At 53.1% G+C, this 66,232-nt stretch overlaps 5 protein-coding genes and 1 long non-coding RNA gene across 10 annotated transcripts in view; 5 read left to right on the top strand and 1 right to left on the bottom strand.

The window, feature by feature from the left end:
- The window catches only part of CDC42EP1 (CDC42 effector protein 1), an 8,199-nt gene extending 6,393 nt beyond the window's left edge, over positions 1–1,806 (top strand). Inside the window, exon 3 of the mRNA XM_005232878.3 lies at positions 1–1,806. This exon is cut by the window's left edge and continues 679 nt beyond it. Within this exon, the coding sequence (XP_005232935.2) occupies positions 1–136 (136 nt within the window). The 3' untranslated portion in view covers positions 137–1,806.
- A 1,258-nt stretch (positions 1,807–3,064) lies between these two features.
- On the bottom strand, positions 3,065–8,624 carry LGALS2 (galectin 2). Of its 2 annotated transcripts, none has more exons than XM_027780332.2 (4): positions 8,358–8,624; positions 4,813–4,895; positions 4,369–4,528; positions 3,065–3,281 (listed from the first exon to the last, which is right to left on the bottom strand). In XM_027780332.2, the coding sequence occupies exons 1-4, from the start codon at positions 8,622–8,624 to the stop codon at positions 3,135–3,137; spliced, it is 657 nt and encodes a 218-aa protein (XP_027636133.1). In that variant the 3' UTR covers positions 3,065–3,134. The 2 variants fall into 2 exon arrangements, with proteins under 2 accessions (XP_027636133.1, XP_027636135.1); XM_027780334.2 differs by lacking the exon at positions 8,358–8,624 and adding an exon at positions 5,350–5,538.
- On the top strand, positions 4,490–6,409 carry LOC114010913 (uncharacterized). Its single transcript, XR_003552612.2, has 2 exons — positions 4,490–4,627; positions 5,970–6,409. It is a non-coding gene; the product is annotated as an uncharacterized LOC114010913 (long non-coding RNA).
- Positions 8,625–26,587: 17,963 nt separating the features above from the next.
- Positions 26,588–37,752, top strand: GGA1 (golgi associated, gamma adaptin ear containing, ARF binding protein 1). Of its 2 annotated transcripts, none has more exons than XM_013295556.3 (17): positions 26,588–26,652; positions 27,338–27,422; positions 27,731–27,806; positions 28,424–28,522; positions 29,837–29,960; positions 30,450–30,550; positions 31,606–31,686; positions 32,108–32,245; positions 32,388–32,469; positions 32,875–32,982; positions 33,270–33,425; positions 34,202–34,266; positions 34,410–34,585; positions 34,697–34,980; positions 35,194–35,363; positions 35,616–35,726; positions 35,903–37,752. In XM_013295556.3, exons 4-17 carry the CDS (start codon positions 28,439–28,441, stop codon positions 36,011–36,013), a joined length of 1,791 nt encoding a protein of 596 aa, XP_013151010.1. In that variant the 5' UTR covers positions 26,588–26,652; positions 27,338–27,422; positions 27,731–27,806; positions 28,424–28,438; the 3' UTR covers positions 36,014–37,752. The 2 variants fall into 2 exon arrangements, with proteins under 2 accessions (XP_013151010.1, XP_055665279.1); XM_055809304.1 differs by lacking the exon at positions 26,588–26,652 and adding an exon at positions 26,660–26,811.
- A 1,410-nt stretch (positions 37,753–39,162) lies between these two features.
- SH3BP1 (SH3 domain binding protein 1) lies at positions 39,163–50,206 on the top strand. Of its 3 annotated transcripts, none has more exons than XM_055808823.1 (18): positions 39,169–39,997; positions 41,847–41,889; positions 42,269–42,373; positions 43,248–43,324; positions 43,614–43,725; positions 43,825–43,901; positions 44,583–44,718; positions 45,312–45,419; positions 45,817–45,907; positions 46,183–46,325; positions 46,405–46,516; positions 46,612–46,693; positions 47,402–47,482; positions 47,590–47,706; positions 48,156–48,253; positions 48,433–48,562; positions 48,732–48,847; positions 49,335–50,205. In XM_055808823.1, exons 1-18 carry the CDS (start codon positions 39,936–39,938, stop codon positions 49,688–49,690), a joined length of 2,046 nt encoding a protein of 681 aa, XP_055664798.1. In that variant the 5' UTR covers positions 39,169–39,935; the 3' UTR covers positions 49,691–50,205. The 3 variants fall into 3 exon arrangements, with proteins under 3 accessions (XP_055664799.1, XP_055664798.1, XP_013150999.1); XM_013295545.3 differs by having other exon boundaries at positions 39,174–39,997; positions 45,351–45,419; positions 49,335–50,204; XM_055808824.1 differs by lacking the exon at positions 47,402–47,482 and having other exon boundaries at positions 39,163–39,997; positions 49,335–50,206.
- Positions 50,207–50,678: 472 nt separating this feature from the next.
- PDXP (pyridoxal phosphatase) lies at positions 50,679–53,122 on the top strand. The gene is made up of 2 exons (XM_055808825.1): positions 50,679–51,337; positions 51,630–53,122. Exons 1-2 carry the CDS (start codon positions 50,761–50,763, stop codon positions 51,953–51,955), a joined length of 903 nt encoding a protein of 300 aa, XP_055664800.1. The 5' UTR covers positions 50,679–50,760; the 3' UTR covers positions 51,956–53,122.
- Positions 53,123–66,232: the final 13,110 nt, after the last annotated feature.

The raw sequence follows: 66,232 nt of genomic DNA, 5'->3' as shown, positions 1-66,232 counted from the left end.
GGAAGACGAGGAGGAGGTGGAGGAGGAGGAGGCCAAGTTCTCCAGCCTGCGGGAGGGGTATGCTGGTGCCCATGAGGGGCGCAGCAATTCCTTTGAGTATGCCGATGAGGAGGAAGATGATGAAGTCAAGGTGTGAAGAGCCATCCTTCCCACCATGGCCCCCTGCCAGAGGCGCTGGTGCTGGGGTCTTCGCCCTCTTCCCCGTCCCCCACCCTCAGGTGCCAGTGTCACTGCCAGACCCAGCAGATGACCTCCTTGCCAAGCTGGGGGCACTGGGGGACCAGAGAGGGGCAGGAGGAGAGCCTGTCTCCCGGGGGCGCTCCCTGGGGCTAGACTAGGCTGCTGCGGAGGGCCAGTGAGGGCTGTGCATCACAGCGCTGGGCATCACTGCCTGCTCCCCACCTCACTGCCATTAGACACCAAAGGGACATTCCTATGTGCCAAAGAAACCCCAAAACCTTTCCTAACCCATCCCATTCCTCCCTGGAACCCTCTCTTCCATGTCTCAGCCTGGCCTCACCAGCATGTCTGGGGATGTGCCTGGTCCCCCACTGACACCCCCAACCACCCTCTGCACTGGCATGGGTATCCTTCTGGTAGGCCTGGGAGGACCTCCCACCGATAGCTCTGGCATGTAGGGGATGGGGGTCTCCCTAGCTCCAGCTGGTGCAAGACGCTCCCATATAGCACATCTGTCTACTGGGTGAGGTCAGCTGGGGGCTCAAGGGGCAGGCAAACCCCACAGAGCTGAGCTTTCTCTTTTCCCTTCCCCCCAAAAAAAGCTGTGAGCTCAGTGTTCATGAGGTGAGAGCACACAGAGATAATCGCAGGGGTCTTTTCATTTGCCTCCTGCTGCTGAGTGTCACTGAGGACAGCTCCTTTTCTGACCCCTGCCCCCTCGCAGCAGGGAGGGGAGAAACTTCTTGGCCAGCTGAAGGCAGAGAAAAGGCTGTCAGGTCACCAGATTCTGCAGTTCAGGCCGTAAAAATCCCTTCCTTTCCCCCACCTCAGAACAAGGAGACTCCCACTCTGCAGCCACTCGGTCTGAGCCTCCTCTTCTCCATCCTCACCCCCTCTTCCCGTTTCCCACATGCGCATCCCTCTTTCCAGCGCACCCCTTTCCAGGGGTATGTGTGGAGGACAGCTAATGTCCCTCACCAAGTGGCCCTGGGTGATGTGGCCGCCCCAGAACGAGCTGCCCCCCACGCTGCCCTGCCTGCAAACTGGCCCTCACAGAAGCGGCTTTGTGCCATGGCATGGAGCCGAGATGCTTGGGGACTGAGGTCACCAGAGGGACCCTCACAGGACCCCCCTTGTTCTCCGGGACAGGAGGGGGTGTGCAGTGGGGGGAGATGCCGGGCCATGGCCACAAGGCTCTGCTCCCACGCAGCTCACCCACCGCCTGTCTGCTTCTGGCAGGGAGCTCTTTAGAGCATAATAAAGAGGCACATGTTGTACATGGGCGCACTGCTCGCAGTCAGGCCGTTGAGGTTACAGGCAAGCCCATAGACCCCAGCCTCCCCCAGTGGCTGCCTCGTGCTGGCCAGCAGCAGCAAGCCAGGGCAGGCAGCAGCTTGAAGGAGCCTCCAGTTCTGGCTACTGGCACACAGCAGGATCAGCCTTACCGCCCCTGCACCCTCTGGTGCAGGGACCCTGGCTCTCAGGATGAGTTCCCTCTGCCCTCCACTTTCCAGACCATAACACAAACTCTAGACCAAAGACCTACACCCATGGAATATCCTTTCTGCCTCCACTTTGTATCCCATGCACTTATTATTGTCCTTATTAAAACAGTTTTGATACTAACTTCTCCTCTGGTGCCTCCCCTCAGCTGCAGCAACCTTATCATCTTCCTTGCTACGTCTGCGAGTGTCCCAGACACAAAATCCCATCCTCTCCACTCTCAGCAGGATTTTCCAGCACCTCTAGGATGCATGGATTAACTAGCCTGGTACTTTGCTGCTCACCATGGCTGACACACAAAGTGACCTTCCTATCCACCCAGCCCCATGTAGCTCACATAAAAGGTGCAAAGCTTCCTCTCCAGCCTGGCAACAATTCACCTGCAGCCTGAAGCAGATCAGTACCCTTCCCAAAGGTGGCTTGGCTACAGCCCGTCCAGCCCATCAGACATCCTCTGCCTGTGTGCTCAGGCAGCAGCAAGTCCCACAGGCCAGGCAGCGAGGAAGTGGAGAGGGAGGGCAGGTACCCTGCCACCTTGCCTTGGATTGGGCTTCTCATAAGATGCTCTTCTACCTCTGCTCTCCTCCCACCCAGCCTAAGGTGCCCCGACGTTTGCAGTCACGCATCGATCTCACTTAAGGCTGGTGAGACACTTCTAAATTAGAGCAGCAGCATCTGGTATTCAGCACTAATTGACTGTAGTCCCCTGTGAGGGACACAGACTAGAGGTCTGAGCCACGTAAACCAGCGCAAACCCTGTCGTCACTCCCTACTGCCTTCCCCTGACTCACTTTCACTGAGTAGGGTTCGGTGTGGGAATGTCAGAGTAATGGGTAACCTGGCTGGAATGCACCAGCAGATAAGTGGGGTAAGATAAGGGGGAAAGTCCAAGGAGACAACTCCTTATCGATGTCAGGAATGCTGGCTCAGGGGCACATCTGTGCTCTCTTCCCTTTGCAAGGCACTGCTTCCTCCTGCCCACTGGCTGCTCAGAGCAGCCAAGAGGAACCCATCAAACCCATGCCCTGAGGTTCCCAAATCTATTTAATTTTGGTTTTGTGGCACCAAATGCCACATTGAATGCCACATCACTCACATCCATGCTTTTCTTCCCCTTCCTTCCTTCCTCCCTCCCTCCCAAAAACTTGGGTGCAGGAGGAAATGGTGCACTATGAAGAGATTACACAACCATTCCCCTTCTGAACCCCACCTACAGTCTGCTTTGCCCTACCTACTACCCATTCAACCCCACACCCCAGTCTGACCTGAAAAGCACCTGACATTATCTGGGGGCTATTTCCATCCAGCAAGGGCTCCTTTCCTGTTAGTGGAAAAGCTTTGGACTTTGTTGGTGTCTTGCACAGAACTGCAGAGCCAAAGATGTCAGAAAAGCCAAAGCAGCTGGAGAAACCACTGCTTGTGTTTTTATTAGAGCTAGGGAGTGGCACCCATCAGTCCAGCTTGAAGGAGGTGACCCTGAAGCCTCCCTCGACACTCAGGTAGCTGACGTTATTGGAGGAGTGCCTGTTGGGGAACTCCACTTCATGCCCATCCGGTAGTTTCACTAGGAATTTGTCTGCCAGCATCTCAATAATGATCTGGGAGAAGAGAGGGGAGGAAGGGCAGGAATTGGGGACAAGGAGGAGATTAGTAGGTAAGCATCCAGGCAAAAGGCCCGACTGTTACATGTGAGTCAGACCTGGTCCCTACAGACTTAAGCAAGGTGCGGGGGGTTGAGCTGAGGATGATGCAGGAAATGAGTAGTTGATATCAAAGCTCTGAGCTGGTATCTAGACTATGACCTTGGTACGGAATGTCTCCTGGGGTTGTTTCAGCTACTTAGATTGTAAACTCAGAGCAGTTAAACCCAAGTATATCTTTATGCACCACATGGCTTAGATCTGCTCTGGGCAGGGCAGAATAAACCTGACACTCCAATGCCCTCAGCAGCTTACTGGGACACAGATAAAGGAGTTTCGCTGATAAACATGCACAAGCAGACAGGACAAGAACACATTGCTGATCATTGCAAATTAAAGGGATCATTCCCCAAAGCAGTCACCTCACCATCTCTTCCCAAAAGCCAGCCATGACTGAAACAAGCTTCCTCCCCACAGCAACAGGAACAGGATTACCCCTAAACACAGCCCTGTTAATGTCTCAGGACATCAGATGGGGTGAGACAGCAACTAGGACAGCATCCCTAGCAGGAGGAGAGGGAGGACAGACTGGCAGTGTGGATCCAGCAGTAGTGAGGACAGAAGAGCTAAGGGAGTGTTTTTTGGATGTTGCTTCGAGCTCTGGCTTGCCTTAAAACCTGTGTTTGCATAGGAGGGAATCAGGGAGAGAAATAAGGTGAAGAGCAGCAAGGTCCTGCTTCTTGGAGATCCCCTTTACCTTCAGAGATGCCCCTGGTGCACTCACCTGCTAGGCAGGTATGAGGGGCAGGAAATCCTTACAAAGTCTGAGACATGCAAAGTTCCCTGAGGAAAAGCTGAGGTTTTGAAGGAGGAGTGGAAGTAGCAATCAGGACCAAAAACCCAGAGGATGAGAATGAGGGCCTGTTGGGAGGGAGCTGCAGGCATTGAATGGGACTGAGAGGACTAGAGTATGGGAATCTGCTGACCAGGGGCTTCCCCCCACTGCACACACCCCCAAAACCCCACACCAGCACAGACCCCTCACCTTCACAGTGGAGCCCTTGGAAAAATGGAAGTGGTTATCACGATGCTCTTCCTGCCAGACACTGTTGCACCTGGAGTTGCAGACGATGACAGATTCATTGAAGCGGGGACTGAAGTGAAATGCCAGATCTGAGAAGCTGGAGCCAAGATTGATGCTGAAGCTGTGGGTGAACAGGAGGAAGGTCAGCTGCACAGGCAGGACAGGGTCTTGGAAGATCCAGCACATGGCTCTGCACCCAATTCTTCCCTCAATGTTGCAGGTACTTAATGCCTCCTGTTTTGTCATTCTGCCTGAGAACCAGGGGAGTTTGCACAGTGGTAGTGTAGGGGTTCCCCTAACACTGAGCTATGCTCACACTTTTTGTACCTGTCAGCCTTGGAAAACCACTTCCCTCTACAGCCCACCTTCAGTCCTGGCAAGTCAAGGTGATTTCTTTGTACTTACTTGTCAGCATCCTCAGATATCTTGCCCTTGACCTTCACGGTGTCCCCAGTCTTCATACCCAGGTTGAAAATTTCAAATTTTCCCTAAGGCAGAGAGAAAAATAGTCTGTGTGGCTCCTTCAGCCATTTCTCCCTGCCACTGCAAGTGACAGAGTGCTGCTTGGAGAAGGTGTCCCAGCCAGGAGAACATCTCCCGCTCTCAACTCCTCTTATGGCCAAAACCACTCCATGCTGGAGGTCTTGCATAGGCTTCTCACTCAGTGAGGAGTGGGCTGAGTGAAGCCAGTAAGTGAGAAAAGACACCAGAGAGACAGATGAAGACAGGCTTGTCCTCAGCAGAAGGAAAGGAGAGCATCACAGCAGACATACAAAGAGGGTTAAAGCAGAGGGACATAACCCAGGGTTTGGAGGGAAGCATCGCCTGCAGTCCAAGAAATGCAAGGATGAGAGCAAAGGTGGCTGTGGCTTGCTGGTCTCTTGCTCAGCCTTGCTGAGCTGGGGACCCTGGGTGACAGAGGACAGGAGCAGCAGCCCTTACAGACATCTTCCTCAGAGGGCAGAGTAACCAGGCAGGGAGCCACCAGCGGTTAGGTCAGAAACACTTCACATGCAGGGCTTTACATCCCTAGACTTCCTTGTGGCTTACACATTAACAGTGCCCCTGCCTCTGCAAGGCCCCACTGACTGCTATTAAGCCAGGAGACTTTGATCCAAAGAAATAACTTCCCTATGTACACTTCCTTTCATTAGGGACTCCAGGAGATTTAACCAATTCCCAGCCTCCTCAGTGGGCTCCCTGCAGAGGATGACCACACACAGCCCTTAGGGGTGCTACTCCAGCCACCACACAGGACAAGTATCTTCCCAGCTGGCCATGGAGGTGTGACCACCATGTTCACTTCTTTTCTGCATGTAACAGCTTAGCCAAAAGAAGCATCCCAGCTCCCTTCTTTTGTGGCAGGGGGCAGCCCCCAAAATCCACAGCAGCACACCAAAATGGTCCCCACCATCCCTCCCCATGGTGCTCTGAGGAACGGCTCCAAGGGACTCAGGGGAAAGGGCAGCCAACACATCCCCTCTAGATGACACAAGCTATGAACAGTCCTTTGCAGGAGTGACATGAATCGCATCCCATCTCTTCCCTTCTTGTGGCTCTAGGTTCAGACCCACCTGTGTGGATTGCACTAGCAATATGTGGGAGCTCTGCAACCTTCCATCCAAGCTCCGTCAAGACCCAAACCTTTTACCTCAAAGACCCATGCACATCAGGCTCAACAGCCCTGTCTCCCCTACCCCTGAGACATGAAAATGTCGTCTTCATAATGGAACGTCACTCCTATGGTCTTCTTCCCAGGTGAGATCTACAAGTCAGCAGACTTTGCGCCAGATTTGGCTGAACAAACTGGTGGTGTTTTGCCAGACTCCAGAAGTCAGTGGGGGAGCAAGAGGGAGCAGGAGGCCAGCAGTCCCCTCAGTCCCCGTCTCGAGGTGTGCAGAGAGCAGCTGAGTGCAGCTATCCTGCTGCTGCACAGCCAGCTGGGAGGCAGCTTCTCCCTTCCCCAAAATCTCCTGAAGTAAACAGAGATAAGTGCTGATAACCATTCCTTCCCGGAGGTGTTTCCTATTAACAGAGGGTTATAAAGCCCAGCAGGCTTGGAAAATCTGTTTGCTCTTGAGGTCACTGAAGCTGTTGGAGAAACACACCCAGGCTGAGCATGGAGCCAGCAGGAGCAGGTGCCGATGATTGTGGTTTCTGGCATTGGGTCTTTTTCCCATCACGCTGCTGTGTCCCACCCACACCTTCACCCTGCTTCCCCATAGCCATCCCAGGGAAAACACAGGGCCCAGACCCCCCTGCTCAAAATATCAGAGCATCCCACTGGCTATGAGGGGTTTCTCTTTCCAGCAACTCATGTTGTCCCTTTGCAGGGACAAGGGCAGTACAAAGACACTGTTTGCACAGCCACCTGTCATGGTTTACCCCAGCCAGCAACCAAGTACCATGCAGCCACTTGCTCACTCCCCTCCTGCCTCCCCCCAAAGTGGGATGGGGAGAAGAATCAGGGGGAAAAAAGGTAAAACTTGAGGGCTGAGATAAGAACAATTTAATAATTGATAATAATAATAATAATAATAATAATAATAATAATAATAATAATAATAATAATAATGGAGATGGAAGGGGAGAGGAATAAAATGCAAAAGGAAGGGAAAAAACAAAAGTGAGGCACAATTCAATTACCACGTGGTGACCGATGCCTAGCAGCGATCTGCAGGCCCTGGCCAGCTCCCCCCAGTTTACACACTGAGCATGACACCCAATGCTATGGAATACCCCTTTGGGTAGTTTGGGTCAGCTGTCCTGGCTGTGTCCCCTCCCAATTTCTTGTGCTCCTCCAGCCTGCAAAACTGAAAAGTCCTTGACGTAGTATAAACATTACCCAGCAACAACTAAAAACATCAGTGTGTTGTCAACATTGTTCTCACACCAAATCCAAAACACAGCACTGCACCAGCTACCAAGAAGAAAACTAACTCTATCCCAGCAGAAACCAGGACACTACCACCAGGGTTAGTTATCTGAACCCACTTTAAGCCAGCGAACACACAGAAACAAAACACTTGTACAGCTCGAGAGATTGCATCCGGGGCACACCATGAACTCCACCAGAAAAATCCTGTCCTACATGGCTGGCCAAGGTGACACAAGAATGTTGCGGCAGAGACACCATCCAGGTCCCAGGCCAGCAACATAAAGGAGCTTTTCCCCCACTTCCCACACAGACCAGACGGAACATCACTCTCACTGGGATTTATCCACTGATCCCACTGGCAGAGCGTGAGGCTGCCCAGGAGGGAGAGCAGCATGTGTCTGAGGGATGGGGAAAGCTACCTGCACATAGGGTTATGTGTGGAACCGCAAGTACCATGGCTGTGAGAACATGCAGAGAGAAAGACAGGCAGGAAAGAGGCATGAGCTGCTCAGAGAGGGGCCATGAGATTTTATGGAGATAACACTAACCCCCCTCCTACAATGCTCAGCAGAGGCGTTCACCCCCCTTTTATTTGCCACTGGGAACAATAGTGGGAAGCCAGGCAGCAACTCTGCCAGCGCTGGCGACTTCCTTCATCTGCAGAGCTGAGCCTCTGCATGGTCAGACACCAGCCCTGTGCAGATGGCCTCTCTCATGCAGGGGTATGTTCTCCCCACATAGGAAGGGGCTGAGACTTCAGGGACACCAGAAAAGCCAAAATTCTCCAGTACAATTGGAGGTAGTAATTGGGTTGATGAAAGGAGGGTGAAAGGGGCAGGCTGATACTTCCCTGCAGACATTGCAAAGCAGAAAGCCTGGGGAAATGGTGATATGATGGTAACATAAATCCCAAAGAAAGAGGAAATCCGGCTAAAGGACATCTGCAGAGGAGGTGGAGGGTCTGTGCAGTGAGGAAAATACAAGCAGTGGTTGGTTGTGGAAGCTGGCAGCCACTAGTCCAAAGGATCCAGGAGCCCTTCACCCCCAGAGAGATGATCCTCTAATAGCATACCTGCCTGGGAGTGCCTCTCTGGGGCCCTGTATAGATGTTCAGCCTGGCCAGAGGACAGCTGGCCTGTACTGGCATAGGTTGTTCACACTGCTGGCACTGGAGGAGGCTTTGCTGCATTCCCAGAGGGTGCCTTGGGACAGCAGAGATCTGACAAGCAGCCACTGGCAGGAGGGTGGGGACCATGCCCATCCCAAGGGCAAGGTGAACTTCCAACAGGGAGCAGGCAGCCCTGCAATTTTTCATGGAGAAAAAAAAACACAAAACCATATTTTAAGGAGGCAAGAGACCAAGGCAGCCATGTCAGCTTTCAGCCAGAAGTCCTTTGCAGAGTGCTTTCACCCCATGTGACACTTCCAGTTGCAGTGGTCCCATAAGGTCAGTTTTGGGGTTAACAGTCCTTCCCAGACTTCCTGCTAGTCCTGGGGACATCTCAGCCACCAGGAGCACCTATGGGATCTCAGAACCATTGGGGTGGCTCAAGACAGCAGCACCTCATGTACCATAGCCTAAAGCTACCACATCTATGACAGGGCACCCACACAGTTATTGAGAACAGACTGAATGCTACCCTCCCCAGCAGGCTGCCAAGATCCTTAGCAGCATCATTGCTGGCAGCAGTATTTACTTTGTTTTCTTACTCAGGCAGGAGGTAAGCCAGCTAGGTGTGAAGCCCTGAGGAAAACCACAGGCTTCCCCACTTCCCAGCCAAGGTAGCCCAACTGCCCCCCCCCCCCCCCCCCCCCCCCCCCCCCAGCTGTGAGAGGTTTCTCAGAGCCTTTTGTAGCAGGAGCAGCCCCCAAAATCCCCACCAGCACACCAAAATTATCCCCACCATCCCTCCCAACAGTGCTCTGAGGAAGGGCTCCAAGGGGCTCACAAGGAGAGGGAACTGAACACATCCTCTCTAGACAACAAGAGTTATCAACAGTCCCTTGCAGAAGGGACATGGGGCATCACCAGGCATGATGGTCAGCCCAGAAGGGAAGAGGGAGAGACGGGAAGGCAAGGTAGCTGTGCCAGCTGTGTGAATGCATGTGCCACTGCCCCCCACGTCAAACCAGGCTCTGCAAGAAGAGGTGGGAGATCCCCTTAGCACCCTCATGGAAGGCTGCAGTTTCAGCTCGGCACTAATCAAACACCAAAGAAGCGGCACCAGAGGAGGACACTGCAAAGGAGAAAAGGCGCCTGTCCCATTTTGCACTCACGGCACCAGGGAGCCTGTGCTGTGGACCAGTCATTGGCAAAGGGAGCTGGAGAGACCAACCATGCATTCTTTCTCGGAGCAGCAGCTGCTCACTCTGCTATTATTTCCTACTGCTTCATATAATTTGTACTCCGCAGAAAGCTATTGTCCCTTTCCACTGGCTATTTATTTCCTTGAATAGCCTCTGGGGAAGGATTTCAGTGCGGGAGTAAAGAAAAAAGAAAAACTCCACACAATAAATATTGAGCGGTGACCTGATTTAAACTGTGTTCTCTGACCCCATCTGGGCCCTGGTTGCGGTTTGTCCCAGAAGTTACAATTAAGCCACTTTTGTGCCTCGGTTTCCTCCTTCTATGAAGCCTAGGGGGAAATGCCCCCTGCCTTAGAGGGGTGTGGGGTGGATTTCAAGAAGCCGAGTCCTGGATTTTCAGAGGCCAGGGCTGAGGCCGCAGCTAAGAAGAGGCTTCCACCACCTCCTGATGGAGATGCTCAGTCCTCCACCTGCCAGTCACAAAAATTCCCAGATAGGTTTGACAGGTCTGGTTTCCCCTTTAGTCAAGAGGTGTTGGTTTGCCTCTCAGCAGATAGTGCTGCAACCTTCACCCAATCAATCCCTATACTCTGAAATCCAGGCAGTTTCCTAAAAGAGGACTGAGAGAACAAAATTTACTTTCCTCAGCCAAACACGGAGGTAAGCAAGAGACTGGATAAGCAGGTCTGTGGATCTGGAGGGTGTGTACAGGAGAGTATTGGCCAGGAGACGCAGGAGAAGCCAAGGCAATGATAAGCACAAGGAAACTTGTGCCCATGAGCACTAACGCCCTGCCTGAGGTTAACTAGAGCGGGACAGCTCCTCTAGGGAAGGCACTGAAGTCTCCATATCAGATCAAGTAAAATGGGAAGGAACTAGGGACTGGAGATGAATCTCCTGTCATCTCTCATGCCCCAGCTCCCTAACAGTGCATTATCCAGAGCCCCTGTGGGAAGCATGGAAGTAGCATCCCTGCCCTGAACCAGGTGGCAAGGGATTAGAGGGCATCAGCATCCAGTAGGCTCTTGAGCAGCATCACCCCTTTCAGCTGTGGGGTGCAATTTCTCTTCCTTAGGATGTGGGGACTAAGAAGGAGGAAGGACAAAACTAGCTGAAGAGGTAAAATGTGGGAAAAAAAACCACCTTTCTTCAGGGCTAGGGGCAGCAGTGAAGGAGGGAACTCACACCAAGCAGAGGAGCAGCTCAAGAAAACAGGGGAGGGATGTCACCTCTCTCCCTACCCCATCAGAAAGGCAGTGGTGTCACAGTGACTGGCACCTCCCATCTCCATGGGGAGCTCAGATGTGCTCTGTTGGATGGTTTCCATCCCCATGGCTAAGTTACATCCTTATGCCTTTGCAGGGGTCATCTCTCTCAGGCAGCTCTGAAGTCTGTGGCAACATTTTTGTGTGGCATGAGTTGTGCATAGGGATGGGAGGAAGGTGGTTTGTGTGCAAGGAAGCTGGTTTATAAGGCACCAGGGCCATTTCATCGACCCAAGCAGCCAGATGAGTCATTCTTCTGGGTCCCCAACTTGCCTGAGGGGCAGGAGAACAAACAGGCAGAGGGTGGGGGAGGTCAGAAGACTGATTACATGCCACCCAGTTCCGTTTCCAGCCTTCATTTCTCTAATTCTTTCCTTCATAGGGGCATGCCAGGAATGTGGGTTGTGGGAAAGGCTTTCAAAAGCATGCCTGGAGATAAAAATGCACTTGTGTTGAAAGCTTCCCTACTGGCTTCCCCCTCTCCTGGACTTCTGGGATCTCCCATCTTTACCCAGACTAGTAAGTCTGGAATGAGATGTTATTAGCTTAGTGGGAAAAGGATCTTCCAAAGAGCTTCCAGAAAGGATCAGCTTCAAGAGGTCTTATGCTCCAATTGCATCTTGCACCAAATGATTCAGATCTCTAACGGCTTTATCTTGCCATTGAGTAAGGAAGATGGCAGCCCCCTCATCTTGCACATGAGGAAATTGAGGCAGTCACCCAAGTTCACATCCAAAACCGACTCTTCTTGTTTGGATTCTCATCTTAAAAGCTACCATGTCCAGATTTAAAAATAAATAAATAAATATTTTTTTAAAATCTAGCTTTGCAAACCTGTGCAAGAAGCTAAAAGGAAGCTGTGCTCCTCTGGCTAATGCAGCTGGAGTATCAGAGATGCTGATCTCTCACCATACCATATACTATCAGTAGCAGGTACTGAAGCGTTCAGTGCCTCTGAAAAAAATTATCCCTCGGGTGGGTCCAATTAAGTCTGAAAACCAGAGGCATTCAACGAACAGATGCCTTCCAACAGTGGAAGCCAGGGGACTTCCGAGATGCCCCAAGCCCAACTCCCCTGACTTCAAGGGGACCATTTCCCACAACAAAGACAGTGTGAGACCAGGGGGCTGGAACTCAAATAAGCAAAAGAGAAATGCAGTGCTGCACTATACACTGAAGGTCCATGGGGACCTCCCTCCATTGAGCTCCAAGCAGCCATCCCAGATTCTACCCCACAGGACAGCAAAGGCGTGCAGTGAGAGTGCTGCCGGGTCCCCGCACGCAGCAGTCCATCCCGCACAGGGAGAACAAGGCTGCTGGCACTGCGCAACTCACTTTGAGTGTGTTTCTCACGGGTTCCAGTGCTGAGCCCAGGCGGGTTGGACAACTCTGAGGACTTGCAGGAATCCTTCAGACAAGCAGAATCTGTCTGAGTCACACACATGAGGCGTGATGCCAAGGCTGGCTCATCCACTGGAAAAGAAAAAAAAAAAAAGAGAGAAAGAAAGAAAGAAACACTTAGGGAGAAATAGCAAGTTTTGAAAAGCCACAAGAATTAACAGTTTACGGGCTGGAAAAAAGGGGAAAAAAAAAAAAAGTCTGTTCTCCCATGATCGTGTCACTAAAGCAAAGTATCCCTCATCCCTGCTGGGAAGCAGCAAGCCACCTTACCACACACCAGCTTTGAGAGGGTCTCCACACTGGATCTAAGGCCATGGCTGAGGTCTGCAGAGGAAGGGGTTGTCAAGTCAAAACTATCTGTTGCTCCAAAATCAGCTTGAACAAACTCCCTTTGATGGCCCTGCTAAATGAAACGGTAAAAACCAAACCAGATGGAAACAGGAAAAAAAAGCTGCCAAAAAAAAGGGAATCCAAATCCCAAAATGACTGACTCAGTGCGAGAAATGGGCATCTAAAGAGAGAACTGCAGACATCTGAAGGAGACCTAAGAAAAGACCAGGCCCACACAACCAGCTCTCCCTGTTCCTCTTCTCCCCCCTTCCAGGGGTAAGGGCACCAGAAATACATGAACCCACCGACCTTCAGAGAGAGCCACAGGGAAAAGAGCTGAGCCTGACCCGCTGCAGGAGCACCAAGGACAACCAAAGTGCAGAGGAGGTCCCAGCACTCACCAGCACAAGGAGTGCTACGTTACTTTTTCCCTGCTTCCCAGTGAGGAACTTCATCTCTGTACAGTACTGCAGGGAGTAGGGCAGCAGAAGCTTGCAGTTGCTTTGCACTACCGAGACACCTCCCCTCCCCTTCCAGCATTATAGTGGGCACCAAGGGACACCCTGTGCATTTGAGGACAGCCTGTTTTGCTGGCCAGTCCTATATGGGCATCCTGTCCCTCCTCTGGACTGTTCCTGTGAGCCTCTACTCCTGTTTCTGAACCATCCCACACAGCCGGTAGTACATAAGCCTGCACTTGACCACAGCAGATGTTTACTCTGCTTTCCCAACAGTCGCGCTAGGCTGTTTGCGCTCTCTGGCTTTCCCTTCCCTCCAGTTTGCCCCTCTTCTTGCTGTCCTTATTTTCCCCACCACCAGCAACACACCCAGGTTAGGACCTGGTTGTGTCTCTCTGGCTTCCCTCAGGTCTCTTCATGCTGCTCCCCCCAAGAGCCCCACAGCAGCAAAGCAGACACGCAGCTTTAATTGCAGTCACATTCCTAGATGAAGAACACTTGCTCCAGAGAGGGGAAAAGGGTATTACATACTAAATGCTTTGAACACAACTCATGCCAGACAAATCTTACCATATCCCAGGCTGAATAGCCCCAAACATGTTGCCATTCACCACGACAAACAGACTTGCCAAGCCAGGATCAGATAAGAACAATGCAAAGAGGACCGGTGGCTGCAACTGCCAGGCAAGTTCCTATCTGCACGCAAATAGTTTATCTCTTCTGTCAAGATGGGGCACGCATCAATGTCTGCTGCACAACAGCAGGGAAAAGCTAGTGGAGACCTGCTGCCTGGTCCTGAACATGCACGTAGCACTCCTTACAACACTGTCCCTGAGGAGCATCTCTATTACTCACTTGGTCTCATTAGGAAAGGGGCGGGAATCTTTCCTGAACAGCTCTGGCAGAGACGCAGCTCCCTAGGGACCGAGCTCAGGACAAGCTGAAGAATGCCTAGCGCCTGCTCTGGACACCAGCAAGTGTCGGGCCAGCTGCAGAAGTAGCATGGCAGCTAGAGGACAGCCGGAGGGAAGAGGGAAGAGGTCTCATAGCTCTCTCAAGCCACTCTGCGACACTGTTGCTTTCATCCTCATCAACTCCCAGCACGTATCCTCCTTCTGAAATACAGCCAGAGCACCGCTACAGGGAAGCAAGCTACTCAAGATGCAAAGCTACTCTGTCCAAGGAGGGAGGTGGAAAGAAGAGCAGCCTCTGCTGGGAGCATCTCCTCCTTCTGCACAGATGAGGGGAACTTGGGCTGCAATCTGGGGACAACAAAGGTGCAACATGGTTGTGGTGAGACCCAGAACATCAACACTGCCTTTGAAAGGTCCGCTGGGCTGAGGGGAACAGCAGCATGCCACTTGAACACAGCCCTTCCAGGCATGGACAAGGATCCATTCAGATGCACCTGATACTTCTCCTGGCTGGGGAACTCAGCTGTCAGTAGCACATTAAACGGGGGATGCATGAGCTCTGCCCCTGTTCTGCTCCACGAGTGAGTTCCCAAACCTGATGTAGTTTGGGTTGGCAGGGGAAACAGGACAGAGGTGTGTGCATGGTATGGGAAGCCCTTCCAGAGTCGCATGCTCCATGGACAACAGGATGGGCTCCTTGTTCTGCCTGCCTGAGGCCAGAGAGTCAGAGGGACAAATTCAACATGTCTGTGCAATGTTTCCTCAGAGCACCTCTCCCACCCCACAAGGCAGGGTGTCAAATGTGGCCGGTGACCCATAGCATAAGTTGCAGGACGCTGAGTCACAACCCTGTGTTCAGCTGTGCCAAGCAGACAGAGCATTTCCCAGTTTCAGTCTGGCGCACACACTCACCTACAACCTGTTGCATGACATTTCCCATCTTTGGAGAGTGAAAATGTGGGAAAACAGGTGGTAAATATGCAGGCTGCAGGGGACTGCACTTCAAAAACCTGCCTTCAGAGGGGCCTGGATTTACAGGGTGTAGCTGTTTTGCTCCCGGCCCCAAAAGCAAGGAGCAGGGCACAGCTCCCACCCATGGGGTTAAATGCTCGGCTCTGTTGGGAATGTTCCCCAGCCCACGCTGTCCCCCAGCCATGCCTGGCTGGGCACTGCAGCACTACGAGCTAGCACAGGCCAAAACCACGCCAGGAACAGCGGTAATGAGGGCACAGCGCGAGCCACCAGCCCAGGGCAGCACTCAGCCCTGGCCCCATTCCCGTTGCATTTATTAAGACAGACAAAGCCAGAGGGACCAGAAAGGAGCCTACAAAAGGCCAGGTCCACCCTCGAGAAATCTATGGGCGCAGGCTCTGCATCTCCCTCCTCCACCTCCTCGGTCCCAGTTTTCTTTTCATTCCTAACCCCTCGTCCGTCATGCCCCGGCAGTGGGTTCACTGCGCCCTGCTGCTCCTCGCCTCCGCCACAAGCAGGGCTGAAGCTGGCTGCAGTGCCAAGCAGCAAAAGGATGGGCAGCCAGGCTGGAGGGAGAGAGCCACCGGACTGCCACCTCCTACCGTTTCACAGTCCAGAATTAAGCCAGCACTGAAGTTTCCTAGGGAACCTGAGGCAGCTGCAGCCAAAGCAGGATCACCGGCAATGGGGGTTTTTCAAGCCTGGGCCAAAACCCATCTATTCAAGCTCACCAGCTGCCAAACCTGAGCCAGCTGCACAGCCAAGCACACGTGCATTCGGTGCCGGGGCGCCCTGCAGAGGGAATGCCTCCTGCCTGGGCTGTGTTGTAAAAGAGAGGCTGCGCACGGCTGTGTCTCTGAGCTCCCCGGGTGACTAGTACACTAAACATCCCTGGCAAATGCTTCACTAAGTCACACTTCGTTGTCACTGCAATGCAGGGACGTGTTCATCATCCAGGCTTGGGGATTTGTCGCAGCTGGGCTCCCTGATTTGCTCCAGGATGCCTAGTTTCGTGTTGCCGATCTCTGCTTGGATTGTGCTTGGATGCCCGTGAAAAATGACTTTGCAATAGGATTTTTCTCCTCCTTCTCCCTCCTGCTGTTCTTTAGAGCCAAAATGTATCTCAGCAAAATTCAAGACTCTTAAACCATTTTTTTCCCCGGTACGTGTGCTTTCTAGTGATGCCTCGCCCATCTGCTAGCAGTAACACAGCAAGCCAGGGCTACAGCGAGAACGGGCGAATCTGTTCACCTTTCGGAGTGCCTCTCGACACCTGAATCCCGAGTGCAGAGTATCGGTAGCAGATCTGTTCCAGCCTGGAGCTGATCTCATCAGCAGTGCAGTGAATGACTTCATCGAGGCTCCCTCTTGTGGGCTCGGGGCCTTCGACGCTCGCTGCAGCCCCATACATGTAAGCAGCTCTCTAACCTGGTCTTCCTCTCCCTGTTCTGCTTTTGGCTCATCCAGATACATAACGCACCAGCCCGTAAGCCATGGCTATGACTAGGGCTTCTGTCCCGTCGGTTTTCTTTCATCTTTGCCTGCTGACAGTACTGTTCCTCGGCAGCATGAGTGTTCCCGTGTTCTCAGAGCATCCCCTTACTGTCCCAGACTGTCTTGGGAAGGAGCTATCAGCAACAGCAAATCCAGCTGAGCTCCCCAGGGCGGGTAACAAGGCACTGCCACTCCCTACGCTGCTGCCCACTCGCTCGAGGGATCAAAACAACCCTTGAGTTACTTACCTGGAAGGAGAGCTCGAACACAAGCAGCAGCAAACTGCACAGCTCACCTCTAACTCTGGTATTTGCGTTTCTCGCTTGCCTCGCTGAGCCAGCGGCTCTAATGACAGAACCAAGGTGGGAAGGAAATTTAGTGTACAGAGGTGAAGGCAATTCCCCAGAGGAAGCAAGTGCAATTATTCCCACACTAACAACCGGGGAAACTGAGGCACTGAGCATAGCTGTGCACTGCCTTGAGTCTTGCTCCGAGACACACTTAATTGCAGAGATCTAGCCAGCAGGTTTTCTGATCCCTTATCCAGCATCCTATTTCCTCATTCTGCTCCTGTAGTTGTAGAAAGACGCCTTTGATCACCAGGGACAGGTCTTCCTACAGCAAGAAGGGAAATGCTGAAAGAAATGGAAGGGAGCAATCCTGGTGGATGACTGCATACCACAAGAAAGTGCTGCATATGAAAGGGAAGGAGACATTTCCTATTAGATTAAAGGAACTCAAACCTGCTCTCCCTCTAGAGAAGTATGCAACTCTGTACTTCTCTAATTGCAACCCTTTGCTGGGAAAGGTGCTTAGAAGTATTGCAAAAGGAAGGAGATTAGCCAAGGTCAGGGAATAGCAGGGCTACAAAGCCAGAGGATTGCGTAAGAGGTACGTGGTCCAAGGTGATGTCAGGAGAGGTGCTGCCAGCCCTCTTCCAAGAGAAAGTAGCAGAGGTAAAACCGAGCCAAAACCCCAGGAGCTGGCTGCTGCAGTCAGCCTGAGCAGGAAAACAAGAAAAGAGAACAAAAGACTGCAGTACCAAGCGTCAGGCAAGTGAAAGGTCTCCGGCAGAACGCCTGGCCAAGGAAAGAGGAATGTGACAGGGGAAAGGGAACTTCTTGTCACAGGCCAGTGCCGATGACCCAGCAGGAAGCGCACAAAGCACTCCCTGCCGCACACAAGCGCATCTGAAAAACATTGCAGGGCTTGCATAAACACGCAAGGCAGAGAAACTAAACAAATGTTGGGACAGAGCGGTTTTGGCTGGCTAAAGACGACCTGGTGGGTGGAAAATCCCTCTCTCAGGCGACCTGGTCACTCCTGCAAGGCCACCTTCCTTTCCAACTGAGTGGGACTTAATCCCCTTTTGCAATTCACCTCGACCATCCACGCAGCTGTTCGTCCAGCCCCGGCTGGCGAGGCAGGAGCTCTCTGCCTGCTGCTACTTTCTGCGAGGCAGCGGGGCCAGCTAAACCTGGGATCCCACATCTCTGCCAGCACACGCTTCCCTCACCTGCACACCAACTGCCCAGGCCTCCTGCCTGCACCTAATCACTTCCCTCTGCAGCTGGCTGTGAGGCAATTATAGTTCCAGCACTTTCATTCTGGAGCGGCGTTAATTGCAACATGGAGCGTCTCACTCCATCCAAATCTAGTTTGGGATTCCAGCTGTCGGTAAATATAAATCAAGGGACAGGAGAAAGGTTTTTCCTCACACGTCATCTTGCCACTGTTACAGGGAGCAAAATTTGGATTTGGATCTCTTTTTTTTGTTGTTGTTGCACTTAGGCTCCTTGTTACATGGAAAGCAGAGGTAACCAAAGGGGGAAGAGACTCGTAAATCTATGAGAAATAAAAGCAAGGTTTGAAAGGCCACTGCTGACACAACTGGTCACGCATGAGTTCAGTCACCATTGTTTGCAACCCGCTGAGAAGAGGCGCAGCCTTCCACTCATCCCAGACTCGCTAACCACTGGGTGTTGCCACAGAGAGGAAAATAAACAACCTTGAGTTTCAGAGGGATCGAAACCTGAGCGAAAGAGGGCTGTGAAACACCAGACTGCAAAATCACTCTTTTAGAGGCACCGATACCGAAAAATCAGAGACAAAATTCTCTAATACTCGGTTTGGAGTGTTAGAAAGTAGGCATTCTTTACTTTCGGCACCAGATACACAGGGGATAAGTTCCGCTCAACATGCATACTGACTTTGTTCACTGTTTATATAGCTGATCTATACATATTAATGACATTTCTGAGAAACTATTAGCATATTCATTACAGTTCCATGAACTACTTCTGTCTACATTCTTACTATGCATGTGTAGCCTAATGGGTGGTTTGGGTCATCATCCTTTCTTCATCATCTTCCTCATCTTCTTCTCGCCCTCTTCATGACCTTCTCTTCTTCTGGCCCTGTTTCAGCACTCTTGGCTCATGTCTTGGTTTCGGACCGGTTCTTACCTACTTGGCAGCTAAACTATACAATGCAGCGTACTACTAGTAGCTAAACTACAGTAGAGAGTTGTGCAGCTCAGCCATGTCATGGATATGTAGTTGCAACATTTATAGTTAAGCACACTGGTAAAATTCCTCTGGTATCAATCTCTCCTTTATTTTGATGATTTGCATAAAACAAGTCATCATCCTTCTTACACTTATTCTATTTTAAACTATTCATTTATACTTGCACCTTCAACACAATTCTGTCATATAATTACAGCACTGAATCATAATAGAAGAGAGAAGGTAATTTCCCAATAGTACAGTAATTAAGATGAACAATTTTATTTTTTTTTAACCAGGACAAATTAGGTAGGCATGAGGTAAGTTTGTTCCAAATTTCTTTGAATCCCTAATTAGTGTCATCTTTACCTGTTCACGTAAAATTTTAATTTGCTCCTAAACTATCTGTAAATCAGTAGAAATTCTGCCACTTTAATCCACATATGTGCAACAACTTGTGCTAATAACTGTACAAACACTTCCCTGTGAGGCTAACAATTCGATTCTGCAGAGCTACCTTTGATAAACTAGACACTTCAACTTGTAGTGCTGGTATTGCATCCAGGGTCCTGTTCTCAATATTTTGTATTACCGATGATATGTTCACGATTGTCTTCTTTAGTCCACTTACCCCTGATTATGGAAGAAACCATATAGCAAAGCTATGGAAGGCTGTGTGTCTGTCTGCGATAGCATTTCAGCTTCTTTTGGTTCGTTTGAAAAAGGCTCTAATCCAATTATCAAACTATTCTTGTGAGATTAGGAATTGAGGTTCCGAGGGCATATGCTCCTTGCCAGCTGGGGGGTGATGTTTTATGAGCAGTATCTCCACATAGCCAGTACCAACCACTTCCTGCCCGGACCGGGAGACCAAGATAATTCGTTCTGTCCATGTGGCTTAATGTAGGTCTCCAAAATGACTTGGTTCTATTACACCCAGGGAAGCAGCCTATAAAGGCTTCATAGTTCCTGTTAGTTACATGATTATCACACCCATCATTTCCAAATTTTAAGTCACTAGTGCTTAAAGAATCATTGCCTGGTCCATATAAACAAAGGGTTGAGTTTTGACCATCTAGCAACATTGTAACCTGTATTTCCCTTTGTCTTTCTTTTGAAAGATACTTGGCCACCAAGGATTCTTAGGGTGTCCTTTGCCATATTCTGGATTGTTATTTCACTGATTGGTATGGGCACTCCTATTAAAGGCAGGTCTTGCCCCCTCCCTGAAGTTGGCAGTTGAGTACAAATCCAACAATCGCTTCTGTTTAAGACATCAGTAACATTTCGGACCAACATTAGGTACAAATTTTAATCCCACCCTACAGTCCAGATCACTTGAGTTACAAGTTCTATGGTTAATAATACCCGATTATACATTTGGCCTTCTAAATTTGAACTTCACTGGAGATTGTTTTTCTATGATTCAGGGTGTAGGGGCCTTCTTTACTGGAGAGTAATGGATCCAAGGCCCTTTTCCCTCTAATTTTACTGTTGTGTTTGTGATCACCCACACCTGATATGGTCTTTTCCTCTTTTTTTCCAATGGTTCCAACGTCCAGGTTTTCAAGCAGACCCAGTCTCCTGACTTGGAAGGGGTGTATTGGAGAATCCAGTCCTGTCTCCCAAGTACCCATAACAGATTTCTGAAGTTCAAAAATTATTTTTCCTAAAGTTATTAGATAATTTTCCAAATAGAATTCCCCTTCCATTACTACATTTCTTGGTACACCTGGGACCTGATAGGGTTTTCCATACATCATTTCAAAGGGTTTTATTTTAATTTTACCCCTGGGTTGCACTCTAATTTTTGATAGAGCTATCAGTAGGGCCTGAACCCAATTTAAATCTGGGGTTTTGGCAAATTTTTTTCAAGTTGTAATTTTAGCGTATGAATCATTCTTTCTACCCTTCTGCTCAATTGTGGGTGGTATGGGACATGAAGTTTTCAAGTAATTCTTAAAAATTTGCTTACTTGTTCTACAATTTTGCAACAAAGTGTGGTCTTCTATCTGATGATAAGCTTTGTGGAACTCCAAATCCAGAAATAATTTCTTTTACCAATACCTTAACTAATTTCCTAGTTTTATTGATGCAACAGGGAAAGGCTTCGGTCACCCAGAAAAGGTATCCACTAAAACCAGTAAATAACTATAATTTTTCTTTCAGGGTAGCTCAGTAAAACTGATTTGCCAGCAATCCCCAGGAAAATGTCCATGTCTGGTAACTCCAAATCAAATCCGGTTCTTTGTCTTTGGGTTGTTTCTTTGGCATATTTCACATCATTCAGTGATTGACTTTACAATTTTCTACATCTTTTTACTCAAAACTGATCTTTGTAGATGTTTAAGTAAATTTTCAGTTCCTCAGTGAGTCTATAAGTGTTTTCTCTGGGCTAATACAGTTGTTATTTGTTGTGGAAGAACAATTCTATTATTTTCAGTAATGGCCCACCCATTTTCTTTTATTGTGGCTGTCAGGGTATTAATCACTTTCCGACCTTCTGCATCATATGCTGGGGTTTCAGGTAATTATGACTTTATTTAAAAATGATTTTATATAAAAGGTGGAGACTTTAAGGGAACCAGGACTAACAAGGGCAGATTATTCTTTTCTGCTGCAGCCCATGCTGCTAGATCTGTTTTGCAATTTTCCCTTCCTGTTGTGGTATATATAAACTGTGATTCTTTGTCCCAAAGTAAATTTTCAAGCTTCTTGAATAATCAGAACAGTGGCAGCCACAGCTCTCAAACATCTGGGCCATCTTTTGCTCATTTTGCCTAGTTGCTTAGAAAAATATGTCAAAGGTTTTTTGAAGGAGCCTAACCTCTATGTCAATACTCCCAGTGCAATGGCTTCTTTCTCATAAACAAAGTTCAAAAGGTTTTTCTAGGTCTGGAAGCTCAAGGTCTGGAGCCTTCATGAGGGACTGTTTAGCTTCTTTGAAGGTTGTCCTTCCTGCTGCATTCCACTCCAGATGTGATCCCATCAATCTATTCAAAAGTCTATATAAAGGTTTTACTAGTAGTCCATAGTCAGGCATCCATAATCTGTACCATCCCAGCGCTCCCAGAAACATTCTTAGTTCATGAACAGTCTGTGGTTCTGGGAGTTGGCAAATTGTTTCTTTTCACCCAAAATCAAGAGCATGTTGTCTTTGAGAAATGTCAAACCCCAGGTACTTCATGGTCTGCTTTCCAACCTGGGTTTTGTTTCTTGACACTCTATATCCAGCTAGCCTGGCTTGGCCCAGTATCTCTCCAGTCCAGACCAGGGGAATCTGTGTCCTCCACTTCCACCAGGATTTCCCCTTTCTCTTTTCCATCCCTCTGTAAAGACAGTACTAGCACATGGACATAGTTACCTTCAGGAATCATCATTTTAACACCTTCACCCTTAAATCTGATTGTTGCTTGTAAAGGCTTGGAGGTTCTTGGCAAATACAAAAACTGATGAGTTACCCATTGTTTTCCTATTTGAGATGATATTGGTTTGAGGAACCGTGCTTCTTTGGCTTTCCCTGTTGCACCAATAATTCAAATACCATTGTTTACTGAATACGTTTCCCTGGTATCTACCAAAACCTTAATTTCTGCCTGATCTTCCCCCAGCTTATATATTCAGCATGACATCATATGTTATGGAATATCCCTTTGGCTAGTTTGGGTCAGCTGTCCTGGCCATGTCCCCTCCCAAATTCCCATGCCTCTCCAGTCTTCTCACTGACAGAGCCTGAGAAACTGAAAAGCCCTTGACTTCATATTATTATCATTGTTCTCACACCAAATCCAAAACTCAACACTGCATCAGCTAAAATCAAATCTATTCCAGTCAAACCAAGTACAGTAACCACCCCTTATTCCACATCATGTCACAATTTCTAATATAACCTCATTAACCACCACCACCCTTCCCATCCTTTGATATAATACACAGGTATCATTCCCCTAGTCTGTGGACCACCCCTGTAAAAATGTGTATCCACAAATGTCATTTAGTCCATGAATTTGGGCTCCGTCTGTTATAGTGGTCAGAAGTGGAGAGGTGGTGTGTTGTATGGGGTTATGGGGTACCGAAGTCAGCTCTGGTTGGGTCACTGATGCACTTGCACTGTTTCTTGTAAGGTTTGTCCTCCATTGGTTCAGGTGGTTTCTGTCACACTGGAGTCCCATCCTGTCCAGTACAGCAGCACAGAAACAGCAGCGATGCCCTGGCCACTTTTCAGCCCAGGCCCATCACCATGGCTGTTTACAAAATGTTACTGAGCACAGCACAGTAAGATGATAAGCGGTACAGCAAGCAGTGAAAGCAAAAAGTGGCCACTAATGAGTGCTAGACTCTACAGCAAGCAAGCCCCATGGCAAGCATGGAAATCACACAGAAACCTGATGATTAAAGCTAAACAGCAATAACAGCTATAAATTCAAGCTAGCACATTCCAATCACTTCTGTCGTTATCTCAAAACCTTTGTGAACCACATTGGGCTCCAAAAAGAACTGTTGTGGTTTAATCTTGGCCAGCAACTAAGCACCATGCAGCTGCTCACTCACTCCCAAGAGTGGGATGGGGGAGAGAATAGAAGAGGAAAAAGTGAGAAAACTCATGGGCTGGGATAAAGACAGTTTAATAGGTAAAGCAAAAGCTGTGCACAGAAGCAAAGCAAAACAAGGAATTCACCCACTGACAGGCGAGTGTCCAGCCATCTCCAGGAAAGCTGGGCTCCATCATGTGTAAGGGTTACTTGGGAAGGCAAACATCATAATGTTGAATGTGTCCCTCTTCCTTTTTCTTCTCCCAATTTTCAATTTTAAACACCTCTGTCCTATATTAAAAGATGAACAACACCTCCTTGGAGGTCTCTCCCAAGAAATTTTCTCATCCTTCACTAATGACAGCACTAAAGGATCACTTGGTGCCAAATTAATTCCACACTGTTTCTGCCACTCAGGATGATCCCGTAAGCTGAAAAACATATCAGCGTATATCACCTCATCCCATTTTCCTTCCCTTTTTAAAACAACATCAATTATAACAAAGTATCATAATCTAAGTTCCATTATTTGGCCACCTGCAGCCATTTTCTAACTTATAAAGTGGCCACCACTGATTACAGTATTTAATCAAGCCCACCCACCTGACACTACCTACTGGTGGACCTGTAATCTTTCTCAGAATGTCATTATGTCATTCTTCACCTTAGATATGTTGCATCCCATTTTATCTTAGTATATTATGTCCAATCAAATTCAGAAATACAAATTTCACAAATAACAATGTAACAGCCAAGTAACACAAATCTAAGATAAATAACAGAACCCAGGCACAGAATCAAACCAAGAGTCTAATTCAAGTACCCATGTCACTCACCCAAATGCAGGCACAGACTCAAACAGACAAGAGGAATTAATGTGCCCATGTCACAAACGAGAGTCCAATTCAGGTACCTGTGTCACCAACATGAACACAGGTACAGACTCAAACAAACAATAGTCTAATTCAGGTACCTCTGTTGCCCACATGAACACAGGTACAGACTATCGAATCCAGAGATGCATCTAACTTGCCCTGCAAGACATCTTACAATACTGTGTCTCAACTTATGGGTAGGACTTCAAGTCAAAATTCAAAATCAAAAGAATGCCTTTGTCTTACCAGTGAGGTTCTGCTTATGAGACCAGCAGAGCCAGGATGGGGGTGTCCCCGAGAAATCCTCTTGGTGCTGGCTGGACATCCCATGATTCCGTACTCAGTCCAAGTTCAAAAGCAGGATCCCATACTCATCATCAATTTGATACTAAAAAATTGGAGACAAAACTCTCCAATACTCAGTTTGGAGTGTTAGAAAGCAGGCATTCTTTACATTCAGCGCCAGATAAACAGGATAAATTCCATCCAATATGCATACCGACTTTGTTCACCTTTTATCTTTATATGGCTGATCTATACATATTAATGACATTTCTAAGAAACTATTACCATATTCACTACAGTTCTGTGAACTGCATATCACATCTACACTGTTAATACATATGTGGCCTAATGGGTTGGGGGTCCTCTGGTGGTGGTTTGGGAATCTTCATCCTATCTTCATCCTCTTCTTAGTCATCTTCCTCTTTTTCTTCTCTCCCTCTTCATGACCTTCTCTTCTTCTGACCCTGTTTCAGCACTCTTGGCTCATGTCTTGGTTTTGAACCGGTTCTTATCTACTTGGCAACTAAACTATACAATGCAGCGTTCTACTAGTAGCTAAACTACAATAGAGTTGTGCAGCTCAGCCATGTCATGGATACATAGTTGCAACTTTTATGGTTAAGCAGGCTGGTAAAATTCCTCTGGTATCAGCATTGCTTTGTGGGTTGGAGAGAAGAGATGCACGCCTTCTACACAGATTCTACATGACCTAGAAGAGTACTATCTAGGCCTCAGTCTCCTAAAGATGACTTAAGGATTCTCAGAAAAAAAAAAAAAACGAAGAGGCAATAGTGACAGGCAAGGCTGACTCATAAGATTAAAATAACACAAATAAAACGTGCCTGGACACAGCAGAGGGAAGGATGTGGCAAGTTTCAATGAAAGGCACTTAAAAAAGGCTTTGTGATGCAAGACAGTAAGAGTTAAAAAAAGAACTACATTCAAGCAGCAAAAAGTACTTTTTAATGGCCAAAAAATCCCCCCCAAAACAATGGCTATCCATAAGGAAAAGACATTAGGTGTGACATGAGGGCAGTTCCCTCGCCTGCCATCTGTGGGATTAGCACTGTAAACCAGTAACCCAGCACAGACCGCCCTGGCTCAGGACATCTGTCTCCAGGATTAGACACCTCCAAGACCAGCCCCTGCGTGGCTTTGAGCACCACCGCTGATACCCCTGAGCACCAGGGACTCTTCAGACAGGTGGAGGCTTCTGCTCCCTAAAGTCATTGAGCTAGCACCTTTCACCAGCATTATTAAAAAAAAAAAAAAAACACAAAACAAAAAACCCAACAAAAAAGTAATAAATCACCACAGGGAGAAACACCCACAGGTTCCTTCCAAGCGGGGCACAGAGGAAAGAAGTGATATTAGAAAGAAGTGATATTAAGTGTCACAGTTAGGACTGGCCTACATTACCAGAGCTGCAAGGAAAGCGAGGACAAACAGGGTTTATATTCCTGGAACCCCTCGCTATTTCCAGGGCCCCACCAAGCTGCACAGCCAGGAAGGCGGCCAGGCCCCGCCAGATCTGCGGCTATTTAAACTTGACGCCGGCCAGGCTAGGCCAGGCCAGGCCAGGCCAGGCCAACTCGCTTACTAGCACTTACAGTGTGTATATGCCCTAACACTCCCGACCCGCTGCGGCACAGCCCCCGCTCCCCCGCCCGGGCGGCCGGCACCGCGCACGCGCCAGAGCAAGCCGGCTCGTGTCCTTTTAAAGGACACGCCGCTGCCCCGCGGGGCGGAAGTGCTCCATCTCTGTACCGGAAGCGGCCTCACCTGCCAGTATGAGGGTTCTTCCGGGAAGGGCTCGGTCGGCTTGTTTTCGCGTGGCGGCTGGTTTCCGGCGTTCTGGCCTGCTCTGCTCTCGCGTGCCTTTTCCTAGAGGCCTTCCGCTTCCTTCCCCGTCCTGCGCCTTTCTTTACCCTGCGCAGTGAACTCGGTGGACGGGGGGTGTGCTTCAGCAGGGGGCGCGCTGGGAGCGGGGTGTGGCGCTCTGCGCCGCCGACTTCCGCTGCTCTATGGTGAGGCCGTTGGAGCGGCGCTCTAGACCGTTCGGTGCGCTCTCGATGGCTTGGCGGCGCCGGGCCGGGTGGGTGGGCGGCGGCGCGGCGCTGCCCCGCTGAGGAGCCGGCGGGCGGGGCCCTCCGCCATGGAGCCCGAGACGCTGGAGGCGTGCATCAGTGAGTGCGGCCGGGGCCGCCCTGCCCCTCCCGCTGGCACGGCCCGGCCGTGGCGCCAGCAGATCCCGGTCGCCGCCGTCGGCGGGGACGGGTGGCGGGTGGCTGGGGTGAGGGTGCGGGTGTCCGGAGGGCGGGTGGGGGTGCGGGAAGGGGGGCGCTCACGGAGCGGGGGAGCTGGGGAGGGGCTGGGGGTCGTGGTGTAGCGAGGTGTCAGGGCGGGCCCGCCTGCCGGGCTGCTGGGCCACCGTGAGGGGCGGGTGGCCGCGGGGCCCGCGGGTGAGCCCCCGCAGCGGGCAGGTGTCCCCGCAGTGCCGGGGGGGCAGGGCGGCGGTGGCCAGGTGGTTGGTGCACGGGGCTTCTACAGGAGGGGGCAAGCGGACGGAGCGTGGTTTTCCCTTCGGTGCCATCCTCCGCTGAGGCACCTGGTGGAGTTGGCTGGGACTGAGCTGGAGCAATGTTGTCTGTCACCTCCGCAGGGTGGGAGCCTGGGGAGATTTTTCTCACCGTCCTCTTCTCCCACCTGCAGACAAAGCAACAAACCCCCTGAACAAGGACCTGGACTGGGATGGTATCAATGCTTTCTGTGAGCAGCTCAATAAGGAGCTGGAGGGGTAAGTGCTTCGTCCTTTCCCCAGGCTCCTCCAGGTCACAGGCCTGCGTTAGGATCCCCCCACCCAGTACAATTCAGTGGGATTGTCCTGAGAGCTGAACAGGCACAAAGCCCCTCGAAGTGGGGGTGGGTGGGGGATCCTGGTCCGCTAATGGAAAGTTCCCCCAGGGTTTTGAGGCATCTTGGTGTCTCGTCAGTGCCTTAAACTTGCAAAATGCTTTTCAACCCTGGATTCCAACATAGAAACACAGGTACCAGGCTTTTCATCAACAACTGGCTAGCTTCTTTTTTTTCCCTCACTCATTCCAGTCCTCCGCTTGCTACCCGACTTCTTGCCCACAAGATCCAATCTCCACAGGAATGGGAAGCTCTTCAGGCCCTCACGGTAAGGACATCTGCAGGCCAGTAGAACTGGATGGAGGGGGGGCAGAGTGTGGACTTGCTCCAGTTTGACTGGAGGAGCACGGGAAGCTGAATTCCCCCTGAGAATGTGCTGGACGCCTGGGTCCTTGGGTAGGAGAGGGGCTGAAGGTGGCTCCACAAGAGAGGAGTGGTGACTAGTAGGAAAGGTTTTGTTCCTAGGAAGGCTTATAGCCTGTTGAAGTTGACAGAAGGCTTTTTGGGTTTTGTTGCGGTGGACTTGGTAGTATTAGGTTAATGGTTGGACTCAATGATCTTAAAGGTCTTCTCAAACCTAAATGATTCTGTGATTCTTAATTGTGTTGTGGCTCCATGCTGCAAAAATCTGGTGACTGTGAGCTCTCTAAGGGTATCCCTTTCCATGGGCTGTTGAGCCACCTCTGCAGACTGACCCCAGAGAGGAAAATCTTCCTGCTTATTTTTGGGGGGTGCTTGGCCACTTGGGAAGGAAAGGGGCTGGCCCTATGCACTGCTCTTAAGGACAGCCATAGGCTCCGTGCCTGGCAAGGGGGGAGCAGGATGGAGCTGGCTCCTGAATCTGTGCTGACCCCATGCTGGGGTTTACCTTGCCCCTCTCCCCAGGTGCTGGAGTCCTGCATGAAGAGTTGTGGCAAACGCTTCCATGATGAGGTGGGCAAGTTCCGCTTCCTCAATGAGCTCATCAAAGTGGTGTCACCCAAGGTAGGTCTTGGCATTGTGCTGGAGGGCACTGGAACCTGGTGGTAGGAAGGCTTTGGGAAGAAGTGGTGGCTGAGCAGAAAGGTTAGACACCCTCTGGGATGTGGGGGAAATAGGACAATGGCAATAGGAGGTCTAGTCCTTGTCCCCTGGTGAGTTTTCTAGTGTGAAGGTGAGCTTTCACCTGTCTGCTAGAGGGTGATCTTGATGCAGCAAGCTGAGGGCCAGCTAGACATGATGCAATCAGCATTTGTGAGACTATTCAGCTCATGTGCGTGCCTGGAGTCACCTTTCTTGCATCTCTGTTGGGCTCTTCCTGTGCTGCATGTGCTCAGGAACCTCCCCCAGCTCTGACATTGTGACGGTGCCTCTCTGGGGTGTCTCAGCCTGGTTGAGACACTCTGAGGGCAAGCCCAGGCCTCGTTATAGCAGTGCTCTGGCAAGTCCATCTGAACCACCAAGCCATTACCAGCTCCTGTGCTGATGCTGCTGTTCCTGCAGCAGAACAAGCTGTGCGTGCTCTCCCATTCAGTTAAGGCAGTTAATGCCAGCCAATATAGAGTTAAGGGAACACAGACTAAATATGACTAAGGAAAGCCTTCATCTGCCAGTCACAGCTTGTGATCTGTGATCATGAATAGCCATGGACAGTGACAGCAGCATCTTAAAGTCCTCTTGCTAGATGCCCTGGAGAGTGTCCGCTACCTTAAGCCACTGGCTTCTGGTGGCACGTGCACTGCTTCTACCACCAGTGGCCTCAGCAGACCCATGGGAGAAGGGTGAAGGGTGATTGTATGGCAGGGAGAGAGTGGAAGTGTTTGATCATCTCACCACTGGGTGCTGGTCATCTGGGGAACACCTAGCTCTAAAGGATGCCAGGCACATGTAGAGTGGAGAGTGCCCTTGAGAGAGAGGGCGGGGTCCCGCCCCACCGGGACCGTCCCACGGCCCTTTCCCCTCCCAGCCCTGCTGTCCCCTCATTCCTGAAGGGCTGCCTTGCTGAGCAGCTTCTGTTAGCAGTAGCCTTTCCTTCACTAGGCAACAGACCTGCCTGAGCCTTCCCACCTGTTCCTGCATGTTGCTGAGGGGCTGCTGGTGCAGCATTTCTCCCACCTCTTGTGCTTCCTGTGGAGGAAACCAAGCACAGCATAGGACATGTTGCAAGGGCCTCGTGAGCCTTCCTGCTTGCTTCCTCTTTCCTCCTCTTTGTGCCGTTGGGAACTGTCTCACTTCTTCTGGGGGAGGGGAGGAGAGGAACAGGCCAACAGGCTTGCAACGGCTCAGATCAGCTTCAAGGTGCCTCTTCTCTTCATCTAGTATCTTGGAAGCCGGACACCAGAAAAAGTGAAGTCAAAGATCCTGGAGCTGATGTACAGCTGGACGTTGGGGCTGCCTCATGAGGTGAAGATCTCGGAAGCCTACCAGATGCTGAAGAAACAAGGTGAGAGGCAGAGGTTTGAAAGGGGATGGTGCGCTCTCCCTCATTTTTTATCTGGGCAGAATCTGAAACAGATTCTCCCTTTCCTGTGCCCAGACCCAGCACATCCATCAGTCTAGCTCAGCACCAGGGGTTGGTGAAGGAGAGGCTGCCCAGGGGCTCCTAGCTGGGAAGAGAGAGTTGCTGGTGGTCTGAGTTGCTTTATGGGTTGGAGGGAACATCTGCTTGCTCCTACAGGAGATGGGACACTGGAGAGGTCTGGGGATGAAGGGCTGCAAATGCTTTGGCAGTTGATGCTGGGTTTTTCTAAAAGAGGACATTGATGGGGAGTAGAGGGCAGTCCTGGATCTTGGGTAGTGGGAGCAAACCCACGCATCCTCAGTCACAGCTGCGTTTGGTGGGCCATTAGGGAAGAAAAGACCTAGGTGGCAGTGCCATCCCCCAGTGGGTGAGTGTCCTCCTGACCTCTCCATTGGTGTCTGTCTGCTGCAGGGATTGTGAAGTGTGACCCAAAGCTGCCTGATGACACTCCTTTTCCACCACCTCCCCCTCGGCCCAAGAACATAATCTTTGATGATGAAGAGAAATCCAAGGTAAGGGCTCTGTGCAAGGAGAAGGACAGCAGGCAACATGTTCCCTGCTTCAGGATCTGCTGTCCCCCTGAGGTGGAGGTCCAGAAAGAGTCAAGGCCCCTGCTCCACATGCTGTCCTTCAGAAAATGCACCACAGGAATGCTGAGGGCCTGCTCCAAAATCACGACAAAGGGAAGTGCCAGAGATGGGGCATGTGATGGGTCTGTTTGACCTTTGGAGTGCTTGCTTAGCTGCAGGATGGTGAAGCACTGACATTAGCCAGCAGGCTGTGGGAGGTTACTGCTGTGCATTCTCCAGGCTTCTGAGTTATCTGGCCATGAGGGTTAAATCTCAGCCCCAGATGCTGCTGCTGTCTCTTCCCCACCACCACCACTGCAATCTGCTTATCGCCCAGCCACTTATACCCTCCCGGACCCATCCTATATTGCCTTTCCGTCAGAATTGTGTCACCACTGAGACAAACCTCTGCATTATCAGTGCTGATATATTTAAGCAGGAATTAGGCTCCTCTGGGTCTAGTTCTGCAGTAGAGGTGTGGTGCTGGTTTGCTACAGGGCCTATATTTTGCATCTGTGGGTCACAGTGTGCAAATGAGGATTTGTAGGTGGCCAGTTCACTGACTGCAGAGGGGGAGAGAAAGTGAGAGCTCTTCCTCTTCACCAGCTGCACCTGTGAAGAGGTCTGAGTAGGAATCCATTACATTCCCATGGCAATTCCTGCATAAACCAGCCTTTGTCTCTTTCTCAGTACTATGCTGCTGTGCTCCAGGGTCTCCATGATGTGTATTGGGCGCGCAGGAGCAGGTTTTGAATGCAGGGGATCTTCAGGGAAAGACCTGTCTTACATAACCAGAACCACAATGGGAAAAGGAAGACCAGTTGTACTTCTCTCCCTGGCCTCTGGTAGCCCACAAGGGGCTTTCAAATAACGGGCATTGTCTGCTGCCTCTGACACATATGAGTTTGGGGCAAGGACAATTACTGGCTCTAGTGTTGCAAGAATGACTGTGGCTGCCACCCCTCAGCCTGGGCTCAGAGATGCCCTCTCTTTTGCAGATACTGGCTCGTCTCCTGAAAAGTTCCCATCCTGAGGACCTCCGGGCTGCCAACAAGCTCATCAAGGAGATGGTTCAGGAGGTGTGACTGGGGAAAAGAGAGGCTGGGGGGTCATGGTCTGGGTGGCAATGGTTGGCACTGAGGGAGCAGTGTCTCTCTGTCCTCCTGCAGACATACAGAGCTTCTGCCCAGAATTTTGCAGCAGCAGCTGCTAAAGAGTCTGTGTGATTTCTGCCATCCCTTGGCTACTTGGAGGAATGGCTTTGAGTGCTTTCTGTGGCCCAAGCCCTGCTGCAGCATTAGATCTGTGGCAATTCCATCCCTGTTTGGCAAGTGCCAGCCCAGAGGTGATCTGGACTTTTCCACTGGAGCGGGAGCTGTTTTGAGGGCAGCATTGCTATGCCATAGTCCAGGGAGTTGGTGTATTGGCTAGTCCAGCCTTCCTCCTCTCCAAGCTGCAGACAAGAGCAAGGGCATCCTCCCCCATGTGCTTCCGTTCCAGGACCAGAAGCGCATGGAGAAGATCTCCAAGAGGGTGAATGCCATTGAGGAGGTGAACAACAATGTGAAGCTGCTGACAGAGATGGTGACAAACTACAGCAAGGGGGAGACAATGGAAAGCAATGAGGACCTAATGAAGGTAAGGAAAGGCCATCCCAGCATCCTCCCTGGGCTTACCAGAGATGGGTGACCCTTATCCCCCAAGTTCCTCCTGCCAGTTTTGTACCTCCAGCTGAGCATCCCGGTGCTTGCCTCGGTACCCCCTTTCCTCTCTCCCCCAGGATCTGTATCAGCGCTGTGAGCGTATGAGGCCCATGCTCTTCCGGCTCGCCAGTGACACAGAAGACAATGATGAAGCTCTGGGTAAGTGTATCTGGCCTTTCCCATTCTGTCTCCTTCCATCTTCGTGGGCTGCCCATGGCGCGGCATCTGTCAGCAACTGTTGCTCTGTTTTGGGTGGCCGTTCGCTGTAGGTTAGTTTATGGCTTGGGCCTAAGTGGGGACACATGGCAGCAACCAGCAGCGTTACAGGCTTCCTCCGCTTCATTGTAGTAATGATGCTTGAGCTTGTCCTGCTGAAACTGCCATGGAGGTATCAGCATACCCTGGTGCAGTCTGCAGCAACAACTGCAGAAACACCATCTGCAGTAGGCTGTTAACAGCTCCCTGGGCCTTGGTTTGAAGGAGTAAACAGAGTTGGGTTATAAAAGTCACTTTCTTTGTTTCTTCGCAGTTTTCAAACTTAACTTCCTACCTGTTCCATTTCAGCGGAGATCCTGCAAGCCAATGACAATCTGACACAGGTGATCAATCTCTACAAGCAGCTTGTAAGGGGAGAAGAGATCAATGGGGAGACGGTGGCTGGTCCCCTTCGAGGTGAGACTTGGGGAATGGGGACAGGAAGGTCAAGCAGAGGGGACCGTATTGCTGGTTTCCTGTAATGTAAGACGAGACGGAGAGATGTGGAAAGGTGAAAATTGCAGGTCAGAGTGGAGCTGGTGAGAAGAAGAAGTGGCTTGTGGAAATGACTGATGTGTGAAGAGAGGGAATTGGAGGGGGGAGCAGAGGGGGAGTTTCCTTTCCCAGGTGGGAGAAAGGAGGGGAACTGGCCTCAGCACACTGGATAAGGACTGGATAAGGTGTCTCAGCATGTTCCTTTGCAGGCAGCACCTCAGCGCTTCTGGATCTGTCAGGCCTGGATCTTCCAGCAACAGGCCCTTCCTACCCAGCCTTGCCCACCCTTTCAGGTGGCTCAGCAGTCCCTGTGCCTGACCAAGCTGGCTCTGTCTCCTTGCTGGATGATGAACTCATGTCTTTAGGTGAGAAATTCAGAGCAAAAGCTCTTTATTCTCTCCTTGACTCTGGACAGTCTGCATGGATGGTTCTCCTTGTGGCAGGAACTTGAATAAGGGGGAGCTCTGGGAGAGGTGAATAATGAAAGACCAAGAAATGTCCTTCATTTAGTGTGATGGAGAAGGAGGGGAGGACCTTGCTATGATTCTGAACTTCAGTACGGTGGTGTTTTCCAGGCTGGTCAGAGACAGCCTGCAGGGATGTGGCCTCTGATTTGCTGTGGGAAAACTGACCTGGCAAGTAAATCAGGAGTGATGCAATGGCCATCCCCTGATAGGATCACAAGGGTGGATCGCCCCCAGCATCTCATGTTTACTCCTTGCAGTTGAAGTCATGAGCTGACAACAGATGCATGGGACTTCCAAAACTGTTCACTTGGAAATCTTGTGAGGTGTGAACCCTAGAAGGCTCTAGAGTCCTGCTTTTCCCAACAAAGTGTTTGTTTCCTAAGATGAGTGCTTTGGGTACAGCAGCATGAAGTAGACGATGTGGTCAGTCAGGCTTGTCAGCCCAGTAGTATTCACTTCTCTGCCAATTGCAGTGAGAACTAGACTGTAAATGAGGGTCTCGTGACAGTGTTTTTTCTGCCCCCCTTCTGGCTCTCCCCCGTGCAAGAACGGGGACCAGAGACAGAGACCACATCGGTGGTTCTGTCCTGCTGCTTCTGTGTCTCACTCAGGCCCCATTTAATGCTCTTACCCACTTGGTAGCTAGGCTTCATGTTCGGTTTTACCCCCGGCAGGCCTAAATGACCCATCACCACATCCTACCCAGGCTGGTGACAGCAGTGGCTGGAACAGCTTCCAGGTAACATGATGGGAGCCAGGGCAGAGGGTGGGAAGGGTGGTTAGAACAACAAATGGAGTAGGTGGGGGCACGTCCCACATCTGAGAGTTGGTGCTGATAACGCAACCCTGCTTGGGGGGCTCTCCTGTGCACTCTTTTTACAGTCATCAGATAGCAACGAGCTCAGTCTCACCCCTATCGTGGCGACACCACCAGTCAAAACAGATGCTGGTGCGTCCTCCCCCAAACCTCCTTTCACCAGTGGCCTGGATGACCTGGACCTCCTGGGCAAGACTCTGCTGCAACAGTCTTTGCCTCCAGAGTCTCAACAAGTGCGATGGTAAGCAGGGGTAGTGCAGTCTCACATCTCTCCCCATTATTTCCATTTTGGGGGTGCTGGACACGACATTTCAGTGCCCTGTTCTGCTCCTTGCCCTCTCTCTCCCTACAGGGAGAAGCAGCAGCCACCCCCCCGGCTCACCCTGAGGGATCTCCAGAACAGGAGCAGCTCTGGCACTACAGCCCACAATCCCAGCACTCTGCCCATGCTCCAGAGTGTTTCTCCGAACCCTACACTGCCCCTGACCTCAGAGCTGTCTGCTCCTGCTACGCTTCCAAAAGCTGCTACCACACCAACAGGAAGTACTGCAGTCCCACCACGGCCTCCTGCCACCACACTGCCCCAGGAGATCTTGCTGGCCAACATCACTGTGCCTCTGGAGTCAATCAAACCCAGTGAGCTGGGGCAACAGAGGGGGGCAAGCTTAGGGGGAACAAATTGTGCACATGGAAGGGAAGAATGTGAGGAAACTTCTTGCCTGTTGGATTTTGTGAAGGTTGAGGAGGAGTGGTGTCTGTCACTCACATGGAGTTTGGGTGATGGGGAAATGTTACTACAGGGCCAGTTCCCTCCTGGTTGACTGCTGCCTGTCCCTGCCTTTCCCACAGGCAGCATCCTCCCTGTGACAGTGTATGATCAGCATGGCTTCCGTGTCCTCTTCCACTTTGCTAAGGATGCCCTGCCGGAGAGGCCTGATGTGCTTGTGGTGGTGATTTCTATGCTTAGCACAGCCCCGCAGCCCATCCGCAACATTGTCTTTCAGTCTGCCGTCCCCAAGGTAAGGCAACGGCTGGGTCTTGAGGTCCCCAGATTGGGCCAAAGTGTGATTCTGCTTTTGCAGGAAAGGCAGGGTGGTGGGTTCAAACAGCTGTGTGGGGCTGAGAGTGAGTTATGTTGCCTTCAGATTAGCAGGAACCAGCATGTTGATTTTCTTTTTGACTAGACAATGGAAGCTCCCTAAATACGGGAGCAGGGCCTCTGGCTGCCAAGTCCCTCTCAGGAATGTGAGATTCTCTTTTTCTCTCTCTAGGTGATGAAGGTGAAGCTACAGCCTCCCTCAGGCACGGAGCTGCCGGCATTCAACCCCATTGTCCACCCCAGTGCCATCACACAAGTCCTGCTGCTTGCTAACCCACAGAAGGTAATAACACCGTCCTTGGGGCGTGAGGAGAGGCTGGTCTTACTGCTTGGGCAAAGCCTGCCTACCCTGTCCTGTTCCCTCTGCTGTCTGCAGCTTCCGAGAGACCTGAATGCTTTGTGCCTCATACCTTTCTTCCCTTCTCTTCTGACTGCTTATCCTTTCTCCCCCATGTCCAGGAGAAAGTGAGGCTACGGTACAAGCTGACCTTCACCATGGGAGAGCAAACCTACAATGAAATGGGGGATGTGGACCAGTTCCCCCCGCCAGAGTCCTGGGGAAACCTCTAGGGCTGCACATGGCAGGCACTACTTTGCAGAGTCCTTGAGAAGCCAGCCCTGTGGGGCTGGAGCAGCCTGAGGAGATGGGGAGGGGGGGGGGGGGGTGCACTGCTCACACTCCATCCTCCAGATGGCTGGGCAAGGGCCAGAGGGAGCATGCCTCAAGGAGGAGAGCAGAGACACCAGGAGATGTTCATCCAACAAGACTACTAGGAGTGGAGTGGAAAGCTTTGTGTGGGTGAACAGTTGCCTTCCCTGCTCTTCCCAAAGGCAACACTCCCTCCCGACCTGTCCAGCTTCTCTTCTAACCCTGCTTTCCCCCTCTAGGTGCAGTGGGGAACAAGGATGGGGAGCTTTAACAGCCTCAGCCTGGGGCAAGGCCTAACAAAGGAAGATCCTTTTCCTTGACTGTCCCCTCTATGCTTCCCAGCCCTTCAGCTGCTTTGCGCTCGGTGTGCTCCCTCTTGTTCCCCTCCGCTCTTTGGAGTTGGGCCTCAGCCACTCCCTGTCTGGTCAGAGCACACTGGAGCTGCTGTGGAACAAGGCTGGACAGAGACTAGGTGTCTCTCCGGTACCGGAGAGCAGGCAGCTGTCCTTGCTTTGGAGGGGTCAGTGGGAGGCATCTTCCTATATCTTCCTCCTTCCCGCTGCTTACAGAACTGTTGGTGGGAGGTGGGCCCTGGGCTGGGACCCCAGGGGCTGGGAAGGGCTTGCTCTGTGCCTTCCCAGCCCCTTCGGCAGGAGCTCCTGGGCACTGAGCCTCTGCAGCAAGGAAGCCCACACCCTTCCCAGACACTTCATCTGCCACAGCAAGCTTTGGGGGCTCTGTCAGACTTTGTCCCGTGTGCCAGCCCTGAGGGGCGTGCTGTGGTGAGGTGAGTTGCCACACAGCCTCCTTGCCAGACAGGGAGAGGAAGCAGCACGTTGTCTTCCTCTGCCCTGGCTGGGCTGGAGAGCTTGGTGTGGCACGGGGCTTTCTCAGCTCTTCAGTGTCTTCTCGGGGTGAGGTAGGTGATGGGCTGGGGGTTGGCGAGAGACTGGAGCCCAGCCCATCACCAGGGGACACCGCTAAGCTTGGCATTGGGATCCCAGGTCTGCAAGGGGGGGTGGGGGGTGCAGGTGGGCGTACAGCTGTGCCTTGCACACCCTTGCCCGCAGCCGTGGGCAGGCCTGGCTCCCTGCGGTGAGGAGAGGGCTTGCCCCAGCCACCTGATCACTGTGACACAAGAGCAGGGATCTGCAGGCACAGAAGAGACCAGGGGTGGCACGTCCCAAGCAATCCCCATCCCAACAGGACTCATGACCGCAGGAGGTACTTCCCATCCCTAAGCTGGTTTTAAGAGGGCTTGATCTTAAAAGCAGGGGCAAGCTGTGCCCTGCATTGGCTTGCCAGAGGTACAAGGAGGCCTGTGAAAGATGGAGGTGAGCAGGGTGTCTCGCACTCTTGGCTTGGGGACAGCAAAGGTGAGGTGTCTTGGAGCTGGGCACAGCACGTGGTAGGAGGAGAGGGGGAAGCAAGGTCTTTATGCTGGGGTTCTGCTGTGTCTTACTTCCCTTTCTGGTCTCTTTTCAGGGTTTTGTATGGGTTTTTTCTTTGCAGATCTTGTTTGGTTCTTGAACAGACTTGTATATATTTTCAGTGCAAAATTCTGTAAATGGAAGAAAACAAACAAACAAAAAGATTTAAAATTAAACGCCCGGTGCGAAGAATCTGCTGTATTTATGGGAAATAAAGAATTCTTTACTGATCCTGGCCCTCTGATTTTGACCCAAGGCATGCATTTTCCCTTTGCCTTTCCTGACCCCTAAGGAGCTCTTTCCACCCTGCAAGGGGCTGTTTGCAGCTCAGATCCTGCCCCTGTAATCATCCCCCGGTCACCTGGGCCCTTGTCACTATGATTTCCCCACTCCCATGAGCAGGGAGAGGGGATGGTGGAAGTCCCCCAGCTGGTCTCAATTCCTGTTTTGAGAGCAGAGTCACTTGCAGGCTGCAAGCTGGGTGCTGCCTGCTTTCCTCCCTCCCCAGGGAAAGGCAGTGGGCAGGGGCTGGTGCCCAGCAGCCCCCGAGGAGCAGGGCTTGAGCTCGTGCCTATGCTCCACGTGACTGTTTGCAGCTTCACTGCTGCCTGTAGTGGGACTTCCTCCCCTTCCCCAGGGCTGCCTCTCAGAAGTGGCCCTGTGGGGCAGTTTTATGGGAGGGGTGCAAAAAGGGGGATCTGCTCTGGCAAGCAACAGCCTGGGGCTGGGACCAAGTCTCCCGACATTGCACGGGAGGAAAAACACCACGGCTTGGCCACCACCTGATGCAGCCAGCAAGGATCTGGAGGGGGAGGCTCTTCTGCATCTTTGCAATAGGTGCTTGAAGCCTTTGCCTGCTTTCGGTGACCACAGTGCCTGTTAGGAGCATCCCCAGGGTTCGTGACTGGGGGGATCAGGTGTATTTGGCCACAGGTTTAGAGCAACCTGGTGTTTTGGGCAGGGGGGGCAGTGCTCCTTCACCCAGTCCCCACTTGAAAACAGCTGCCAGCGCCGCTTTGCTACACACTCACTGGAGATTTGCCCCCCACCAAGGAGCAGAGCCCAGCAGCCCCCATATTATTGCTCCTTAGGCTTTGGGGCACAGGTGGTGTGGCCTTTCCAACTCCTTTTCCTTTGCAGCTTGTCTCATCTGCCCACAAGCTGACCGCTTCCCATTTGAGCTCGGGTGCTAGTTCCTTTGCCAGCCGTGTAACCTGACCGACTGCAACCTCTGATCTTTCTTAGTGCGGAAGGAGGAAAGTCCCAGCTGCAGGTAGCCAGAAATAAGGCGAGGTTTACACCTCACAAAGCCAGAAGCAATGGTGGTGATGATGTGAGGGGGATGTTCTTAGACAAAACAAAAAAAGCTGAGCCCTTGTGCAGCTCTGCAGTGAGCAGGCAGCACCTGAGCCTGGGAACCGGGAGTTTGTGGTCCCCGTGCAACTGTGTGCAACCGCTGCTGCTGCTGTGCATTTGGCCCAGCCACCCTGCTCAGAGCAGCTCTGCCAGCGGTGAGGGTGCAGGGTGGAAGGGGGTCTCCCCAGGGCTTTGCAATGGCTCTGGAGACCCTCTGCAATGGCAGGGAAGGAAAGAGGGTGAGGGGCACGGAAGGGATTGGAGGGGTGGCTTTGCTGCTCATCCTCCCGCTTTTGTCACGACCAGGGGGATATGTCGCAAGGGGAAGACAACAGAGCTACATCTGCAAGCGTGGAGAGGTGCTCGAGGGGCACTGGCAGCGTTTGGGTGACCAGACAGGGCAGAGTACACCCAGGTACCCCCTGTGGTACGCCACATCAGGCACCCCGTATGCACTGCACAGCTAGCTGGTGTGGCTGTGGGCTGCCCTGCAGAGCAGCTGGTGGTGGGCAAGGCAAGGCTGGGGGGAAAAACCACCCCAGCTGAGACAGAGAGCAAGAAACAGCGTGGGCCCTTTGCTCGGGCTCGGCAGCAGCGTGTGCTTGTCCTGCCTTGTTACGTGTTTGCTGTAATATTTCCCCTTTAAGGCTGGGCTGAAGTTATTTATACTTGTGGGGTGGTGACAGGAACACAGAGCGGAGTAGGAGCCCTGAACTGCTCTTACCTGATCTGCGGTGGAGGGGCAAACAGAGAAGGAAGGAAACTCAGAAAAAGAGAGGGAGCAAGAGAAGGGAGTCCAAGGGAGGGAAAAAGAAAACAGGGAGAGCATCCCTGGGGAGAGACAAGGGAGAGAACCAGCTGGGGAAACAGAAACGGGGGAACAAGGGAAGGAGAAAGGAGAGGAGGAAGGAGGAAGAGATCCTCAGGGAAAAGCAAGAGGCACAGTGGCTCCGGGGAGCCGAGGGGCTGCCAGTATCCAATGCCAAGCATCGCCAAGGGGTGCTGAGCGGGTACAGCTGAGAAGAGCAGCTCTCGTGGACTCTTCCCAGCTCTCAAGATGATGAAAAGGCAGATTAACTGGATGCGGCAGCAACTGTCCCATCCCAATGTCACCAGCCGGTAAGAACTTCTCCACTACCTGTACCGGAGGGCTGGGAGGGAGTGGGGTGCAAGTCCTGGAGGGCTTGCACTGGGGCTGGACTGACCTCCCAGGGCCAGGGGCCAGGGAAAAGGGGAAAGGAGGGAATGGCCCCAGGTTTGGAGCATCTTCAGCATAAGCTAGGGGACTGTGGCTTCCTGGCACCCCCAGAGCAGTGGGGAGGTTGCACTGGTGCTGCTCAGCAGTGATGTGATCCCCAAGCCCAGCTACCTCTCCCAGGGTCCACAGATGCTGCATCCACTTGGAAACAGGCCTTTCCCAAGCCTGGCTTCCCCAGGATGTGAGGGCAATGGGGAGGGACCTTCCAGCCACATGCCTTTGGCTGTGCGGGGACCAGGAGGATGTTAGGAACTGGGATTTTCCCTCCCTGCCGAGCCTCAGGTGCCCCACAGAAGACAAATGCCCTGCACAGCTCTAGCTAGCCCAGCAGCACAGGTGTCCTGGGGTGCCCTTCAAGGAGAGGATTAGGGATCCTCAGAGGACCCGTGGAGGACTTACAGCTTCACACAAACCCCTCTGGCCTCATCCTACCTCCACCACTTCCTTATTTTTCTCTTTGGGTTTCCAAAGCTCTGCCCTTGCAAAACTCAGAACTGAAATTACAGGGCTGAGCCCTCCCTTCCCAACCTCCTTATTCCTGCTTTCCTACAGCCACCTCTGCATTCCCCAGCACTGGGAGGCTGAGCGGGAACAACCGTCTTCCCTGGACCACTGAGGTCCTTTAGCCAGCTGAGCAGACTGGCCACAGGGAAGTAGCTCCTACATCCTGGTGGCCTCCTGCTCATCTCGCATTCCCTGAAGGGGACCATGATCCCCTTTCCCATCCATCCTCACTCAAGACATCTCATCTCCATGCTAGATGCCCCGCTGGGCAGACAGGAGGTCTGAAGTAGTTTGTGCAGTCCAAGAGCAAGCTCTTCACCCGCTGCAGAGCCTCCCCTCTGCAGGCTGAGATCTCATGTGATTTTGCTTGCATTCAACCAAGCCGCCCCCGTTTCCTGCAGCTCTGTGGCTGCGTCCCACATCGGCTCTGGCTGGTGGTGAAAAGAGAGAAACATACAGCAGCAGAGGGAAAGAAAACAGGGTTCCCAGAGCATAGCAACAGCAGCAGGCCATGTAGCAAGGTTTCCTCTACAGGAGGCACCAGGGAGGTTTGGTGGCGATGGCAGCTGATGGGTTTTGAATTTGGTTATGAGCAGAATTCACTGCAAACCAGAAGTTTCCTGTGCCAGATTCGCTCCTAATACCTGGTGCAAAACCAAGCAGAGAGCTGATTTCATGTAGGCACTTCTGGAGGGGCTGGTGTTGGTCTCAGTCCCCAGCTTGACCACAAAGGTATCCTTCCTCTGACACTGTGGCCCCACAGCTGGTGTCTACTTTGGCCTGCAAAGGCACATGCTGGGCCCCAGCAGCACTGCCATGGATTAGCCTTCAGGGGAGAGGTGGGAAGACCAGTAGGAGGCTTCACCAGCAAACATCCCACCCCTGCTGTGGCCCTGCTAGGCAGCCTGTCTCCAAGAAACAGGCCACATCTGGACGTTTTGACTTCTGAACTAGAAGCCCTGTCTGATGGGGTGTCCACCAGCCAGAAAAGCTGGCTGCCTTGCCCTGCCCCAGCTGTTCCCGTACCCCTGGGCTCATTCTGCTGATACCTTTGTGTGTGATGGTCTGGGCCATAGCCAGTGTCTCCTGCTCCTAGGAGCCCAAAGAGTGGCAGGTGAGACAAATAAGGACCTGCGTTCCCAAGGAGGCTGGGTGCAGGTCACCTCTATCTGCATCTGCTGATGGGTCTTTCTCCTTCCTTCACAGAGCCCAAGAAGCAACCGAGCTCCTGCCAGAAGATTTGCTGCAGGTGAGGTGCAGGCTGGGCCGGCAGGCGTGTGCCTGCTTGTGCCCGGGTGTGGGAACCTGCCCCGTTCCTGCCTGCAATTTTCTCTGCCAGCATGTCCAAGTCATGGGGCTGGGATCTGCCTGTGTGCCAGAGGGCAACTCCAGGACCACGGTGTTAAGGGAATGGCAGGCTCCTACCACAGGAAAGGGCTTCCCCAGCTGCTTACAGAGGGATGAATCCTGACCAGATCTCTGCTTCCTTTTCCCTGGACCGGGGATGCTCTGGGCTGCAGCAAGATGCTGGGTGGGCCACCCATGCCCAGATTTGGGTGGTGGGGAGATGGCTTCAGGTGCTCACAGTTGGCAAATGGGCTTCCTCTGTCCCACCTTTCTGCCCCCAGATTGAGCAGAGGATCGAGCCAGCCAAGCGAGCAGCTCACAGTGTGTCCAAGAGGCTCCAAGCCTGCCTGCAGGGGCAATGCGGCTCCGAGATGGACAAGCGAGTGGTGAGTAGACTCCTCCCACCACAGCCAACACCCACCAGCTCTGTTCCCTGCCAGCAAAGGGGATGCCAGGCACCTGCTTTGCAGGTTTTGCTGAAGGGTGGCCCAAAGCTGTGTCCAGCCTAGCTATCTCCACCACTGGCCACCAGCATGTGCCTGTGTCTCCACAGAACAGGGCGACCCTCCCAACCAGCACTAACTTGAGACACTCCAGAAACAGAGACAGTGTCTTTACGTTGAATAACTCTCCACAGCCCTGTTGTCCATGCCCCTTCCCAAAGCCCTGTGAACCTCTGGCACCCACAGTGCCCTGTGGTGAGGAGCACCGCAGTGCAGCCAGGCACAGTGGTGCCACCACTTTCTCCTCCTCAGTTTGAACCTGCCGCCATCTTGCTGGCAGGTGCTCACCAGCCCTTGTCTGGGAAGAAACAGTAGATCCCTCAGCACTTTCCTTAGCCTCCCCATGGTTCTGTGGGCTCCACTCTTCTCAGCAACCTGACAGGGCCCAGCCTGGCTTCATTATTCTCAGTGATTAAACTGCTCCATACATTTGAAGCTATGGCAGGCCTGGGCTTGGTGAGGACCTCCATCGGTATCACAGTCCTCCACAGAGGACTATTTTAGAGAAGAGTGAAGGTTTTCTAACCAACTATGGAGCCCTGGTGCTTTGTTTAGCTAACTGGATCCTGCCTTCGGCTGAAGGGACATCCAAAGGGCCCTTCCTCGGGCGCCAGGACCAATGGAGCTGGGTGGGCCAGGGGAAGATGTGGGGACCCAGAGCAGGGTTTGGCCACTTGCTTTTGTGGCATGCTTAATGGGGAGGGAGCTGCCACACACCAGCTCACCATCTCTTTCCCAAATCCTTGGCTCTGTACAGAAGAAGCTGCCCTTGATGGCTCTGTCCATGACGATGGCTGAGAGCTTCAAGGAACTGGACACTGAGTCCAGCCTCGGGTAAGTGCCAGTGGGAGAAAGTGCCAGAGACAACCCCAAAAGATACCAGACCCTGGCAGTGCCACTGTCTTGGCTCAGGGGCTCCCACAGCCAAGCTGAGCTATCAAACCCTGTGCTCAGAGCAAATGCTGGTGTTGGAGTGGGAGAGGGGACAGCCAGCACCTTCAGCCTCCAATTGCTGAGGAGGGCAGGGGCTGGCTTAGGGTCCCACGTGGGTTCGGTGGAGGGTGTTGGATCAGAGAGTGGCATGGCTCCAGCCTGCAGTCATTACATCTCTGTCCCCATGCAGGAAAGCCCTGGAGATGGGCTGCTGCATACAGAGCTCACTGGCCAAAATCCTGGCCGAGTTCGAGATCGCCCTGGAGCACAACATCCTGCAGCCGCTCAACAAGCTCAGCGAGGTAGCCCTGGCTGCCCTTCCAGCTCTTCTCTCCCATCCCACCACCACCCTCCCACATCCCCAAGCCTCCCCTGCTCACTCTGCCCCCTCTCTCCCCTAGGAGGAGCTTCCTATCATCCTGAAGCGCAAGAAGGCCCTCCAGAAGTTGATTTCTGACTGGAATGCAATCAAGAGTCGGTATGGGGCATACTGTGAATAGGGGACCAGCACATACAGGGCACAGCCCCCAGCCAGGCTGTGGGTGAGAGGAAGATGACTGCCCTAGGGAGTAAATTTCCAAGGGCTGGAGGTGAAGCTGAAGAGGCAACAGCTTTTTGGGAGCGCCCAGCCAGCCCCTTTCTGCAGGTGCATCCTGCTCTGGGCTGAGCTGCTGGCTCCACGGCACAGGACGGAAGGGCAGTGCCATTGCCAAAGTCAGAAAAGTGCCCTGGCACTGCTTGGTACCACTGAGATTGCCACACTCCAACTCTTGCAGGGTAGCCCGTGCTGTGCCATGTTTCTCTGAGAGATTGGAGGAGCCATGGATCACTGATGGCTTGTTTCCACACTGTCCTCCCTTTGGCTGGAGGGAAGACAGGAGGGGACGTCTCAGGAACAGGGCTTGGGAAGGGTCCTACTGACCCCAGGTGTTTCAGTCAGCCCTGCTGGGTGACTCCCAACTTGACCAAGTCACACCCCTTGGTGCGGCAGTGTCTCCTGAGTGAAGGAACTGAGAGGCACTGACCTAGGAAAACCACCACAGGGCAGTACTGGGATTTGCTGTCCCCCTCATGACCCCCATACCCCTTCTGCACACCCGTCCCATCCCACACCCCTGACACTGAGACTGTGGGCTGTGTCTCTTCTCCCCTTCCAAAGGCTGAACCAAGCTGCCAAGAGCTCCAGTAACAGCGCTGGCACTGGTGCTGGCCCAGGAACATCTGCTGCTGCCAACAAACTGGAGATCTTGAAGGAAGAGGAGGAGGAGGTGAAGAGGAAGGTGGAGCAGTGCAAGGTAAGAACACTCCCTCCCTCCTCCAGGGCAGCTCCAAGGCTGCAGACCTGCTCCCCTGCACTGGCCCTGTCTGAGGCGACCCCAGCCTGAGATGGATGCAGCCAGCTGGCACATCCCGCCCTCTGCAAGCAAACTGGTCCCTCAAGGAGCAGAAGTAGGGAGATGCCCCGAGCCCGGGGAAGAAGAAAAGGATTCAAAGCATAAGTTGCTGCAGAGAGGAGGCTCCAGGGGCTAGAGCTTAGGGGATCCCCTCAGGCTGGGAGCCAGCCAAGCTGGGGTCTGTGCTGGGTGGCAGGGGACTTTTGCATCAACTTTTTCCACTTCTGTCCTGTTTCTCTGAAAAGCTCAGTGCCTTGTCTGGGAGAGCCCATGGGCTCACCGGAGCTGGAGGTGCAGGGACCTCTGAGCCACTTGTGCCAGGACCCTGATCGTAGAGCGGGTTGCTGCCGCTACCCAAACGCAAGTGATGGGGGCAAGAAGGAATCCCCCCATGGTCCCAGCCTGCCGTCTCACTGCACCCAGAGACCCTGTCTGGATGACTCAGCCTGGACAAGGGGGCTTCATGAAGGTGTCCCTTATTCCTCGGGTGCCAGGGAGGGGGTGGAAGATTGCTCTTCTCTGTGACTCCCCAGGACGAGTACATGGCTGACCTCTACCACTTCTCCACCAAAGAGGACAGCTACGCCAGCTACTTCATCAAAGTAAGTCTCCTCTCACACTCCTCGTCGGTGTGTGAATGTCTCCTGGGGTATGTCTGAGCCCAGCCTCATCCCCATCTGCACCAAGCCCTCTGCCCAGAGAAAGGGCCAGCCCCAAGCACCAGCAGATGCCTAAAGCCAGCCTTGCTCCATGTATTGCAGGTTAATGCCACCACTAGAACCAGCTGCAGAGCAGCTCCTTCTGATGATCCCCCCTCTCCAATTTGCCCTCTACCCCTCACTACAGACATGGTCCCACAGACCCCAGGGGAGTTCCCCTTGCAGTTACCCCTTCGCCCTGTCTGTGTGTGGGTACAATGTCCTGGGTGTGAGGCTCCCCATGTCTCTGAGAGGGGCTGGTGCCAAACTGAGTGCTGTTTCCATGCCCCCTGTCTGACAGCTGCTGGAAATCCAAGCCCAGTACCACCGACAGTCCCTGGAATCTCTGGACTCAGCTCTGGCAGAGCTGAAGGAAATCCACAGCCAGACAGGTACCCATTGGCTCTCCATGCAGCCCAGGGAGGGCTGCAGTCGAGCCTGGGGGATGCAAGTGTGGCTGGCAAGGCTGGGAAAGGCAGGTTTTCCCTCCCTGCACCTGCTGCTGCCTCCCATGTTGCACTGGTGGGTTGGGGACTGCAGGTGGGCTGTCTGCCCTGTTTCTGTCTCCACCCAGCCAGGCTCAGCCCAGATCAAGATATCACTGTGGCTAGATGCCAGATGTCCCTGGCTCCTGCTGTCCCTCCCAACATTCACCTCCCTCTTCCAGAGCCCTCCTTTGCTGCAGACACCCCTATGGCGGGGTACTATGGCGTGCCCCTAGAGATGCACCTCAAGAGCTTGGGCCGGGAGATCGCGCTGCCCATTGAAGCCTGTGTCATGATGCTGCTGGCCTCTGGCATGAGGGAGGAGGTAGGCAGTGCCCTTGACACCCCCACTACCCACTCCCCCAAAATGCAGCCCCCCATTTCCCTCTCTGCCCTATCCCCAGGGACTCTTCCGGCTGGCAGCGGGCGCCTCAGTGCTGAGGAAGCTGAAGAGCAGCTTGGCCAGTGGCTCCAATGCCCTGGAGGAGTTTTACTCAGACCCCCACGCTGTGGCTGGTGGGTGCCAGTGAGGTGGGGCAAGGGGACATGATCAGGCAATCCCTGCCATCCCCCAGCCACCATCGCCCTCACCACTCCCCCTCCCCTCCCAGGTGCACTGAAATCCTACCTGCGGGAGCTGCCCCAGCCTTTGATGACTTTTGAGCTCTACAATGAATGGATAAAAGTGGCCAGGTGAGTCCAGCCATTGGGACAGAAAAGCCTGGTGGGGCTCAAAAAGCCCCTGATAACCCCCCCTCTATAGCTCTGGCACTCGAAGCAGGGCTGCTCGGCCTCCTTTGCCACATGGGGAGATATGAACATAGTGTTATGGTCTGTCCCATGCTCAGCAGAAATCCAGATGGCCCAAAATCTCAAAGAACAGCAATATAAACATGGCAGGGAGAGGCAGAAGGCTGCAGCCTTTTTGGTTGCAAGAAGATCTTAGTTTGTGAAGACCCACTTGGCCTCAATGGTGTGAGTCCCACCTCACTGGCCCACCAGTTTGGCCTCTTGCTTTCAGGATGGAAGGGGTGGCAGAGGAGACACAGCAAAAGCCCGTGGAGAGGGGAAAATGATCTTTCCAAAGATCGCTTCTCAGTGCCAATGGACCCCATAGTCACAGTGAAATAGGGTAGCTGTTCAAGGCAAGGCAGCGCTCACCCCTGGGCCCACCTACAAGCTATATTATTACCATACTAAATCCCTCTGAGCCTTTGGGGTGCAATTTTGTCCTCCACAGATGCCTTACTTAGCTGCCCAGTAAAGGCAGCAGCAGGGCATCTCCATCCCCAGTGCTATGGCCCACACAAGGCGGTTAACACTGGCCTTCCTCCCTTGAACCCTGTGTCCTTCTGCCGTAGGGAGCAGGCTGAGGTCTCTGCTCCTCCTTCTCTCTTGCAGCTTCAAGGATGTTGACAGCCGTGTACAGAGCCTGCGAGACACCTGCAGCCGCCTGCCCCAGGAAAGCTACAACAATCTGAGGTGTTTTGAAGGGACAGGGTTTCTTCAGCCCCAAGCAATCACCAGAGGCAGCTGTTCCCTCCCCAAATCCATACTTACCACCACCTTGCCCTCCTTTTACCCCACAGGTATCTGATCAAGTTTTTAGCCAAGCTGGTCGAACACCAGGAGGTGAATAAAATGACCCCCAGCAACATTGCGATCGTGCTGGGCCCCAACCTGCTGTGGTCACAGCAGAGCACAGGGTAAGGCCTGGCGCAGACGGGGGGAGGCAGCTCCCCAGCCCCAGCTGGGGTGCCCTGAGCGCAAACGCTGTGGGAAAGGCTGATCCAGCAGCCTGCAGGCTGGTCTAAAGCACCTGTGCCTCTTCCACCCTCAAGTCCTGTCCCTTGTCCCCGCAGTCCCCAAGTGGCATGTCCCGTCACCAAGCGCATGTCCTCTTAGCCACTCTGCAAAGTAGCAGAGGAAGAGGCTGAGACCCAGAGCACTGGTGACATGGATAGCATCCAACACCATTGGTGTCCAACACTAAACCAGGGTCTCCAGGACAGGGAACAACGCCCACCTCCTGCCCTACCACCCCCCGTTGGCTGGGCTGTCTCCCCTTTGGGATCTGCCGCCTCAGGAATGAACACCAAAAGGGTTAATACCCCAAAATCCTTCTTCTGATGCCTCCCCGCTTCCTGTCTCTCAGAGACCCCATGCAACTGGACTTGGCCTCAGTCTCCTCCATCCAGGTGGTGGGCGTGGTGGAAGCCCTCATCCAGAATGCAGACACCCTCTTCCCTGGAGGTAGGGCCAGGCCCCTGATGGGAAGCAGGGTGGAGGGGAGAGGAAGGGAAAGGGACATTTCTCCATCCTCAGGAGGAGCAAAGTGGGGGGCTGCTGCAGTTCCCCACCATGGGGTCATCAGGGGAAGCTCTGGGAGGCAAACACTCCCTCACGGGCTCTCCTCCTTTCTCTCCACCCAGAGGTAGATTTCAACGTCTCAGGCATGTTCACGCCACCTGCAAACGTTGAGCTTGGTGAGGCCACCCTGGTGGAAGAGATGGCCCCTGAGGCCCCTCCAGCTGGCACCCCCACTCTCCTGGATGGAGAGGCGTAAGTCTGGTGGTAGCTGAGGGCTTTGGCTGTCCCAGCTCTCCCCATGTCCTCCCCCATCCCATCCCACGCCAGGGGCCGTACGCTCACAGATGGATGTGAGATGCCTCACGGCCAGAACCACCATGACCAGCCAAAGGCTGACTTGCTCCGTTCATTCTCTGCACAGCACCTCGAGGGACCCTGAGGCCAGGTCCCAGCCAGTATCCCCAACGCTGACCAGATCGTCTCCTGAAGCTGTGGGGCTGCTGGCTCCAACAATGACTGACAACACTGCCCCCAAAGGTTAGGGTGCCCCAGATGGCACATTGCTTGGGAAATGATAGCCCCCTATGCCACCTGCTCTGGTTTGCCTTCATCCCACCACTCCCTGCACAAAAGGGTGCTGGGGATGTCCCTGCCACCAAATGAGAGGATGGGCCTCTGGCTGAGTCACTGTGGTCAGGATCCAGCCCCTCATCGCATGCTCCAGCCCCTGCCAAGGTGGGACTGTGGGAAGGACAAGGTAGGTCCTCCAGTGTCAGGTTGAACACCCTCCATTAAAGAGGTGTCAAAGCTCACGGCCCCTTGTGAAGAGAAGAGGGTGGGAGAAAAGCCCCCCAAAACTGGTGTGCACTTGGATCTCCAGTATGGGAGCTGGGCAAGAGGTAGTTTGTCCATCAGTCTGCCTGCAGCCCCCTGCCTCACCCACGGCTGGCACCGCAGCCCCCTCTGCCCTGGGGACAGAATCTCTGGCAGAGGGGACCCCAGCCCATGCCAGCTTTCTTTCCAGGCAAGCGTCCAGCTCCAGCCCGACCCACGATGCCACCACCACCCGTGGCCCAGCCCCGGAGCACAGCTCCCATGGTGGCAGCCCTCGAGCACACAGCCAGCCCCAAAGCCCGGCCACGGCGGATGGCTGGGGCACCCAGCCGAGCGCCCTCTGTCCCGCCACCGCTCCCCCCGCAGCCAGCACGCCGCCTCAGCCGAGATGCCGCATCGTCCCCCAGGCCTCCCACCGATGAAGCCAACATGGCGGCTGCCTTGCACTGTGCACTGGGAACCACTGACAAGGAGCAGACGCTGCCTGAGGGAGGAAGGAGCCCCCTGGCCACATCCCCACCAGAAGGACAGCCCACAGAGAACTGAGCAGGGTCGGGGTGCAAGGGCACCGCAGGGCCGGGGAGATGGGGTCCGGTGCCCCTCTGGGACCCAGCAGGCACTGTGAAAACGCCAGGGTGGCCTGAGGGACAGTGCACCCCTCCATCTTGCTCCCGTGGCCCGTGCCAGCTATGACCCTCTGCCTGCCCCCCCTTGCTCTCCTGTCTCCACTGAGCCTTCCTCCCCCCCACCACCACTGTCCCTGCCGGGGCCCAGCCACCACTAAGGGACCTGACTCCCTGCCCAGCATTCCCCGATCATGGGCGACCCCCTCAAGTCCCCAAGAGGGGTCCTCCCACGCCTGGAAGGCAGGAGGGGGTGACGCAGGGTGCTCCCAGGCACTGCCTGCCGGGTTTGGGATGGCACGGGCACCCGTGGGTGCCGTGATCCCAGCCCCTTCTGCCCCATTTTGCCTTAAAACGTGCTGCCCCAGGGACACACACAGTCAGATATATATAAATAACTAAATAATTATATATTTTGCAACTAAATAATCTAAAGAGCTGGTGTCACAGTCACAGGCAGGTGCAAGCAGGGTACTCCTGGCAGCCACCTGCCCAACAGGCTGCAGCCGGGAAGAGGGAAGGGGAGCTCCCCGGGGGCGCCACGGCGGAGAGGCACGGCTCAGCCGCAGGGCGGGAGGCGAGCCTGGCGCTCCCAGCCAGCGGGGCGACAGCTGACCAAACGGTAATGGCGGCTCCGCTGCCCACAGGCCGCACCGGGCAGCAGGGGACGCCCTGCCACTGCGCGTTCAGCCGCGAGAGGAGGGGCCGGAGGAGAGTGGCTTTAGCCAATCGGCAAGCGCGCTCGGGCTTCGTCCCGCCTCCTCGCAGCCTCCCTCGGCAGCCAACAGGGCGGCGCGGCTGCCACTTCGGAAGCCGGCCTCCCGCCTCTCGGCCCCGCCCCTTCCCCTCGAGGGCCACAGGGCAGCGCGGCTGCCGCTCGGCGAGCTGCCCGTCTCCCGTTGGTCGGCGTGGGGCGGGGGGCGGTGATTGGCGGGGCGGGACGCAGCGGCCAGCCGGCCGGCGGGCGGGCGGCCGGGCTGCAGCGGCGGCGGCATGGCGAGCTGCAGGCGGCTGAGCGGCGCGGGGCTGCGGGAGGTGCTGGGCCCGGCGCAGGGGCTGCTCTTCGACTGCGACGGCGTGCTGTGGGCGGGTGAGCGCGCCGTCCCCGGCGCCCCCGAGCTGCTGGAGCGGCTGCGGCGCAGCGGCAAGGCCGCCCTCTTCGTCAGCAACAACAGCCGCCGCTCCGTGGCCGAGCTGGAGCGGCGCTTCAGCCGCCTCGGCTTCCGCGGCGTCCGTGCCGAGCACGTCTTCAGCTCCGCGCTCTGCTCCGCGCTCTTCCTCCGCCAGCGCCTCCTCGGCGGCGGGGGGAACGGGAGCGGGGGCGGCCGCGTCTTCGTGCTGGGCGGCGAGGGGCTGCGCGGCGAGGTGCGCGACGCCGGCCTGCGCCTGGCGGGCGAGGGCGACCCCGGCGCCGCCGAGCCGGTGCGCGCCGTCCTGGTGGGCTACGACGACCAGTTCACCTTCGCCAAGCTGGCGCAGGCCTGCGGCTACCTGCGCGACCCGCAGTGCCTCCTGGTGGCCACCGACCCCGACCCCTGGCACCCGCTCAGCGACGGCCAGCGCACCCCCGGTGAGCCCGCGCTCCCCTCCCTTGCTGCCCCGGGGGGTGCGGGGGGGCCGAGGCCGGCGGCGGGGGTGGCCTCGGTTGGGGTTCGCCGTCCCAGGCCCAGGCGAGGCGGGTCCCTGAGCGTCAGGACGGGCGGAGCTGCCCTCACGATCCCAGCCGGCTCCCGAAGCCGCGTTGCCAGCACCCCGCTGGCCCGTCACCCCGCTGGCTCGTCCTCTGGCTACCCGGGGAGCGGAGCTGCCCGCGGCCGGCTGGCCCGTGGCTATTTCTTTTTCTCCTCCTTTCCCCCCTCCAGGGACTGGCAGCCTCACAGCCGCAGTGGAAACCGCTTCGGGCCGCAAGGCGCTGGTGGTGGGGAAACCAAACACGTACATGTTTGATTGCATCGTAGAGCGTTTTGGTGTCGACCCATCTCGCACCCTCATGGTGGGAGACCGCCTGGAGACAGATATCCTCTTCGGCAAGAACTGCGGCCTCTCCACCATCCTCACCCTGACAGGTGTCTCCCGCCTGGAAGAGGCGCAGGCCTACATGGCCAGCGACAGCGCCGCTGCCAAGGCTCTGGTGCCCAATTACTATGTGGACAGCATTGCAGACTTGATACCAGGCCTGGATGAGTAGCAGTCTGTACGTGTGAGGGCAGAGGGGTCAGGTTCCCCATCCCAGATCTTCATCTGTTCCCATTTCTCTCTCACTGCCCTATTCCTTCAAATCCTAGTTTCTTCACATTCCAGTGCCCTTCTTTGGGGGCAAAACTGGGGAGGTTGGCAGGAGGGGCAGGGTTCAAGTAGTCTCTGCTGAGATCTATCCATGATGAACAGGGTCTTTCTCTCCCTAATATGCCAACTGCCAGTGTCTCTGGGAGAGAGCTGGAGGCCTTGAGGGTGACAGGGATTGGTCAAATCAGTGTCACCTCTTCCCCTGCAAGGGTTAGAGACTGGCTGTCTTACTATTTTTCTCTTAGATAACCAGTGGCGGCCTTTTACTGCTGTCCCTTCACTTGTAACTCTTGACTTCTTAGCTGCATCGCTGCAGTCCTTGTGGTAATGCCATCCTTGCCAGGGGACTGGCTGACGTTGTCACCCACCCAGTCTATCAGTACCAGGGGATGTGGAAGGAGTGTGTCAGAGCTCTGGAACCATGAATGAGGGCATCTCTTCTCTCCCCTGTTCCTTAGAGATGTTTCTGCCACCACCCCGTGCCCCAGCTCAGTTAATGACTGTGCCAGTGTCCATCTGAAGGACTATAGAAAGGGAAGAGACTGGTTTGAGGGTTATTTTTGTGCCAAACGGACAAGCTGTGACTGTGCACAGCGGGTCTGCTGTTGTACCTGGTTTTCAAGCACCCTTTCTGAAGGGGCTTGTGAAGGAGAGAGGGCTCCCAGACCACAACAGCACAACAGTAGTGAACTGTATGACTCCCTGGTTCCCAGTCCTCAGTTGGAATTTACCATAGTACGGTGAGAGAAAAAGGCTGATGGGGGTCTGTGTTCCAGCTGCTGGTGTGCAGGTGAGGTGTTGGTGGTATTGTCACTGCTGTGAATGTGTCACAGCCCTCAAAATCATTCCTTGCTGCTTTGTCTTTCTACATTTTTTAATTTCCTGATCTTATTTATCAAATTTATTTATTGTTGAAATACTGTATTATTTGTATAAACTATGCTGACTGGTTGCACCAAGGGGACAGGAGGCAGTGCCTTTGGGCCTCCCTTAATGTCCACGTCCCATGTTGATGTTCTTACACTCGCTGTGTCTCTGTATATAATAAAGTGTGAGCGTAGGCTGGAAATGTAGTCCTTTTTTCACTTGTGGCGTGGTCAAGACGAAAATGGCCTAGCTACCTTTCAGCCCTTGAAGATCGGGACATGGCAAGACCATTTCTCACTCAAGGGGGTGCTGCCGGGTAGACAAAAGGGGTGGACAACATCTTGTGGATCTTTGAGCTGCTGTTTGTTGCTGTCTCTTACTGGGGTCTCATAACTGGAATTGAGGATGGAGGTGGCTGGTGGGGCTATAGCATAGGGCACAGGGTCTAGCCAGGTGAATTAAAGCAGTGAGCGATGTGATTTTTTTTTTTTTTTTTTTGCCAGCTGCCTTTATATTTCACAGCATGAGTGATTCCTTGCTGAGAAACTGATTTCTTGTGCCGTGCCTGAAATCTGCCCTCTGCTAGTCAGGTGGATCCCAATGATCCATGTGGCCCTGCGCAGCGGTGTCCAGCTCCGTCACCTGCATGTAGCTTGCAGAGGGCTGAGAAATGCCTAGGTCAGGTTTTGCTGTGACCGTTCTCACCTATGCTTAGCTTTGAGTGAAGGGGAGGTGAGTGTCACCGCATCCCTGGAAGTGACCTTCACCAGACTAGCTTGCTGTGCCACAAGTCCTCCCCCTGGGTTTGGTTGTGGTCCCAGCCAGGAGGGAGAAAACAGGTGGGGTAACAAGAGTTCGAAATCCCTTGAATGTACTTTGCCTCCCTTCATTGTATTGGAGCCAAATCCTTCCCTTTGCCTGTCAGACCATTTTAACAGCTGTTGATGGTAACCAAGGATCACACCTCCTGCCTGAGAGATCAGCTGTTCAGCCCAATAACTTATCTCAGTGTAATTAGTGTTGCGTCAGCTCATGTGGCAGAACTGGATGTGACGCTGGCCTTAAGATAATTCCAGGTGCAGAGTGTCTTCCCGCCCCCAGCCCGCCCCCCCCCCCCCCAAAAAAAAAAACAAAACAAAACTTGGGGAAACAGCTCTCGAAAATAAAACAAGACCCAAAGAGCGCTCTGAAGACTGCCTGTTGTCTTAATTGGTCCCCTTTGTATGAATCTCCCTTTTGTCTGTTCTGTCTCCAATTAGATAGCCAGAGGACTGGTGCTCCCTTAATGAGTGCCTGACCAACACTTGCATCATCAAGCAGTGCGAGATCAAGACCTAATGTGTTTGCTAACTCCAGCTGCCTAACTAGAGATACCCAAACCCTGATGGATTTTTCAGGGCTCTCAGTTCTTGTATCGGGCTGAAACTCGGAGCACTGTTGTGACTTGGGGCCGCAGCTGGGAATGCTCAGTACGGCTGCAAATTGTGTAGGCTGTGTTGGTTACACATGCATGTACAGAGGAGACAGTGCACAGCAAGAGCATCCCCAGGAGATGCTCCCTTTTTCCTAGGGTGCTTTGACGGCGAACGCTTCCTGTGCTCTCTGCCTCCTTTGCTCTGGCCTTTCCAGCTCTCCTAGCCAGCAGGTGGGAGGTTGGAGGCTGTCATCTCCCAGGCTGCCACACCGGGAAACAGAAGGGAATCCAGCAGATAATTGGAGCATTAACGGTCTGTTTGGGCCCTGTCCAAAGAGACTTTAGAGTTTGCTCTTTGGATCCCAAATGGTGAGCTTGCAGAGTAGGTTTTCTTTTACATGTGGCTGCTGCTGAAAACGGAGCTCAGCAGAGGCGATGGCTTACAACCATGTAACTGTCTTTTGATCTGGTGCTCCTCTCCCTGAGAGCTTTGCTGTGAAGCAGAGGTGGACTTGAAGCAGAAGGGGAATAGGCTTTACCTGGCCTTTCCTTGGTTCTTCATGTAGCTGAGGGCAATGGGCAGGAGTGACCTGTGTTCTGTAAATGCTTTCTCTCGCCAGCAATGAAAGCAGAGGAGTAAGCGCAGCCTCTAGCCACAGGGCTGCTCTTGCTTTCAGTGGGGATGAGAGCAGCACTATAGGGGTCCATCAGGTCTGCCAGGCTTTGGTTTTTTTGTGGCTTCCCTCTGCTACTATTGCTCCTGCACATAATGAAGGTGAGCGTGAACAGATCTTATTCGAAAACTAGACTGGGAGGGTCCCTGAAGGACAGCGAGTTCTCCACCTGAGCCCTTCAGAGATCTGTTCAACTACTGACATTAAAGGGTCTGTGATCCTCGTGGGGGTTAGGTTTTGGGTCCCTCTGGAGTAGGTCTGGTGGGGCTGCAGAGCACATCTGCTGTTGAAATTGAAAAAAGTGATGGCTCTTGCCTGATTTCTTCTTGTCTAAAGCAGTTCTTCTTGAGTGTTCAGGGAAGCAGTGCAGTTGCCAGGGAGCACAGGGCTGTGGAAAGTGGAGCTGTGGCAGCACATGGAGGGTGGAGTGGATGGGAAGGCTGGCTTGCTGTAGTGTAGGGAAGGGTATTTATTTTCTCACCTTCAGAAAACTGCTTCGTCCTTTCCTGCTGTGCAATAGAGACAACACCCAGGCAGGTGGCTATCATTCTGTTACCCCAGGAACCTCGCATCCTTCATCCATAAGTGTGGTTACTGTGGCAACTGCTGGCTGGATGATGTAAGCAGCAACCTGCTGAGCATCGCCTGCTCTAGGCAAGGCCCAGGGAGAGGCTACGGATGCCTGTGTTTCCCTGGCTGCAGGAGAGGCAACTTTATCTTGCCTCTTGGACTCCAACCATTCTTAGGCATGGGCAGGTGGAGGAGGCAGAGAGCTGCAAGAAGTCTCTCTGGGCTCTTGGGAGCTTGGGGCAATGTGGAAAAAGGTCAGATATGTGAGTAGGTGAGCCTGCTTCCCTAAGAAACTATCCCTTGAGCCAGAGTGGACCAAGCTATACTGCTCCCATTTGTGTGCGGCATTTTTGATTCAATGGCACGTAATCTGGAAGCAGTCTGTGTGTGCTCCTCCATGGCCATCTGCTGCTTTCCTGCTTTCCTCTACTGCCTTGTGACCTCTGGCTAGACTGTTGTCACCACCCTGGCTTCTAGGGCACTGAGGGGCCTGATGTCCCCTGGTTTGAAATGTTCTTCATCATGCTCCCATTTTCCTGGGATCACCATATTAACAGGTGCTTCCTATGTTTCCTCTCAAGCATACTGCTTTCTTCCCTTTCACAGAATCACATAATGGTTGAGGTTGTAAGGGACCTCTGGAGGTCATCTGCTCCACCCCCCTGCTCAAGCGGTGCTCCCTGCGCCAGCAGCCCAGGACCGTGTCCAGATGGTTTTTGACCATCTCCAAGGCTGGAGACTCCACAATCTGTCTGGGCAGCTGGGCCAGTGTTCAGTCACCCTCACAGTAAAAAAGTGTTTCCTGATGTTCAGAGGGAACCTCCTGTGTTTCAGTTTGTGGCCATTGCCTCCGATCCTGTTGCTGGCCACCACTGAGAACATTCTGCCTCCATCTTCTTTGCAGCCTCCCTTCAGGTATTTATACACATTGACAAGGTCCCCCCAAGCCTTCTCTTCTCCCGGCACTCTCAGCCTTTTCTCATAGAACAGATGCTTCACTCCCTTAATCACTTTTGTGACACTTCCCTGGACTCTGCGGTATGTCCCTGTCTCTCTTGTACTGGTGAGCCCAAAACTGGACAGAGTACTCCAGGTGTGACCTCACCAGAGCTGAGTAGAGGGGAAGTATCACCTCCCCCAGCCTACTGGCAACACTTGTCCTCAGGCAGCACAGGATACTGTTAGCATCCTTCACTGCAAGGGCACATCACTGATTCATGTTCAACTTGGTGTCCAACAGGACCCCAGGTCTTTTTCTAACAAGGTGCTTTCCAGCTGGGTGGTCCTTAGCATTTACTGGTACCTGGGATTATTCCTTCCCGGGTGCAGGACTTTGCACTTTTCCTTGTTGAACTTCATGAGGTTCCTGCCAGCCATTTCTCCAGCCTGTCAAGGTCCCTCTGGATGGCAGCACGACTCTCCCGTGTATCCACTCCTCCCCGTTCTGTGTCACCAGCAGACTTGCTGAGGGTATACTCTGCCTCATAATCCAGATCATTAATGAAGATGCTAAACAGGATCAGACCCAGTATTGACCTCTGGGATGCACCACTAGTTTCTGGCCTCCAGTTAGACTTTGTGCCACTGATCACTACCCTCTGGGCCCAGCTGTCCAGCCAATTTTAAGTCCACCACATTGTTTCCTCACCCAGCCCATACTTCCACTGGCTTCTCTATGAGGATCTTATGGGAGACAGTGTCAAAGGCCTTACTGAAGTTAGAGTAGACAATGTACATTGCTTTCCCCTCATCTGCCTAGCAAGCCATTTCATCATAGAAATTTATCAAGTTGGTCAAGCAACTGACAATTCAGGAAGACAACAAATGGGCCCAAAGATGTTGATCAGTGAGTAGATGCCTTTAATTATGAGGATCTAATAATCATCCTGGCTGGGAAGTTGTTAAGTGTTCAGCCACATGACATGGTAAGAGAACTGGGAGGATCTGGAAGGTGTTGGGACTGGCAGGACAGAGGAGGTTTTTTTGCATGGGAAAGTTCCTCCAGAGCCAAGAAAGGATCATGATCCTAGGAACTTGTTCGATACTTGCTCAACCTGATGTGAGAGTCCCCCTTTGCCAAGGCAGGCAGCTCAGGCGCCACCCTGTCCTGCAGCAGCTGGAGCAGGGAGGAGGAGAAGGTGAGGAGCAGCAGCCTGTTACTGCCTGCCCTGTGGAGGCAGCCAGCATTTGCTCTTCCTCCAGCAGCAGTGTGGGTAGAAGTCCCTCTTTGCAGCACAGCTTCCCTTTCCTCACGCCTTATGCAAGGCATTGCCCCATAATATGGGCTTTTCCCCTTTGCCACCCCTGTGTCATTATACATTTTCTTTCTTTATTGCTGCCTCGTTTTCTTTACAGACTCTGACCCTGGAAAACTCACCAGGCAGCCCAGGAGACTTGCATAGCTATGCATATCCAGGAACTGTTGCTGTGTTGTTGGACTCTGCCTTCCTAGGAATTGTGTGTAGGTACCGTATTGGAAGTACTCCTGGCAGACAAACTATTTTGGCACTCCGTATAATCTCTGGGAGATACTGAACAGCTGAACCTGCTGAGAGCAATTCAAAGCCATTAAGAACTCCACCAACTTAAAAGTTATACCAGTCTTTGTATGTAGCTTCAGTATACCACCACAGCACAGCACTGTCAGCTCTGCAAGCCTTCAGCATGGAGACAAGGGAGACATAATGCTAGAAACATTCAGAGATCACAGGGCAGCTGCCTGCCATGATCCAGGTTGTTCTGCCCCGTGATTTAGCCTGCTAGATGTGCAGCTGCAGCAGCTAGCAGTTTCCATTCTGTAAACAGGATATTGCTGAGCACTGAGGTGCTCTCTTCACTTGTTATGGGTGAGAGAAACCTGTCCTCTAAATGGACACTGGTGGCCATTGTGTTGCCCCAAGCCCTGTGCCAACCTTTCTGCTCACCAGCCCTTGCTGAACTCCTAGGCTGATTCCCACCAAAGCTGCGCAGAAAGTGGTACCTGGTTAAAATTTGGGGGCAGGAATTGCTTCCCTACTTGACTTGTTTAAAGTAACCTGAAACAACTCAGATACGGTTTTCTGTTTCCTCCAGGTGCACTCTGCTGTTGTACTACAGCTGCCGATGTTCAAGTTAAGCACTTTATCCTTGCAGCACAGATGCTAGAGGAAATTGAGTCTTCGCGGGCTGTAGATGAGATTTCCCACCTGCCAGGACAACAATGATTGTGGCCCTGGCAAGGTGCCCCTTCCTCACAAAACAGACACCTGACTTGGTGTCCTTCTCTGGTCTAATGCCTGGAAGCTGTTGGTTCAGCTAAGTTTGAGCAGAGCCGAGGAGCAGCGTGGAGCAGTGCCAGCCCCAAATAGGGGCAGTCACAAAGTTTGGGGGTGGAGGTGTGAAGAATGGCAATATGCTCCCATTCAGAATGCCGGTACAACTAGGAGACAGTGTGCCTGCCACAGCCTTGGTAACCTGGAGATTGACACACCTCATGAGATAGGGTGGCCATACTCCTTCAGTGGAGAGCATAGGCTGTGTTTAGGCTGAGCTTCCTGATGCTCACTGCCTTGTAATCCACCACAGTCCCATTAGTTGCCTTCCCTCAACAATTTCAGGAGTGAAAGGACCTGTGTCATTAAGCAATCGCATACTGTTTGTCTCCTGTTTGGCCGCAAGCAACTCTGAATGCCCTTGAGCCAATGTTGCTGGAAATCGACCTCTTGGTGCAGGTTTTTGAGCTGCTTTCTTCTCAGTTATCTGTTCAGGCAGCCTGATGTTAAGAATGCTCAGGAGAACTCTCTACAGAAGTGGCCTTCCTCATCCCAAAGGTCACTTGTCAATGACCCAGTGGCAGTAAAACAGTCCTTCCTACTGGAGCACACTTGTTCCTCAAGTCAGTCCAGAGATGTAGGTGGCTGGTCGTTGCAAGTAGCACATGGTCCTGGCTGGAACATCTTTTAAATGGCAGGATCTGAGGCAGGCCCCCCTGGTGCTGCTTGCTGATGCAATACAAAACTCTGACACTACTACTTTAGATGTGCTGTAAGCTTTCCAGAGCAGCATCTCCAGCAATGGGACACAAACAGCAGCAGGAAAATCTGTCTTATCCCTGTAGTGACTTAGGAAGTGATACAGCTCCCTGGAAAAGGAGTCTGTGAGTTACCCTGAGACTCTGCCAGCAAACCACTGAGCTCAGCAACATGGAGGCATCCTGTCCAGTACCCATATTTCCTCCTCCTGCCCTGGCAATGTTCTGCAATGCAGAAGAGTAAGGCACCTGCAAAAGATCATCCTTATCTGCTCCTCGTCTCTTGAACTTGGGTGCTGTGCCAGGTGTAATAAGTAAATTAGACATCTCTAGTAAGTCATCTGTCTAGGGCCGTCATTCTCCCATCTCCTGGGCTGTTGTTCTCCAAGCTGAAAATAAATGTAGAAGTAGCAGGCTTTTACCTTGTCTTCCCATTATGCTGGCTGGAGTGAATTGACACCAGATTTTCCTTTCATTTCATAATATTCATGTAAAATATTCTCTTTCCTTTTCCCTTTCTATTGCAACCACCAGGGGCTCCACTGCCCATCAGTTCCTTCTACAAACCAAGTGTGAGCTGTGACATCCATCCCACTAAGACCAGTTGTTACCCTGTCCTTTAACACACAGCTGGGTGATAGCTTAAGGCCTTAGTGCTAGGCATTGTAAAAGGGAAAACTGCAACTGGATAGAAAGAAATGCAGCTGAAATTGCTTTCCAGCAGTCTTCACTTTCGGTGTTGCCTGAGCTTTCCTGTCTGCCTGTCTGTCTCAGTAGGAGGGAAGGAGTGGAGGTTCCACATCAGAGTTGAGCCATAGGTCTGCAAAGCCAACATAAGCTGGTACTGCAAAAAACTCAGCTATTTTCACATTAGTCAGATGCTCAGCGACATGATGCTTTCACCACAAGGGAGAAAGCTGTGCCAGGCAGGGTTGAACAGCTGAAGGCTGGAGAGCAAGATGGCATGGTCTGGGGTGTCATCCTGACCGATGTGAGCTCACTCACAGAAGTATGGGTTGATAAATGGTGGTTAGCTGGGAAAAGAGTGTGAAGCCCTGTCCCTTCACACATTCAAAACCTGTGTTCCTCTGAGTTGTTGAACAAGCCCCCTTCCTGAGAGCTGAAAAGCCAGATTTATCACCACAGACAATTTTGGCTGTTCTTTGGCTGTCAGCTTCTTTCACCAGCCGTTGTTGACACTGCAGGGCCCCTAACTATTGCTGGAACCCTGGGTGCAGCCAGCCACCCTGCGGCTGCAGTGCTTGCTCCAGAGCTGTTTCTCATCACAGCTCATCCTCACCTCCCCCCACAGCTCCAGTCGGCAGTGACTTGGTCACGCACATGTCTCTGCTCCAGAGAGCCTGGTTGCTGGTGAGTACAAGGCTGTGTCCTGGAGAGCAAACGGTGCACAATGTGGCCGACAGCCTTGCATTCTGCATCCAAGTCACGGCTCCCTTTTGTGCACGCTTAATCAGCTCCTTCTGTGCTGGGCTGCACCACGCTGTTGCTTGGCATCTTCTGTAATGCTTTCAGTTGCTCTTAGTGGGACCATGCCCTCCATCTACATCCTATAGTTTCAATGCTATAGATGTATGCTTTCCAGTCTGCACAACATCCTCCCTTCAATAGTTGTCTTATGCAGCTCTTCATCATCCCTTGATGAATGCCAGACACGCTGCTCACTGCTCCATTGGCTGCACTGCTACAAGAATCCAATTTTCTATTTTCCAGGCCTGTAGCACATTTTTTTGTCTACCCAAGTCCCAGGGAAGGAAGACCTAATCTGTTCAGGCACTGCTGTGAAGCCCTTAGCAGCAGTTTCAGGTGCCTAAATCTCTATGAATCAGGCCTGAAGTCTGGAGCAGTGGGATGGGGAAAAGGGCCATCCACAACGAGCCATCTGCAACCCCTTCTGAGGGGTGCAGCAATCCCAAATCCACGTGTGGTACTCATTTTCAGATCCATGTGGAGGGAAGTTATTGATGCAGGCTGGGTGAGCAGCCAGATTTCACAGTGCAGCCAGGCAGTGATTCTTCTTCTGGCCAGGTAGGGGGAAGGAGAGCACCTTGGATTGTGGTTGCACAATGCTGGGAAGCTGCACATAGGCAGCCTTGCTGTTGTAATGGCAGTCCTCACCTTCAGCTCAGTTCATTCACTGGTGCCCAGCTGGTTTTCCCTCAAGGGGTGATGTTTCAACCACAGGAGGCCACAGACGCTCAGCTGGAGCAGGGCAGCTGCCACACCAGCAAGGTTTGCCACCATGGCGTGCCCAGCCAGCCCAGGCCCAGGAGAGCCAGAGATGCAGTCAGACAGCCTGCAGGCACAGCTGGCAGCAAAGCTGGGCTGGGCAACCCAGTGCAATACGGAGAGGGAGCTCTCGGCTTCTCTGCAGGCAGACCTGAAACACACTGGCTGGGTGAAGGTGTGCTGGGGAGCGGGGGCCTGTCAGTGCTTGTCCTGGTTGCAGATGGAGAAGGCTAGGGACTTGATCCATCTGCAGCTGGTGTGGTGTTAAGAAGCTAGGAGCACTGGGAGCCTGGGGAGCCATCTTCGCAAGGTGCTGGGGAGAGACAGGGTTTCTTCCAGACACCCCGTTTTGCTGTGATAATGGCTGGCATGCCAGCACTCTGCAAAATATCTACTTGAAACTGCTCTGAGAGGTGATGGGGGGCCCAGAGCTGGGGACGGTGCTGTGACTACCGAAAAAGAGTGGTGGGTGTTGGCATGCCCTGAGTATCCTCCTCCCTCAGCTTGGCAGAGGCAGTGCAGTATGGTACATCGCCCAGGGAGGAGATGCCTTAAGAGGTCACAGGACCCCTGTTCTTATCCCCAAGGCACTGCTTGCTCACCCACCATCCTTACCTCTTCTGTCCAGGCCAACTCTGACTTTACCTCTTGTGCCACACACCTAACCCTGAGTTCCCACCAGCTCTGCTCGTGCTGCTGTGGCCTGGTCCATGGTATTACAGGGCTGGGTGATTCTTAGTGGATGTCATGGTGCTCACGAAAGTGTGAGCGCACAACTCAGAAGACTGAGCAACATTGCAGTAAGAAAGAAAGAAAAGCAGCACATTTCATTTTTCAGCCTCTCAGAGGGACCACAGAATATCTCATCTTTAGAAACACCCACAGAAAGTTAAAAAAATAAAGATAAGATTGGCTGTGAACTGTAGTGCGTGTCCTGCTTTCTGCCTTCCCCTGGGATTGAACCCTGCCCACCGCATGTACCCATACCCTGGCACAGTGCTGGGGCTCTGCAGGGCTGAGCTGAGACGTCCTTCTCTGGGCACTCAGGACAGAGGGAGGCCCTGCAAACACGCGGTGGTGGTGTTCTGCCTCGGGCAGACACATGCCAGGCCAAAAAATCCAAAGCAGCAAACTTTTCTGAGCCATTTGTGAGTCTCCCCCAAAAAGGCTGAGTACGTAGTCAGCAAACTGGGCCACCCTATCTCCAGCAGCTCTCATCCCTACGCAGAGTGTTCTGCTGGCATGCTGATTGCCATGATCCTGCATTTCTCAGAAAGTGTCCCATTTCCCCATGGGGAGTATCACTCTGACCCAGCAGCCACCCTCCGGCCTCCAAAAAGGATGACCAGCTTGCAACAGAAGCTGAGCATCTTCATCTGCTTCTGAGAATAGCAGCACAGAGCCAAGCATCTCAGTTTCACTCTGAGAGGTAAAACCATCTGACCCACAACCAGACTAAGATGCAGCTCCATGCTAGGCACGGCCTGACCTTTCTGCAGCAGGGGAGTGCCCATTTTCTGAAGGGGAAATGGCAACTTGGTGGATCTGGTCAGCATCCAGCAGCCATCGATCTGGTCAGCATCCAGGGCCAGTCCTCAAGAGCATCCCCTGGGCAGCTGCAGCCCACCAGCTTTGGCCAGTCATGCTTTTCACTTGTTGCTTGCTTTCAAGAAGGCTGAGGCTAGCTTTTTTGAGGCTGGCCTGACAAAAACCACAGCAACCCTGTGATCTCCAAGAGTGGGTATGTGTGTGGGGGGGTTCGGTTTCCTCTGGCAGGGCTGTTCTGGCTGGCCCTGTGCCCTGGGCTTCACTGCAGAGCTGTACAGACAGTTTGGAACTACCTTCACTTGACTAGGGCCTTATTATTAGGTTGGAAGGAGGAGACCCTGGTTCTGGGGACAAGGTTTCATCCCAATCTTCCACTGACCTTTTTGTCCAGAGCTAAGTGACGCTTCCTTGTCCGCTGTTCCTGTGTCCCGAAACATAGGGTGTGCTGGCTTCTGAGCATTAACCATTGCTCTCTGGGAAGATAAAATCTTTCTACAAGCCATCTCCTTCAAATGACAGCCATCAGCCTTATAGGCACGGCAAGCCACCTTCTAGCCTTCATCCCAAACCCCTTTATGTGCCCAGGAGTCCAGGGGAGCTTTGGGAGCAGATGGGCAGAGACACCTGACAGCTGCTCCTCTAGCATCTCATGGCCCCATGCAGCTAGCATCCAGCCTAACCAAGTGATTGCAGCAACCTGGCCTGCCTTTCCCCTGGCCAAGGGTTTGACAACCCTGAAGCCACCCTTTCCAACCCCATTGCATTGAAGGAATCAGTGTCAGCACTGATCCTGACCTTGCTCCAGCCACAATACAGGCAGGGCTCAGAAGCAACAGGTTTGCTGTTCCCAAAACACAGACTCTTGCCCTAAAGCAAGAACAGCTGCTGTCGATTCCTATCCTCTTGCCATCTTGCACCTTTGCAAATCCCTTAACAGCTTCCAATATCTAAAGATCCTTTCAGTCCAGGCTACTACAAGCTCACAGGGCTTCCCTGGCTGGTCTTGGGAACTTGAGGAGGTATTTTTCAGGAAGCTTCAGCCTCATGGACGTTGCATAATGCAAGAAGAGATGAAGGCTGGTGTTTGGTGAGACCAGATCCCTCTAGCATGGCACCCTACCTAGCCAGAGGGCTGCCCCAGGCATCTGGAGATGAACATCAGCCCTGGGCTCCCTGCTTCTTTCTCTCTGATTCAGCTCCAGAGCTGTGCTTGGAGGGTCTGAGCAGCAAGGACGGATGTGCTGGTCTTGGTGGTGCTCCTTGAAGGGTCCTGCCTGGGCCCAGGGAGGTCAACCCACTCCCTTGCCCTGAGGGGTCCCTGCAGGCAAGCAGTAATCCTGAGGCAGAGGGACAGGGAACAGGTATCCCAGGACACGTGGCTATGCAGCATGGCACCGGGGGAGGGGGCCTCAGCCCCATTGCCCAGCAAGAGATAGTGTTGGCACTGGTGTGATAGGCTCCCAGCACAGCCAGAGAGCAGAAGGGGATGGGAACACAGCAACTGCAGAGGTCCTGCATGAGTCTCCATCTCCTCCCCAACCCACTGGCCACATCACCAGGATGCTGCATGGTTCAGTCTATATGGAAGTTGTAGCAAGGCTAAGTAGTGGATGTTTTGTCCAAAGAGATTTCTGGGAGGTGCCAGGTGCCACCTGTGGTTTCCCTGCCACACGTGGGGTCCATGCAGGGTGGGGGAAGAAAGAGAGTGGATAGTGATGAAGTGATGAAGAGTCTGAAGGAAGGCCAACTGAGACACCCTGAGAAACGAAGCAAGTAATAAAATCCTGGAGAAAAACAGTGTTCCGCACCCAGCCGGGCCCACTCTTGGAGCTGCCAAAAAGGCATCCTTGGCTCAGAGACAGACAGTCATAAACACAGGGAGAAACTTCACAGGGAGGGAAGGTTTTACCTGCCGAGCAAGTTCAGGAGTGCTTTCGCCCACCAGCTGGGAGTGTTGGGCAGTCCTCCCACAGCAGAAGGAGGAGGAGGCGGAGAAGGGAAGCAGCAGCCCTGTTTCCTCTGTGGCAGCCAAGCCAAGAGACTGGCAGGGCCATTTGGAGACAGGACCAATCCCTAGGGAAGGTGGGGTGGGCATCTGGGCCAAGTGGGGTAACCTCTTCTCATCACTGGGGAGCCAGCTAAGGAGGGCTGAGTGCCTTCGCTGTTTTTGGCAGGCTGCTTGTGTTTTTGGCCACCCTCCTTGGACTCAAACCACAGCTGGAGAAGTTCTGTCCACTTGTAGGGCTGGCCCCCAGCTGCCCTGACCCACCAGCCTGGATGGGTCCTTCTCCCAGCCACACTTTTGCCTCCTGCACTACTTATCCCTGCTCGTGGGCACAAGTCCTCCTCGACTTGCTTAGCAGGTAAAACCTTCCCTGTCCACGAAGCTGAGCTTGCATCCCCAGGGCAGCCAAATAAAGCACCAAGTGGGACAAGGCCCTGTTCTGCTGTTTTTCCTTCCCTTTCCCCCAGATAAACAGACCACCACAAAGAAAGACAAGCGCCTTTGTTTCCAAAGCAGGAAGGACTGTCAGAATGGCATGTCTCCCTGCGCCTCGTCAGGGGCTAGATAAGTCCCCGAGGGCCACAGGGGAGTCCTGCCATGCAGCACAAGTCCTTGCTGACAGTGCTATTGTTAAGAAGGGGTGCATTTGGGAAGGGCTGGGTCTTTGCCCCCTGCTTGTTTCTCTCCAGGAAAGTCAAGGCTGATGCCTGCTTCCCTGGGAGACTTTCATCCCTGACAGATCTTACCCTGAACAGACACCAGCCTGGCACTCACCAAGGGGTATGTAGGGAAGCCTCTTGTTTCTGGATCTTTCCATGTGCCCCTGGGCTGGAAGGCACCCCATG

The sequence above is a fragment of the Falco peregrinus genome, chromosome 6 (assembly GCF_023634155.1).
Source record: "Falco peregrinus isolate bFalPer1 chromosome 6, bFalPer1.pri, whole genome shotgun sequence".
In the NCBI taxonomy this organism is placed as follows: domain Eukaryota; kingdom Metazoa; phylum Chordata; class Aves; order Falconiformes; family Falconidae; genus Falco; species Falco peregrinus.
The sequence above is the reverse complement of the archived record's forward strand: the minus strand, read 5'-3'. Positions and strand labels throughout refer to the sequence as shown.

Bases quoted from the DNA above. Each gene is read 5' to 3' on its own strand.
- LGALS2 (XM_027780332.2), bottom strand. From the start codon at position 8,624: ATGGTTTTGTGTTTTTTTTTCTCCATGAAAAATTGCAGGGCTGCCTGC. The intron at 4,896-8,357 runs GTATGCTATTAG...TCTCTGCCTTAG, and splicing joins AGAGAGGCACTCCCAGGCAG to GGAAAATTTGAAATTTTCAA. The intron at 4,529-4,812 runs GTAAGTACAAAG...GTTCACCCACAG, and splicing joins ATATCTGAGGATGCTGACAA to CTTCAGCATCAATCTTGGCT.
- PDXP (XM_055808825.1), top strand. From the start codon at position 50,761: ATGGCGAGCTGCAGGCGGCTGAGCGGCGCGGGGCTGCGGGAGGTGCTG. The intron at 51,338-51,629 runs GTGAGCCCGCGC...TCCCCCCTCCAG, and splicing joins CGACGGCCAGCGCACCCCCG to GGACTGGCAGCCTCACAGCC.
- SH3BP1 (XM_055808823.1), top strand. From the start codon at position 39,936: ATGATGAAAAGGCAGATTAACTGGATGCGGCAGCAACTGTCCCATCCC. The intron at 42,374-43,247 runs GTGAGTAGACTC...GGCTCTGTACAG, and splicing joins CCGAGATGGACAAGCGAGTG to AAGAAGCTGCCCTTGATGGC. The intron at 48,848-49,334 runs GTTAGGGTGCCC...CTTTCTTTCCAG, and splicing joins TGACAACACTGCCCCCAAAG to GCAAGCGTCCAGCTCCAGCC.
- GGA1 (XM_055809304.1), top strand. From the start codon at position 26,781: ATGGAGCCCGAGACGCTGGAGGCGTGCATCA. The intron at 26,812-27,337 runs GTGAGTGCGGCC...TCCCACCTGCAG, and splicing joins GACGCTGGAGGCGTGCATCA to ACAAAGCAACAAACCCCCTG. The intron at 29,961-30,449 runs GTGAGAGGCAGA...TGTCTGCTGCAG, and splicing joins CCAGATGCTGAAGAAACAAG to GGATTGTGAAGTGTGACCCA.